General features: G+C 40.4%; 3 protein-coding genes across 3 annotated transcripts; 1 reads left to right on the plus strand and 2 right to left on the minus strand.

The window, feature by feature from the left end:
* Window positions 1-4,458: 4,458 nt before the first annotated feature.
* Window positions 4,459-8,184, minus strand: LOC110883274. Its single transcript, XM_022131072.1, has 2 exons — window positions 5,066-8,184; window positions 4,459-4,957 (listed from the first exon to the last, which is right to left on the minus strand). Exons 1-2 carry the CDS (start codon window positions 8,182-8,184, stop codon window positions 4,459-4,461), a joined length of 3,618 nt encoding a protein of 1,205 aa, XP_021986764.1.
* Window positions 8,185-18,780: 10,596 nt separating this feature from the next.
* On the plus strand, window positions 18,781-19,348 carry LOC110883272. Its single transcript, XM_022131071.1, has 2 exons — window positions 18,781-18,789; window positions 18,947-19,348. Exons 1-2 carry the CDS (start codon window positions 18,781-18,783, stop codon window positions 19,346-19,348), a joined length of 411 nt encoding a protein of 136 aa, XP_021986763.1.
* A 1,754-nt stretch (window positions 19,349-21,102) lies between these two features.
* LOC110886512 (L-type lectin-domain containing receptor kinase S.4) lies at window positions 21,103-23,414 on the minus strand. Its single transcript, XM_022134323.2, has one exon. The coding sequence runs from the start codon at window positions 23,265-23,267 to the stop codon at window positions 21,240-21,242; it is 2,028 nt and encodes a 675-aa protein (XP_021990015.1). The 5' UTR covers window positions 23,268-23,414; the 3' UTR covers window positions 21,103-21,239.
* Window positions 23,415-67,343: the final 43,929 nt, after the last annotated feature.

The raw sequence follows: 67,343 nt of genomic DNA on the forward strand, positions 1-67,343 counted from the left end.
AATTACAGAAAACGTACTCGATGTTTGCAAACCCTTGCAAGTTATGTACTTTAGCCCTAACTTAGTTAATTTTTTTGTGGTTAAATCTGACTATATGGTAAACTGCAATTTACATTGCCTAGTCAGCTGGCGTAAAAATCCTAAGTTAAATCACTGGTGTATTAAAACAAGGTCCCAATACAAAACAAATCTTGATTTCTCGTTTAACTGTATTGCATTATAAGGTCCCTATATGAAGACTCAAGAACCAGTTGATACGAGCTGGTCAGAGTATAGCTTCAGATGACCCGGCAAGAAACCTGCAAGATCACAAGAGACAAGCACACCGTTAGCCTCGTCACAGGGAGGGGGGCCTCTCTGTGACCAAGCTCGGGCGTGAGAATAAGTATTTGTGAGGAGGAAATAAGTCAGGGAGAGAGAGAGGAGAGATTAGGGAGAGAGAGTAGCGATTACCCATTGCTGGAAGCCTTGGCGGGGTATTTATAGCTTTTGGGTGTGCTGATGTGGCAAGTTAGTTAGAGTCGGACCAGTCGCTATCATGGCGGTTATGGAGGTGGGACCCAGTTAGTTATGTCGCACCATCGTAATGTCCAGCCCGTTTTATAATGCAAGGTCCGGTCCGATCTTAGTATGCCGTGATTCGGCTCTGTTTGTGGCGATGATTTGGTCCAGTCAGGGACGTATCCTCATCAAGTCCCCCTAGTTCGTAGTGTTTCTTAGATAACAGCTTCGAACTATGACGGCGCAATTTTGGCGGTCTAAAGTCTCTGATTTGCTGTTTCGTAGAAATATTTTGAATTTTAAATTTCTAGGCGGTGACCTTAGTTGGGTAACCGACAGTCGTTTTTACGTTTCCCGCCTGATGTGACGGTTGGTGGGCGTCAGCTATCATGACGTGTCACCGTCTGATTGGCGGTTTGAAGTCGGTTCCATTATCCCTATATAAAGGGGGAAAAATAATCCGATTTTACTTTTCACTTTTCATTTTTCACTCTTCATCTTCTTCACCCTTTCCATTCCTTCTTCTCTGAGAACAAGCGGTCTGCAAAACAGGTTAGCTTCTTCCTTACATGGCGTCGAAAAACAACCTGTCCGGTTGCTTTAACACTCTGACGAAAAATGGTTTAACTTGGTATATTGAAAGATATGCAATCCCTGCATCTCTGCACCCTGTTCTCCCCGAAAAGGACACGCCTATTTTTCCGTTTCCTCCGGGGAAAATAGGGGTTTACACATGTTTGTTCGATTATTGTAACTACCGTCTCCCTCTGACGAAGTTCTTGATCGGGGTCCTTACGTTCCACGAGGTTCACATTTCTCAAATGAACCCCTTTGGCCTTGCCAAGGTGTGTCATTTTGAGCTGGCTTGTCGTGGTTTGGGATCCGACCCGGACTTGGATGTGTTCCGGGCTTTTTACAAATTGAATCGGTCCGGTAATTGGTACACCTTTGAGGTCAGAGATAAGGACTCCTGCTGCTATACATGGATTACCACTAGCATAAAGGACTGGAAAGAACGATTTTTCTACGTTGATGACCGGTGCGTTCCGGAGTTTATGGTCTGGAGAACCAAGAAAATGAAACTCCCGTCTTCTCTTCCTAAGGACTTTGAATTTACTAAAGTCTTATACGCAACCTTGATTAAGGAAGCAGGTCGCATACAAAGTTATCCGGAACACATTCTTGTTATGGGACGGATCAGCACGATTTGGTCCGAGCTGGCGTGGTATCCTACCCTTAGGTGGAACGGAGAGGGTTAGTCATGCTTCTTACTTTTGTCATGATGCTCGCCGTGTCACTTGCATAATCATTTTACTTTCTACTTTTATATTTATATTTTTTTATTATACCGGACTTCGGATGCTACTTGCTTATTTTTTTGCAGTTATGGGTTTAAGGGAGGCGTTAAGATTGAAGTCCTTCGACTCCAAGGAGCTTGAGATCCGAGCCACGAGGACACCGAAAGGTGACCCTCCGTATTTAAACGTGGTGAACGAGAATCTTTATCAGATCCGAGAACCGGAGGTTCCGAATGATCAAGGAGGTTTAGCCGGTCAAGGGGGTTCAGGCCCAAATCCTTCGGCACAAACGGCGAACGTTGCTCCGGCTCAGATTGTGATGGCGACCGTCAGTGGTGAGGGTAAAGGTAAAGGGACTGGTTCGATCAGGTCGAAGGGGTCCGGTTCCAAGTTTGTGATCGAAGATGAGGGTGTTCACTTATCTGTGGGAGATGAAGAGGAACGTGCTGAAAATTTGAAGGAGGGTGGTGATGATGGTGATGAGGAAGAGGAGAACGAGGATGGAGAGCCTCAAAATTCTTTGAAAAGGAAAAGGGCTTCGTCTAAGTCTGGTCCGAAACCTAGACAGAAGAAAACGAAGACGGATTTTAAGACTATTACTTTAGATGATGATGATGACCAAGTTACTGGATTCTCTGCTGCTGGAGGCGTGTTAGAAAACTTAGATGCTCATCTTCATAGGGGTCGTACCCCTAGGGACCATCCAAAAAACATTCCGTCGAGCCCATTGTCTTTCGGGGGAGGAGGCATCAAGGTTGTTGCTGATGTTCGTACCTTCGATCCTAAGAAGATCGAACCTTCTCCTTCGGGTAAGTTCACCACGGGGGTTGCTTCTAATGTGTCAAGGCCGAGTCCCAAGCCTGTTGATGGTGGGGACAGTGCCTCTTCGTCCCCTTTATGGTTTAACACTGAAGCTGTTTTCTTATCACGGGAGTTAGGTTTGGGCGGCATTGAGGATATGGATTCAACTCGGGCATTGGAGAAGTATGTTCCGGTGTGGTCGTTGACGAACAAGGACCGGATAGTGGATGCTTTGTCAGCGAAAATGGCGTTATTCCATTTTGGGACTCCGGCTGAGCACTCTCATTATCGGAAGATGAGTGGCCCAGAGCTTGGAAATGCACTTATGGTAAACCAAGCCCAGTCTAACTCATTGGTGGTAGAGTCGTATAAACGTTGGATTGAGTCGGAATCAACTTGTAACAAACTCCGACGCGAAATTGCCAATTTGGAAAAGGAAGATAATGTTTGCTTGAAAACAAAACAAGAATTGAGCTCTCTTCGGTCTCAAATTGATCTTTTAAAAGAGCAAAACTTAGAAGCCAAGGAAGTTAACAAATCGTCCCAAGCCTCGGCTGCGGCCGCTTATGAGGCTCGAGATAAAGCTCTTCAAGATTTGGAAACTTTTAAGTCAAAATTTGCCGACTTGGAGAAGAAGTTATCTGGTGTAGAGAAAAAACATGCGGCCGAGCTGAAGGAAATGCAGACATCTCACGATCAACTTCTGGCTGATTATCACCGCCTAGTTGATGGTATGTTCACAATCTTCTTATCTTTTTTTTTTTTTGCTCCCCTTTTTCGACCCATTGAATCTTGTTTCTTTGTAGCTAAAGATGAAGTAGAGAGAGCTCGTGACAGGGAGATCGAGTCACATAAAGCAACGATCGATGAGGCAAAAGGGATGTTGATTCGGTGTGAGCGTGATATGATTGAATCGTATGCCCAATTGTCAGAGCTTAAACTCACCAAGCAATGGTTCTTAACAGACGGGGTCGCGTGGGTTGTCAAACTGGTGCATCAAAGCCCGGAACTGGAGAAAGTTGTTGCGGATTTGGTGAACAGTGTCAACGCAGTCGGAGCGAACGAAGGTATTAAGCACGGCTTTGAAGCCGCGAAGGGACCTGCTCGATCTTTCGAGGAAGTTCCAGGGTATGATGGGGATGCTCAAGACAAGTTAGATGCTACGGTAAAAGCTTTTGAAAATTTCAACATCTCTGTACTTGGGAAGATTGCTGATCTGGTGGACGAACCCTTGTCCGTCATCAAGCAGCAAAGCGAATTTCCCATAGTGAAAGAAGACTTGGAAGTTTGAAGTTTCGATCTTTCTCATCATATAGCTTTTGGCTTTTGTTTGCTACTGTAACCGTACATTTTTAAACATATACTTTTCTTTGTCATATAACTACTACAACTTTTGCTTGAACTGCTCGACTGTTATGTTTTGTACGGAATCGGATCTTGCCATTAGTTATTCATTCCTGGCTACTTGGTTTTTAGTTTGCGTCCAAACTTAAACTGTTCGACCAGGTTTTTAGTTGTTTGATTGTAATCGGGCCGTTTTAGGTACGGACCGCTTTGCTCGATAGATTTTTTTATTTCTTAAACTATTTGAGCCTTCTCGATCGGCGCGAGGCATGGGTCGAGGCCCGTTTGTGCACGTTTTTAGAAATTGTTCGAACTTATAAATATGCTATTTTATACTCATAAAAGTACAGATCGCTTTATTCATTAATTTGCGAGTTGTTGGTCCGGGGCAAAACCCTCCCGGTTTACAAAGAGAACGGAGAAAATACCGGGGCATTACCCTCCCGGATTACATATGGAAATTGGAAAAATAAAAAATAACAGATAGCGATCTTTTTAAGCCGTAGCAGGCCGCTTACATGAAACATTTCTTTAAATGCACCCCGTTCCACGTCCGGGGTACTGGCGTTCCATCAATTTTTTCCAACATATACGAGCCCTTATCGCTAGCTTCTTTAACTCGGTACGGTCCCTCCCATTTTGGGGCTAGCTTGCCGGGAGCCTCGATGCGGCTCGCATCGTTGTTTCGGAGCACATAATCTCCGACCTTGAACTTGTAGAACTTAGCCCGAGCATTATAGTATTTTTCAATCTTCTTCTTGTACCGGGCCTCCTTGATTGCCGCAATGTTCCGGCGCTCTTCTAACAGGTCAAGGTTGGACCGGAGTTCACGTTCATTTTCCTCCCAATTCTTGCACCTCTGATTTGGGAGTCCGATCTCGGCGGGAATCACTGCTTCAGTACCGTAGGTAAGACTAAACGGTGTTTCTCCGTTGCTGGTCTTGTGCAGTGTTCGGTGCGCCCATAGGACATTTGGCAACTCGTCCGCCCAGCCTTTTCCCTCGTAACCTAGCCTTCTTTTTATTCCATCGACGATGCGTCGATTTATCTGTTCGACCTGTCCGTTGCCCTAAGGGTGAGCAACCGAGGAAAAGACTTGGTTGATTTTTAGATTTTCATACCATCGCTTGAAGGGGTTCTCTGCAAACTTCTTTGCATTGTCACTTATGATGTAGAGTGGAAGACCGAATCGGCATACTATTTGTTCCCAGAAGAATCGTGTCACATTGTAGCCGGAGATGATTGTAAACGGTCGAGCTTCCACCCACTTGGTGAAATAATCCACCGCGACTAACAGATATTGAGCGCTTCCGCTTGATCTTGGAAAAGGTCCGACGATATCAACGCCCCACTTTTGGAAGGGCCATGCAGCGGTTACTGGTATCATTTCGTTTTTGGCTCGAAGGCTGGTTGGTGCATGCCTTTGGCATTCGTCACACTGTTGGAGCTCTTTCACGGCGCTTTCATGCATCCCGGGCCAGTAATACCCTGCGTTTTTGACTTTTGTCATGATCATCTTAGGTCCGGCATGGATACCACAGATGCCGTAGTGTATTTCCCTGATGATATAGCTAGCTTGCTCCGGGTCCAGACACTTTAGCAGTGGTCCGAGAAAGGTCTTTCGGTATAAGCCTCCTTCCTGCATCTGATACTGGAGGGAGTTGACTTGGATCTTTCTTGCTTCCGCTTTATCGACCGGCAAAACGTCATGCACCAAATAGTTAATTATTGGCGTCATCCATGTTTGTGATGGTGCCTCGACCTGCATTAGTTGCGGAGCTGCGATTGAAGGTGTAGCTAGAACTTCGACTCTCACTTCTTTGGCTAGGTGACTGAATGATACCGATGCCAACTTGCTCAACGCATCCGCCTTCTTGTTCTTGCTACGGGGGATATGCTCGACCCTACATGCTTCGAATGATGCCATCGCCTGCTTTACCTGTTCAAGATATTCGACCATGTTTGCTTCCCTCGCCTCATATTCTCCGTTTACCTGATTTGCTACAAGCAGCGAATCCACATGGGCTATAACATTTTTTGCTCCGACTCTCTGCGCTAGGCGTAGGCCAGCTAGGAGGGCTTCATACTCAGCTTCGTTATTTGAACTCTTGAATTCTAGCCGGAGTGCATACGTTATATCCGTTCCGTCTGGATCGGTGAGAATTAGGCCCGCTCCTGCTCCTTCGGCACTAGAAGCGCCGTCGGTATACAAGGACCACGGCTTTTCTGGAGCTTTTTCTACCTCTTCAGTTCCTTTCTCCTCCGGTATTTCGACCAAAAAATCTGCTATTACTTGTCCTTTCAACGGACCTTTAGTTCGGAAGGTGATGTTGAATGCGCCCAATTCAATCGCCCATTTTGCCATTCGACCCGAGACCTCAGGTCGTCGGAGAACGTGTTGGATTCTTTGGTCTGTTCGTACCTCAATTGGATGGGCCTGAAAGTATCGGCGAAGTCTTCTTGAAGCATGGACCAGAGCCAAGGCTAATTTTTCCAAGTTTGAATATCTTGTTTCGTAATCTTTTAACGTTCGGCTTACGTAATAAATGGGGATTTGTTTTCCAGTTCGGTGAGCGACTAACACTGCACTGATGGCTCCGAACGATGCGGCTAAGTATACCATTAACACCTCATCTTCTTCTGGTACGGTGAGAGTTGGCAAGGTGCCCAAACAGGTTTTAAGCTCTTCGAAAGCTCGTGCGGCCTCTTCCGTCCTTTTGGACTCCGATCTAAAGCTTTTTCTCAGAACATCCATGAACGGGAGCGATCGGTCTGCTGCTTTTGACAAGAACCGATGGAGGGCAGCCAATCGCCCGTTTAAGGACTGAATTTCTTTAACCGACGTCGGAGGCTTCATTGTGAGAACAGCATCAATCTTGTCGGGGTTGGCTCGTAAGCCTTTTGATCCGACCATGACTCCCAGAAATTTACCTTCCTCTACCCCGAACGTACATTTTTTTGGATTCAGCTTCATGTTGATGCTTCGGAGTCGGGTAAACGTTTCGAGTATGTCTTTTAGCATGGCGGCCTCATCGTGACTTTTGATCACGATGTCATCAACGTATACTTCTACGTTTCGCTCGATCTGATCCTTAAAAGCTTTGTTCATCAAACGCTGATACGTAGCACCGGCGTTTTTCAAACCGAACGGCATTTTAGTAAAGCAATACACTCCTTCATTGGTGACAAAGGCCGTCTTATCCTCATCTTCGACCGCCATTTGTATTTGATGATATCCCTTGTAAGCATCCAAAAAACACTTTAACCTGAACGTAGCGACGGAGTCAATCTTCTCGTCAATCTCCGGTAGAGGAAAACAATCTTTTGGGCACGCATTGTTTAAATCGGTGAAATCGATGCACATTCTCCATGAATTATCTTTCTTCCGTACCATGACGGGGTTTGATACCCATGTTTGATACCGAACCTCTCGAATGATTCCTGCGTCTAGGAGGCTTTTAACATCTTTTGCAATGGCTTTGGCTCGATCCGGCGCCATGTGCCTTTTCCTTTGTGCTATTGGTTTGATGGATTCTTTTACATTCAGGTGATGTTGTGCCATAGATCTAGGGACTCCCTGCATATCGGAGTGCTTCCATGCAAAGACGTCTATCGAGTTACTTAACAACTCCCATAAAAGCTTCTTTGTTCGTTTTGAGAGCTGGGCGCCAATGGCTACTTGTTGTTCGGGGAAATCCGGGTTGATTGCCCAAAGTTCCGTAGGTACTTCGGACTTTTTGGAGCTCGTTTCCGCAGCGTGTCTCACTTCGGCGACAAGCGAATTCGACTCTGAGCATATAGTGGCAACTCCGGCCTCGGTAGGGAATTTAATAGCTCCGTGTATTGTCGAGCTGATTGCTCCGAGAGCTCGCAACCCGGGTCGTCCAAGTATTATGTTGTGTGAAGAATGAGTTCGAACGACTAAGAAAGTTAGCGGTACTGTTCTACTTTTGCTACCGTCTTTGAATGTGGTCGGGAGAGTAATCTGTCCAATCGGACGGACTACCTCTCCTGAGAAACTTATCAAGGGGGTAGATACTTCGATCAACTTCCTTTTTGTTTGGGGATTCAACTGCTGGAAGCATTGGATATACATGATCTCAAAAGCGCTTCCTCCGTCCACATAAATTCGTCGAACCAGATGTCCGGCGACAACAGCTGAAATTGTAATCGGTCCGTCCCGAGCATCATCGGGGTCGACCGGAGGGAAGTACGTTGGTTGGTGCATCCATGCCGCCATATGCTGGTTCGATCGCTTTACCCCTCTTGGTTCGGCGGACCGGATCATGTTGATTCCGGGCTCGGTGTTCGGATTATCAACTGCTGTTGCTGGCTTTTTTCCATCTTTTACTTCTTTTACAAGATGTGAGAGTTTACCGGGATCGAACGGCCTTTTCGATTTCTTGCTTTAGAGCCCAACATTCATCAGTTGTGTGGCCTTTGTCTCGGTGATACTCGCAATATTTCTTGGAGTGCTTATCCGAGGTGGGTCGTTGTTTCGAAGGCGTAGGGAAACGAGTAGTCTCCGTGCTGAGGATTTCGCTCGGCGACTTTGTTAATTCGGAGAAACTGTTGAATCGCACGTTTCCCGTCCGGAAACTGCTTCGATCGGACTTTTGATACGGGCCACGGCTTCTGTTCCAGTTAGTGGACCTATCTTTTGGTGGTGATGCGTTTCGTTTCCACGATGCGGTTCGTGCTTTGGAGTTCCTGACGGTTGCTTCATTCGGCTGGCCGCAAGCACTCTTCCCTCGAACAAAAGCTCGAGCTCTTTCCATGAGTATCTCCATGGTTTTTGGGAGATCTTCATGAAGTTTTTCCACCAACTGATTGTTCCGCACCCCGTGACAGAATCCCGAAACTCGGAGCTGATCAACTGCTCCGCTTATCTGCATACTTTCTCGGTTGAAACGGTCTATAAAATCCTCTACAGATTCTCCATCGCGGCGTTTTATGTGATGTACCTCAGTAATGTCTTTTTTGCAACGACGCTGCTGACAAAAGTTTTGCAAAAATATACGTCGGAAATCCTCAAAGTGGTCGATCGACCCTTCTGGCAACCCATCAAACCACACCCTGGCCGATCCGGTGAGAGTTTGGGCGAACATAAGACACCAAGCCGGCATAGGCCACTGCTCGACCTTAGCCGCTCCGGCAAACGCGAACATGTGGTCGTCCGGATCGGACGTACCATCGTAAAATTTCAACGTGGGAGGCATCTTCAGCTTAGCTGGGAGCGGGGCGTTGACGATCCGCAACGTAAACTTTGATTGTGAAGTCATAGACGTGGGATGGTATGGCATGAGCAGCTCTTGGTCTTGGGGGTTTAAACCCACAGATCCCTGGAGAAACAGGTCGTTTAGACCGTTATTCATCGGAGCACTTGTTACCGAGGAAAATTGCGTAATATGCGGTATAGGGGTGGAGATCATAGAACTTACCAGAGATCCGGAAACGAAAGGTCTGACGGAGACAGGGTTCCCCCCTGGATAGGCATTGGTAAACAAGTTTGCTCGGAGACTTTGCAGCATCTCATCTCTCTGTTGCTGCTGCTGCAATTGACGCAACAGATCGGCGTTCCTTAAAAGAAAAGCATTGTCGAAATTAGGTAATGGCGTGATGACTGGGGCAGTGACAGACAGCTTGGTGACGGAACTTCCACCTACAGGATTTGCAGCTGGAGGAACCGACGCAGAGCCTAACGAGGCTGCTGAGGCGACAACTGCTGCTGGAGCAATTGTGGAGTTAGCGTTTCCGTCCCATATATCACTGTAAGATGGGAAGGTATTGGTGGAGACTGCTGTCGCTAATTCTGCCATGACTTCGAAAAAATGAGAACAAAGAAATGAATTATGTGAATTCGAGGGGATGGCGCCACTGAAGACTCAAGAACCAGTTGATACGAGCTGGTCAGAGTATAGCTTCAGATGACCCGGCAAGAAACCTGCAAGATCACAAGAGACAAGCACACCGTTAGCCTCGTCACAGGGAGGGGGGCCTCTCTGTGACCAAGCTCGGGCGTGAGAATAAGTATTTGTGAGGAGGAAATAAGTCAGGGAGAGAGAGAGGAGAGATTAGGGAGAGAGAGTAGCGATTACCCATTGCTGGAAGCCTTGGCGGGGTATTTATAGCTTTTGGGTATGCTGATGTGGCAAGTTAGTTAGAGTTGGACCAGTCGCTATCATGGCGGTTATGGAGGTGGGACCCAGTTAGTTATGTCGCACCATCATAATGTCCGGCCCGTTTTATAATGCAAGGTCCGGTCCGATCTTAGTATGCCGTGATTCGGTCCGGTCAGGGACGTATCCTCATCACTATACAAAACAAATCTTTATTTCTCGTTTAACTTTATTGCATTATAATTGAAAGTTTTATTTTGAACAGCTCTAACATGCTCATATGAACTCTTCAAACCCACCTATCTTGTATAAATAGGAAGTGTTGTCACATGCCAACTAAAGTTTTTGCAAAAACTTTATGTACGTTTGAGGCACGATGTAAGATATTTTTAACTCGTAGGGCGGAAACATGAAAACCGAAAGAGAAAAGTGTTGAGTGAACGAGTATATTATTGAATAAGGATAAGTCATCACATCAAGTTCCCTTGCTTCTGGAATTCTAAATTTGCCAGCTATAATCATATATCTAAAATTTAGAAAATGACATATATAATAAAATTAAATAAATACATGACATTAGATAATAAATCATTTACGCGCTTTTGCACTAAAATTAGAATGGCTAGAGATTGCGAAAGTTGGGAGAAAATCATCATTCTTGAAATCAAAGCTCTAAATGATGGACTCCGGGTCCAAGAAGTATGATAACAATTGAATTAGCTTCGTATCACTTACACTTACATGACATGTAACGACCAAGGCTCTACTTCTAAAGGTGTGCGCTCATCAAGACTTCAGTCCTAAAGCCATGATGCACGAATTTGAGCTCTCGGTTAGGCATAACGTTTAACATTAACTCAAACTTCTTGTAAATGATTAAGGATTTGAAACAACTTGAAGAGAAAAAGTAAGCCAAGAACCCACACACTTAAAAGGGGTCCGATGGACATGCTGTTTTGCTTGAGGAGTTGAGACAAATTTGAGGGTATCTCCAACGGGCTTAGTGACTTCATGTTTGTCACATGACATGCATATATGTTAAATCTATGTATTCTTAAATAAAATAACGTAAAATATTAATACGATAAATATCTAGTTTGATACCAACGTCAAAACCAAATATACCAACGTCGAAACCAAATATGAAACACTTGGCATTTTAAAGCCGATGGTCCCGCCATTTCGACAGGTTGCAAGGTTGTTCTTTAGTTTTTTTATTGGATGATAAGTGTCATTGAATTGAGAGAGTATAATATGAATGATGTATAACGAAATATTTATTTTTTTCGTTACGTTTATTTAGGAAAGCTAGATTTGGTAGCGACAACGCACAAAGAGCATGTAGAATGCACATCGGCTTGACAACCACACTCATAAAAAGAACGCGGAAGTAAAAGCATTTTTATTTTTTAAGTTATAAAACTTTAAACAAACTAGTGAGAAGACGTGTGGTCACTTTTTGTTAAAATATTATTTATTCTATGTTCGTCTCAAAGCTTTTGGATAACAGTTTTCTTGCAAATTAGTTGCGTGAAATATGCTACAGTTCCTGAAAGCGAAATTTGTATTTATGTGTATATTTTCAGTGGAAATTAAATAGCAAGGTTGATTTAAATGTTCTACTGGTTTGAGTTGAAGAGCATGTGCCGTCTCTTTGACAGCAACCGATCATGTCGATATAGAGACTGCAAATATAATATAATTATTATATCTTTCTCCTAAATCTCGTATTGGTATTTCTACATATGTACATATAGCGAAGTGTTTTGTAGTCTTGTGTATCATAAAGTATAGTAAATGCGATTGATAGTAGTCTCATTATAGACATTGGTCTTGTAGTGTAGATTTAGAAGTAAGCTTAGTGTCACGGGCCAAATATTTGAAGGTCGCAATATTGTGGGTTGTGTTTGAACGTTTGGGTTACTGGCTAGTCCTGGACTTTATTGGGGGACGGAGTCAGTGTCAATGAAGAGGTGTACGTGTCAAGTCGTGCAAACGACGAACGCACCACTGGTCGAGAGCTGACGCCGCTCTCCTGATGAGTCCAAGGCAGGACTAAACCAGTGACCCACACAAAGAAGCGGGATGGATTGGCTTGTCCCCGGGGACTTGGGGACGCCACACGGGGGTCAAAAAGTAACCCCGTGACATTAGTGAGTGTAAGTTAGCCGTTAAAAAATAAATTGTTAGACACCTTCTTTGTCTCGCTACGAAAACATAAATTATAAACCATATATCTACTTAACAACAAAAACCAAAACAACCCGACAAAAGTGGCATCTCGTTTGCTACCCATTTTCAGGGTCCAACCCATTTCTTTACACCAAACCTTTGCATAAACCGCTCCGTCATTCCCTGCAAGAATTCTATACTTGTCCTTGTAAAATTGGTGCACTCGAACCTAAAAAAAGCCGTCAAGATTCTCTATACGTAATTAGTGACTTCTTGCGGCCATGTAGCTTTCAACGGCAATTGTTTCAAGAACGTCAGCTTGTAGACTGGTCTTGGGTTCAAGAAGAAAAAAAATCTTGCCTAACCCTTTCTCCATGTAACGCCCAGCGTTTCGATACTTTTATTATCTCGGCAAGTCTCATCATACTTCCTATCTTGTGATGCTTTTACACTCGAGACGATCGATCATAATGAGAAATGATACTATTTGAATCTTAAATTTTGTCAAACTATGTGAAACTTTTACTCTATGTGATGCTTTTGTGATGCTTCTCATATATGAACGATGTGAATCTTGACTCTTGTGATGCTTTATATATGAACGATGTGAATCTTGACTCTTGTGATGCTTTATATGTGAACGATGTGTATATTCTAGAAACTTGACACTTATTATGCTTGATAAACAAGAGACTAGTTTTAACACGAATCCGAAACACGAAGTTACTCTTGTTGTTGGATACCTAGAGGAATAATAATGCTATAATAATCACTCGCAATAAAATGCAACGCTTAACCTAGCTCACAAAACGAACCAAAGTCGGAAAACTAGCAAACACGAATCGGCTGTCCGAATGGACATCCGATCGGATGACCATCCATCCGGATGACCATCCAACCGGATGGCCATTCGACCGGAACGCTATCCGACACCTGACACTCTCCACCGACTTAACCCCATTCAATCGCAGTCATTCGACTAGCCCTGTCGCTGTCATCTATAAATAGGACACTTAACCCTTCATTCTCACCTTTCACCCTGCCATCCAATCACACGCACTCAAGTTACTCGTAAGTATTTCTCCTCAAATCTTGTACAACCTTCATCTTTAATCACTTCTACACCATATTCTTCATAAAAATCACACGAACACTTCAACTTTTTCCGAAAACCAACTGATTTGGACCTCTTGAAGGTGGTTTCTATTCGGTTGCTTATGCAAACTGTCGTGGAGCACCATTAACCAAGAATGGTTCCAGCTCTAACGGATTTTCACAACTTTTATACAAGATCTAAAGGATTATAACACTTTTATGCCAGATCTAACGGAATTTCACATGTTTCCGGCTTGGATCTAATAATCTCCACGTTTTACAAATTGATTCCTGAACGTTTCCTCGGTTTTTACAAAACAGTGGAGAAATCGGACTCAATCGGGCTCTCAACTCGTTCCTCGGTCGAGAGTGGACTTGAAGACTGATCTCCACCGGAGAAATAGACTGCTTAACGGGTCAAACATGAAATTTCACTGAAAACAGTTCGTCTGTCCGACGGGGTGATACCCATCCGATCGAACGAGCTGGGTTTGGTATGTTTCCTTGGTTCGACACGTCGTCACACCGTCTCCGTTAACTCAAGGCTTAGAAAATTTTATGAAACTTCACCCACTGACCATCTGTTCGAATGGCCATCCAATCGAATGACCATCTGTCCAGATGATCTGATTATGATAACACTTGCTATTTGTTTTTACAGGACACTATGATCAAAAACTTAAACAGTTCACAGACACCTACACACTGTTCGGATGGCCATCCGCTCGGATGACCATCCGACCGGATGACCATCCACTCGGGTAGTCTGTCAGACACTTTAACTCGATTTTCGCATTATTCGACACTCTGTTCCCGATTGGGTCAGCACTTAGAGGACTTATGCTCTGTTCCCCGCACGCAGGCTGATTCAGCGCTCCCTTCGATCCAATCCTACTGTGTTTAGGATTCTAAGCACCCACTGTGAGTATACTCGATCCCCTTTTGTTTTAAACACTTTTGGGATGCAGCATGTATTCTAAATCAAACACTTGACACTTGAAACTTGTTTATAAACATACTCTATCTGCATTAAACATGAGACATGATACTTGTGATACTTGAGTCATTTATGCGATGTGAACGTTTGATTCTTATGTGTAGCTCGCCTTAACAATTATAGCGCTATAGGGGTAACGCACCGTTCTTTGAGTCTTGGGGACTATTGTTAAGTTTTGATTCTTTTACCTCCTCTTCGTTGCGACGAAGTAGGAATGGCACGTTAACGCGTTGGAGACTTGGGTTATCATATGAACCACGTTAACTAGCGTGTTGATACTTGCAATATGTTGTTCATGTTGGATATGAGTTTTATACATTTAAACTATTATGCTATGTATTCAAACTTATATAGTCGCCAACATTTTTGTTGATTCTATTTTAATACATGTTGCATGTTGATAAGTTTGGACGTGAAGAAATCAAGCTAGGATGATACTTAGAAACTCATCTTAGAGAAACAATATTCTGAAACATGTTTTGATCTATGTTTTGATACAATTTGTTTGATTAATTTGTGAATGACATTTTGGTGCTTATTATGAAATCCGATTAATATATATCGAAACAAGTAGTGTTATGGATTCTCTTGAGCAATCTGATTCGCTTAGTGCCGCGCCCTGATGTTTCCGCCATCGGTTGGGGTGTGACACTCCAACCCTTAGCCGTTGTTGCATTAAAAATCCCTCCCTGATGGTTCACTGCAACAGGCGCAATGTGATTTGTTAGCTCCACGAAAGTGTATTGAATCACAGTAGGAAGGGTATGCTACAAGTTGTACCTTAAAGAATCGTAACAGAAAATAAACAATATTAATGAATAATAATTTTGTGTGTTAGATGATTAAAAACTCTCTCATTATATAAAGAGATTTTAATGAAAACGATAATAATAAAATTAACTTAGCTAGTAATAATAAAACTCCTTATTAATAACAAAATAATAGTATTTATAATTCTAATAAAGCATTTCATGTCATGTGGCATTCTCTCATTCAAATCAATAATAATATTATTAGTTAATTAATAAATACAAACAATGAAAGATTCATGCGGTATACTTCCTTAACAATATAAATACATTCATTTACGAATCAATCAATTAAGGATTCATATATGATATACTTCGGTAACAATATAAACACATCCATCTAAGAATCAATCATAAAGAAGAGGCAATGATCATTATCAATAAAGATATAAATTTCTCGCACATATATTATTACTAATACTAACGTTAGGTTCAGTAACTTTTTTTTCATATGTATATATAGGGTAGGGATATGGTAAAAAGTGTCTAAAATGTGAGAAGGGTAAGAAGTGTTTTAAACCATTGGATATTTGATCTAATGGTTGAGATCAATAGGGTATAAAAATGTAAATTGTGTTTTAATTAGAAGGACCTTATGTAAAATTGAAGGGCAATAGTGTCTTTTCCAATGTTTCAAATATGGTAACCGTATCCTACACAACCAAAACCCCCATTAATCTCCTAAAAACTAGCTATTCAAATTTAATTGCTAAATTATATCGATCCTCAATTCTAAAAATACAAAAATATGTAACTGCTGCAAGAAACGTATAACACTATACATCCATCATATAACACTATACATCCATCATATAACACTATACATCTATCATATAACACTATTTAACAATATATAACACTATACATCCATCATAGACATGCTACCAGAAAAATATAACACTATATAACACTATGCATCCATCATCTAACACTATATAACCAAAGAACACTATATAACACCATGTAACACTATATAAAAAATATATAACACTATACAGTTCTGAATGGTAGTTACACTACAGAATTAATAATTTATGGTGTTATATAGTATTTTTTGATGGTTGCGCTACATAATTATATAACACTACAGAATTATATAACACCAAAAACCATATTATAACACCATATAACACCAAGTAACACTATATAACACTATATAAAAAATATATAACACTATACAGTTCTGAATGGTTGTTGCACTACAGAATTATATAACACTACACAAATTCGTAGATTAATTCCTAAATTCGAATTCCTATTATAAAGGGTGGCGGTTATTTTGGGCAGTTATCTTTTAATCAATTAATTGAAAGAAATAGAAAATTACTAATTCACCCTTTTGAATTAATTTAGATATAGGACACTTGTCATCACCACATTATTTCTCACCATTCTCACAAAAGTAGGACTTCGTACAGGATCCTCTACCTGTATATATATATCTAATGATTTAGATGGATATTGATCATTTACTTTTGTTTATCTAAAATATAACTAGTTATTTAATAACAATTCTATTTTTATAATAAACAATTCGAAATAATATCGTGTGTCAACACCTCCACATTCTTTAAAAGGATTCTTTTACTTTATGTTTAAAATATCTGTTAATCTATTATTTTCATATTGTAATAATGAAAATGGTAAAGAATAGGTTAATCCGACGCTTGAAAACCGGTTTACTTCCATGCTTTGAAAACCCATTTAACACTATTGCTTGGTTAAGAAAACATATTTAATGTTATTGTTTGGTTAAGCAAATATGTTTTAACTTATTTTGGTTTTTGTTTTTTCTTAATTTATTATTTAACCATAATTCCTTTTATTCAATTTATTTTGATTATTATTTAAGCAAACAATCATTATATTTTTTAATGTGTTAATATCTAAGTTCTAATAGTTTATCAGAGTCAGAATATCATCATAATAATTTTGATGTAAGTCTATATTCATCGGATGTCCTGAATTGACTTAAATTTTCAGGCTTGCCAAACCATAGATTATTATCAAAGGTAGTGTTCCAGTAACATTATTAAGAAATATTGATCCAAAGAATGGTTTATGCAATGGAACTCGACTATAGAGTCGTATCACTGGGTGATCAGGTTATTGAGGCACTCATGTAATATTGGTGCTCAAACGTTTATCCCTAGATTTCTATTAATACCACCAGGTAAAAGGATTCTATTTTATTTGAAAAGAAGGCTGTTTCTGTTGGTGCAATTGTCTGTCGACTTCATCTTCATTCGAGTCTTAGTGTAGGGCTGATTGTACGGTGCACGGAAATCGAGATAGTATGAGTTAGTGTTGATTTCGCTCAAAATGACACTTTGTCATTTGGAGCGAAATCACATGAATATCTTAATTCCGCTAGTGATGTTTGTTGCTGATTTCGCTTCTAAACATATGGTCTGATTTCGCTCCTAATGCAGTTGCATGTTCGAGCGAAATCCCAAGCCTATAAATAGGCATTTATGAGCGAAATCAAAGAGTAGTTCGGTCAAGGTCTTGTATGTGACGGCGAAGCCCTGCCAAAACGTCTCCAGCGCTTGTAAATTGTTAGCAGATCAAAACAGAGACAAATTAGTGAATTCTAGTGTTAAACAAGCTAAACAAAGACAGAATCAATGAATTCCGCCTCTGATTCTGTCTGAGCACTCTTCTGATCGACTCGTTAGGTCGTTTCGCGATCCTACATCTTTTGCGTCGCATGTTTTCATGACGATAATTATAAGTCAAGGACAATTGCAATATAAAGTTGGTTTGTTTCTAAAAGAATTGTTTTTTTTTACATTTCTGTAGATTTTTTTTAAAAACCAGTATTTTAATCGTATCGACTTAGACTCAGAAATGGTTAAACCGGTTGAACCGGGTTGTACCGGGCGGTTCAACCGTGTTAACTAATTAACTCTATAAAACCATAAAATACAATTTCAACTCAAAAAATAATTCAAAACTACATCATTCCATAATAAAAAAATATTCCAAAATCAAAAAATCATCCAAAAGTTCATGATTAATCAAATACCCATTATATAGCAATTTGCAAACACTATAACAATTAACAACATGAATGATTGAACAAAAGTCAAAAAAAAGTTGAAAAACCCATTGATTTTCTATCTTTGAGTGAGGAAGAAGTTCGATCGATGTGGATTGTCAATTGTGAGCGCTAAGTTTTACACTTTTACCAAGAAGGTAAATAGTTACATTTTTAGGCACTTAAAAATTAAAAGTTCAAAATTTTGACCTTTGGCCCGGTATGAACCGATACTGGTATATCGGTTTAAACCGGTATAACCCAATATACCGGCGGTACAACTTCTCTGTCGTTTCCTTAGTTTACCGGTATGATTCGTGCCGGCCATGCATCCGGCATCCGGTTTAACCAGTTCAACCGGCTGGTTTAAACCGGTTTTTAAAACATTGCGTGTAATACACGGATCTAATAACCTAGTATTAAAATAATCATGAAACTTGGTTTCTATTCTACAGAGTTATCTCTCTTAAATTTGAAAACTATGACACCAAAGAGCTTTGAGACTAGGAGTATCATGGAGTTTATTAAATGTATTACTCCCTAAGGGTCTGTTTGGTATGGGGTAATGGAATGGACGGGGGAATGGAATGGATGAGGTAATGGAATGGATGAGGTAATGGAATTGATTATTACAATTCCATGTCTTGTTTGGTTACCATGTGAGAATGGAATGAACCATTACTTTCTGTTGTTTGGTATGCGAGAAAAGACGAAGGAATAAAATCGGATGGCGGTGGTCAATGATGGGCGGCGATTGTGGGTGGTGATAGGTGGCAGTTGTAGCGGCGACGGTGGTAGTGGGTGGAGACGGCGGCGAGTGGAGACGACGACAGGTGGTGACAACGGTGGTGGTAGTGGGTGACGGTGAAGGTGGGTGGCAGCGGTGGCCAGAGGTGGTAGCGGTGGCGACGGTGGTGGCAGGTGGTAGCGGTGGTGGCGGTGCGTGGTGGTGGTTGATAGCGATGACGGAGGTGGGTGGCGATGGCAGCGGTGATCGGAGGTGGCAGCGGCGATGTGGCGGTGATCGGAGGTGGCAACGACGATGGTGGTGGCGGTGGCGGGGATGGAGGTGGGTGGCGGCAACGATGGTGGCAGGTGACGGCGGTGGCGGGTGGCGGCGAAGGCGGGTGACGGCGGCGGATGACAGTGGTGGTGGGTGGTGGCAACGGTAGTGAGTTGTGGTGTTGTTAATGAAGGGTGAAGAGGGAATGGAATGGAAAAAAAAACAGGGGGGAGAGATGAAATGATTTTGAGGGAATGAAATGCATGTTGGAATGGGCGATTCCATTCCATCGACCAACCAAACACTCTTTTCTTCATTCCCTCTCAATGGTCCATTGCATTCCACCTCTCATTCCTGCATACCAAACGCTACCTAAGTGATTGAGGGATTCTATGTTGAATGTTAATGCAAATTTCAAAGTTTTTTCGAGAGGGGGGGGGGGGGGTAGGCTCGTTTCTTAATCCATCAAACCTGAATTGGGCCTAGTACTTTAGTTATTATATCTCGTCAGTTAAAGCATTAGCTTGGGCTTGTTTCAGTTTGTTATGTTTGTGTTGGGCCTTAGGCCACAAAACTGGTTTTGCATGATCACAAGGCTGCGACGGATTAGATTCCTTGAATCTAGGAAGTTGGTTAAGCATCGCGACTCCAAATAGGAGGCCACGGTTGGATATCTTTAAATACCTGGTTTGTAAAAAGTTATCATTAGCCTAAAGGGTGTGGAGGTTACGGTTGGAACATGATTTGGAACGTAGGAACATGAATAAAAGGCTACACCACCCCTCTCAATGATTCATGGTGGTAGCCGTGGATTAAACCACGATTACCACAGGCCACGTTTTCCATTTTCCTAGATTTTGACACCTTAAAAAATAAATTAAAATAATAAAGGGGGATAGTGGATTGGGTCATGATCACATCCTTCACTTAGTTCCAGAGTTTACTAATGGAAGGAAAGGAAAAGAAACAAAAAGAAAGTAAAAGTATTTTGTGTTCCAAAGTTTCATCTAAGGAAGGAAAAGAAAGAAAAATAAAAATGTCGTGTTCCCAAGTTTCATTTAAGGAAGGAAAACAAAGGAAATGAAAGGAAAACTAGGCTAAATTCTTTAGTTTTTCTTTCTTTTCGATTTGGAAGGAAATGGGAGGAAAAACATCTTTTTTTTTTTCTTTTTTTTTCCTTTCTCTTCCTTTCCTTTCTCATTTTTTACTTTTATTCTTTTCCCTCCTTAAGTTAACTCAGAAACAGGGCATTTTAGGGTAGTGGTTTTGGATGGTGGGTTAGAGGTGAGTGACATGGCGTCTATATGGAGGGCCATGGTGGTCATGACCACACTCTTTAGCATTATTCAAGTTTCCTATTTTCTGGTATATTTGTCAAACGCGTGTGAGTGCCCAAAACAAAATGAAATTTTAGGGTCTTTTTCTTCTTTAATTGTTATAAACAGTACTCATTTATCCGTGTGTTTGGAACCACGCAAAAATCTAACAAACTATAACAGATAGTGGTTTGCTTGTATAATGAATCAAACAAATCTAAACAATAAATTGCACTAATACTAGTACTTTGTAGTTAGCATATTAATTTTTTTAAGTGGAGCCCCTATCTAAGCCTAAACCTAAACCTGGGTTACTTATACTATAGGTCCGTCGGTCCAGAATAGCATTTTATTATTCACATTCAAGATGTTGTCACCCGCAGTCTTCAGGTGAATGGTTGTAGAGTAATCCGAAGGGTAATTTCTTGACATATTTTTGCTGATAACATGATATTAGATGTGCTGAGAAACTGGTCGCTATGTACATGATCAAACGGTAATCATGTTATCCAAAACAAAAGTGAATTGAACGTATACTCGAAGATGCTATTCATTTCTTCCGTGTATAGAAACTTGTTGCTACTTGCTAGAAAGCGTAGTTGGAAGAGGGATGAAATACACTTATTGATTCCAACCTTAAAATAAAACTAGTTACATAATACATACAGTTATCCACATTCTACAGAACCAAAACTAAATAAAATTAAAAAAAAAAAAAAAAAAAAAAAAAACAGAACAGAAATTTTAACTTCTTAACTTGCTCTCAACAGAGGATGGTGTAGTCAAACCTGCTTCAACATCAATATACTCTTCCTCAATTCCAGCTGACCAATTGCTTACATTGTCTATAATAGAGGAAGATGGATAAGAATGCACATAATCCTCAAACTCCCACCCATGACTACCCTTCCCGACGTTCTCACATGGCGCCTCTATACTTTCGGGCAAGGCGACCTCCCCTTCCAAGTACCTAACCACCTGCCTCATAGGCGGTCGCGCTGACGGTGAATTACTAGAACACATTAACCCCAACTTAATTACCATCAAAACCTCCACCTCATCAAACTCCCCTTTCAGCTTTGAATCAACCACTTCAATAACAGCCTCTTTGACCCACTTATCCCAAACCCAATCCACCAAGATAAGCTCCTCTGGTAACGCCTTCGGCTCAGTGGGCCTCCTTCCGCAAACCACCTCTAACAACAAGGCCCCAAATGCAAACACATCTGAGTTTGTGGTGGGCTTACCGGTTCGAGTCAGTTCAGGAGCCAAATAACCCAATGTACCCACCACTTTAGTCGTGCTCGGGTTTGATCCGTGCTCACACAACTTAGCCAACCCAAAATCACCCAACCGCCCGTTTAGCTCCGAATCTAACAACACGTTTCCCGCTTTAATGTCTCTATGAAGCACGGTTTGCTCCCATTCTTCGTGTAAATATAACAAACCTCTCGATACATCTTTTATAATCTTGAACCGTTGTTCCCAAGTTAAAACAACTCTAGGATTATCATAAATATACTTATCTAAACTACCATTAGCCATGTAATCATACACAAGCAATAGATCCCCTTTCTTTCTACACCAACCCAACAATTGAACCAAATTTCTATGGCGAAGGCGGCCAATAGTATTGATCTCCGACACAAACGCCCTCATCCCTTGTTGCGCTTCGTTTGAAATTCGCTTCACCGCAACTAATGTCCTAGATTTAGGCAAAACCCCTTTGTAAACACTCCCAAATCCACCAAACCCAAGTAACCCCTCTTTTTTAAACCCCTTTGTAGCCTTTTTCAACTCTTTGTAAGAATATCTATGTGGGCCCACATCAAGCTCCCATTCCTCAATCTCATCCACATTTTTCAACTTCTTCACCACAAAAACAACAGCAACCACTAAAATTCCAAGAGCTAAAAAGACACCCACAGAAACACTAATAATTATAAAACGTGTGTGGTTATTTTTACCCCCTGGTATTGAAGGGAGCTTATCAATATCAAAAGATTGAGCTTTTCCAGACATGTTAAAGCTCCAACCAAATATAAAATGAGAGCTTGCAAGCACACCTGTTGAGGCTGAAAACCCAACGTACATCTCATCTTGCAACACGGGTGACAGATCAACCCGAACCGACAAGATCGGCATAATGGGTTTGCTTGAAGATGGTGAAATAGTTACATTTAGTTCATGTTTTGAACCATCATAATCCACCCATGCTTGGATCTTTTTCCCACTTTTCAAATTGAGATCATGTTTTGTAGAACCAACATAATAGCCAGCTGTGGTTGTGTTCTTTGACAACATGGAGTTGATATTAACACCAACATGGTTGTTATCAATATCACCGAATTCTAAGTCTTGAACCGTGTCGAATTCTATAGCGAATAAATGGTTTGATGTATTGCCATTGTTTGTGATGTTAAGGAGGCCAAGATACTGGTTCGGTTGGGCTCCGGCGAGCTCTTTCGATGGCGATATAGCGAAAGCCAGCCCATGACCACCTAACTTTTTGTATTCAGGCAATATGGCGAAAACAAAAGATGTGGAAAATGATAAAGGTGTTTTATTATTTTTGAAACGGATCGGGTTCGGGTAAAACCCATGGCCGATTAAGCGTGGGGTGCTGTCGGTGAGTTTTAGAATGCCGTGGGGTGTGACACATGCGGCCCCGTTGACGGATATGTTAAGGTTTTTGAATCCATTGAAGATGAAGGAGAAAGATAGAGATTGAGTGAAGAGAATAGGAAAAAGAAGAAGGTAGGGGAAGAACATGTTTTGGTCATGGGAGTACTATTGTTGTTGTGAATGTGTGTTTGTTTGTGTGTAATTATATGCAAATGGTGTGTTATAAATGAATTGTAGCATGTGTCATATTCAATTGGTTGAAGAAGAAAGTAGAAACATAAAGTAGTGATGGTTGTGTAAAGTAAGTGGAGGAAATGTAGTGGGACTAGTATGGTATTTTAGATTTACATTTGGGGTTAGGCAATAGAGGGGTGGGATATTTTCTATAATTTTCACTAATATAGAAAAAAATGAGAAAAATGAAATTTTCTATAATTTTCACTAATATAGAAAAAAAATGAGAAATTAAAATTTAATTGTTTTTATGGGCATGGATACGGGTCAAACCTTTTATGTGATGTATAGTATGTACACCATTGAAGTTTAGGGTGGACAAAAACCGACCACTAATGTGATATGAAAGGTACACACCATAGCCGGTTAGCCACTCGTACTGGGTTCAAAATTTGGTTATTCAAAATTGCTTTCAATTTTCTTAGGTCGCGAGTTGGGACCGACTAAAACTGGAGTACACACATCATGGTTTTGTAAACATGGTAGTTCTTATTGGTTTTGTATACTGGAACCGTCCTAGTAAGTACCTAATGTGGATAGTCGTGAAAACGGATTGTTGAATACAATTTTTTTTTTTAAATTATTGGATATAAATAACCCCAACTTTCACCAATTAGCTGATAACACTCTCAATTTTCAGTTTGTACCACAACACTCTCAACTTTCAACTTATTTTCCGTTGGAACTTTCAAACTAACTAAATCCTAACCCAGTTAGTTTTGCTAAGGTAACATCTCATGTGGCATTTTTTTTGCTGACATTACAATTTTTTTGTTGATTTGACATCTGACATGACACTTTTTGCTGACGTGACATCTGATGTGAGTTTTTGTTGACATGTCATCTGACGTGACACTTAATTAGTGACATTGCTTTCTATGTCACCTAACTAGGTTAGTGTTCAGTTGTTTTATGAGATCATGTGTAATGGGGCGGTATATCACCCCAATCTCATCTGTAGCGCCCCATAGCGTCTGGGCACACCAAAATAGGCGGCGCTATGGGGTCTCAAAATGTTGGGGGCGGTAATGTTGATCGCGGCGTGCAGGAGGAGAGTTTCAAACTTTTGAGAGTTAAATGCGTGGTTGGTCCCTGTGGTTTGCAAATATTTCAGACTTAGTCCCAGTGGTTTACTAATTACAGAGTTGGTCCCAGTGGTTGCAAATTTTGTACTCGGTTGATCCTTATCACTAACCCATGTTAACTTTCTTAGTTAAATATATACGTAATGACTAAATTACCCCTGAACAATAAAAAAATAAAAAATAAAGATGGCTCACCGTCGTTTCTTCCTCTCCTCACTCTCTCTCTCTCTCTCTCTCTAAAACCCACTACCATAGGCTTCACACTTCACAGACCTCCCAATTACTGAATTCATCGTTAACAAAGCTCCAATATTCACAAATTAAGGCCTACTTGATGATGATGATTATGATGTGTTAGACCCAGTTTATAATACTAAATTTTATAAGATAGAACCTTACATTTCGTGCCAAAGTTTTAGAGTTTACAAAAACTTTCAAGATTTGAAAACCAACTAGTTACAGCATTCACATGTTTAACCTACCAAACGATATTCAAGGTATAACTACAAGTGTTTATATAGAAACATAACAAAAGATCAAGTGCGGAAGCGTTGAATTGTGTGTTCGGTTCGACTTGATTGCTTGATCATCATCCTTTTTCTTGGATACCTGAAAACTAAACATTTTAAACAAGCATTAGCATTATGATTCTAGAAATTCACGTATTCAACCAGGTCCGAAAACGTGTTCAAGAAATTGAAATAAAAATCACATCAAGCTGGGCTCCACCGTAACTTACGGTGACACCGTAAGTTACGGTGGCTTCTGGACAATTTGAAGCCTACCGTAAACCAGTAGGATCCCACCGTAGCAGTTTACTGGCCACCGTAAATTACGGTACCACCGTAATTTACGGTGTACGCTGTACTAAACTCCTTTGTTTCATTTGCAGTTTTGCTGATTCTTTTCATGCGTCAAAACAGCTTATTTTCACATAAATTGTTAAGCGACCGAGCTAATTTCTTATACTCATATTTTACTTATAATAATACTCGACTATTCTCATGAGGGTATGACTACGGAATAGCTTACAAGCGTAATTCCAAGACTTCAAGTTTAGTCGTTTGTGCTACTTGTCTTGCATTAAATTTCTAAACTTTAACTCCTATAGAGCAAAGTTTCTCAACTTGCTTAATGTGTTCGCTACGCGGCTTACGCGTCATGTAAAATCATGCATTATGTAATAGTGTCTAGCTTCATGCTTATTACCAAAACTTGTTTGACCCGTTTGGGGTGCTGAATTAAACACCATTCAGGATATGCAAGAATTCATGCTTATCACTTGTTTTTGACCCGTTCACTTGTTTAAGACGCAAAGTCACTCTCGTGACACAATGGTCTATCCTGTTTACTATGCTTTATACTACGACATAAAAACAATAATTAATCTTAATGTAACGAAGCGATATTTTCGTACCTTTAGAGCACGCCCTTTCCCCGTGAACTCCCTTCGGCTTATCCGCTTGACGATCCGGACTCTTTGCCTAAAAATTTTAGTTTACAACATGTTTAGAACTCTTTTTATGACCATAATCACATCATTATGGACCATTATCAAATCTGCGTTTTTATCCAAATTTTTACATTTAAATCCTCACTTAGGCATTTCAACAAACACCTAACGGGTCAGATTTTCTTACAATCATTACAAAGTTCGTGACTTGCAATTTAACATCTAATTTCACTTTATTTAATAAATTTTTACATACATCTTGACATCAATATTTCTGAATTACTTCACTAATTCAGATTTTTGCTAGAACAAGAGTCAAAGTCTCTAGTATTCACCAAGTTTCCTTCAATTCATTTGTTCCCCACATGTAAACCCCAAATCTTACAATCATGATGCAAAGTTTTGACAAGGAATCACCTAGGGTTTAACCATAGACATCAAATTACTTCAAGATTCATTCATGCATTACATATCTAGGCTAAATTTCAGTTTTTCAAAATTAACCTAGAATTCATGATGGATCAAAATACCAAGATTTTACATACCTTTTGATCCTTACAACAAGGGTGTAACACCCCAAATCCGTATGTTATGAAATAATATTATTTTCTTGATGTTAAATAACAGAAAATGGTGACCGTAAAATGGTACCGTAAGAAAATGACAGTAAGTTTAGATTCATAGGTGTAACTAAGTTAAATTAAGAAGAGAGGTCAAGTTAGTATAGGAAATAACTAAATTAAACATACCTTGAAAGACAAGGGGGCTAATGTGTAAATGTGATATATATATTTGATAAAAAAAAAAGAGAAGCCAGGGGTTGTTGGCTTTGGGTCGATCGAACAAGGGCAGGGGGAAAGGGGAAACCCTTCTCCTTCAACTACAATCAAGAACTCAAGAATTGAACCTGAATTTGGGGAGAAATCGGATGCATGAGCTTATATTTTTAATCATCTAGTCAAGATGAACATGTGGTAAGTTGAATTTTGTGAATTGTTGATCTTACATGATGTGGGTTATTGATTAATCCACGAATTGGTATGAAATTAAGCGTGATTATGTGTTAGAATCGCTATATAAAACGTGTATTATGTATGATTTCGGTTAATTTGATGATTTAAGAAGAAACCCACAACTTTGAAGGAAGGTAGCGACATGGGTGTTCTACCCATGTTCAATCCTTGTTTGATGTATTTGTTACTAGCTTGAAATGGGTTTGTGATGTTAGTTTAGGGTTAATTGTATGAATGGAATGTGATTTTGAACACTCTTTTGGTGATTGAGAATTTGGAAGTTAATGACTAAACTTGAACTAGTTGTAAACTATTGTCACACCCCCATTTCCACGTGTCACCGGTGGGCCCGGTGTGGGGTACAGTGACGTAGTTGGCATCGTCATAGACAAACAACACAATATAATAATGCACAGCGGAAGCAGAATAGAAACATTTCAACTTTAATTAAAGTGCAATAATAAATATCACAGTCGTTGAAATGGATCCACAGGCGGATCAAATAAAAATAGAATAAATAGTTCAACAGATAAATGTCGTCCGAGTTTGCGAGACTATTGTGGACGCTCTTTAGGAAACAGCCAGCCTAATTCCGTATAGTACCTGCACTTAATCTTTTGGGAAAATACGTCAGTTTACACTGGTAAATACAAATCGACTGACTCATTTTGAAAATGATTGAAAATTGATTTAAATGCACAAGGCATAAATATTTTTATTAACTTGGGATAATTATATAATATAAACTTGTGAACGAATTACATGCACTTATATCTCTGGTGGCCCGGGATCTACTGTCCGGGCTAGAGATTTAATTGACACACCACATCAAAGAGTTATACACGACGGGTGTACGCCTACACCCCGTGCTCTGGTCGTGGCCATCTCGTAAGAAAATGCCAAGGATATCCGGGACATGGTCAACAACCCCCCAAAGCCTTTAAGTAAGACAAAACTGTTTAAACGAAATCACACAAGCTATTCAAGACTGAACACCCATAGGGAGCAGGACTTGTGCGCCCGATCAAGCGGTATTTTAAATACCGTACCCCAAGCCCGTATAGGGAAAATAAGTCAAAATGTATTTACCTGAGCAAGTATAAGTCACAAACGATAAGTGGTGGTAGCTTTTACCGGGCTTCCTAATCTGGAACAAAGGTTTATAATTAACCTATTAGATTCCTAACGGCCTTTTATTTAAGCTTAAGCTTTGACCGGTTAGTTTTAGGAATGATACGGTTTACGCACGATTAAGCGAAAGACCGGATAGAATGTGATTTAGACCCAACAAGTTTGAATACTTGTATAATATGGGTATACTAAATACATTCTGGATTTTGAGATAAAAATGATAATGTTTGACCCGTCTCGGTCAATTTACGCAAACTAGTTACGTAAACCGAACCGAACGCGATAAGGGCGATACGGGTAGCCAAAAGATTCAAATGCAAGTTCCCTGATATGGTATGCTAAAAATATGATATTATATCAGTAAGTTATGTTCTATATTGCCCGGGATAATTTTAAACTCAATTTATGCCTTAGAAGGGCATTTTGGTCATTTAAAAGATAATAAAAGGGTAAAATTAGAAATCTGAGTTTCGGGTCTGGTTCATACAGTAAATATACCTAATATAACATATTATATCAGTAGGGTATGACCCATATACCAAATATATCATTTAAAACCAAACTATGCACCGTAGGGGTAATTTTAGTAATTTCACAAGGGCTAAAAGTGCCAAAACTGGAAGCCTGAGTTCATATACTTATACTTACTGTTATTATATGAAAATATGTGATTTACATCAGTAGGTATAAGTTTTATAGGTTTAAAACAAGTACAACGCTTACTATGCGCTTAAAACGCTAAAAATACGATTTAAGGGCGTTTTCGGGTTTTCACAGTAAATCTGAGATTTTTATATTTCCAGAAGTCTTATAATAATTTATTCCTCATACAAAATCAGTAGAAAAAGGTTTCGGGTCAAAAGGATGTGTAAAACTCATTTTATGGCTAAAACGGTCAAAACCGACATAAGCCGAAATGACTAGGTGATCTAGGATCCGTTCAGCCAAAAATTAATTAAAAATCATCAAAATTCCCAGAATATTATATTACTTCAGTTGGTAAAAAGTTTTGTACCAAAACGTGGCCAGAAACGGGTTCTACGCAAAAAGGGCCGTTTATGCAAATTTATAATATAGTTTACGCTAATGGCCATAACTCACAATCTGGACCACCAACTGATCCGAAACTTTCGGTGCAAGTTTATATAATAAAAATAAGGATTTCTATCCTTTCACTTTTCCAAAAATCCCGTTTTAATTCAAAAAGGGAAAAATAGTCAACTTTATGTATAAACCGGAAACGAGCATTCGAATAGGCTAAACATAGACTCAATCAAAGAAAATTCCAGAAAGTTTAACTAAAATAAAAGTAGTCAAAAATACTTTCCAATACAGATCTTGAACATGCATGTACGAATCCGAATCGATAGTCTACGAAATAGTCGTTTTACAAGACTTTCGGTTCCGATTCGTGTCTACACTATAGATTGTCGAGTTGATGATGATTAAAACACATTCTTATATGTGTCACAAGTTATTTTTAATGATAAATCAGGTTGCATGTCATCTATATCATTAATCATGTTATTTTTCACAAAGATTGCTTCTGTTGACTTTTTAGAACCATGTTTGACTCGACATTAAGCATGCATGTAGTGGGAATCAGTTAGTACCCTTTAGAGGGTTTATTTCCCACATAAATACTAATCTATAACAAGTTTCAATTCGAGAAATTACTGAAAGAAATCCGTTTAATCAGAAAGTCAAAGGTTATGAACACCCAGTTTGACTTTTACTAATAATCAAAGCAAAAACGGATTAAAGAACGAATTGAATGCTTACAAGAGTCCTATAGATGTTAAATGATCACTAGGAGTCGGCCTTGATCTTCAGAAATGCTCCAGAAAGCTTGCTTGAAGTTCTTGAATGTTGAGAGCTTATGTTCTTCAATTGCAAATGACCAAAAGTGATCAATAATCTGATTTAAACACAAATTTTCGAGGCCACTGTAGATGTAGGCATGCATGAAAGGTTATTGGTGCAATTGGAGGCGAAAACAACTGGATTCCACTTCAAATTCGGACTCAATTCGACCCAAAACCCATTTTCTGTCGCTGGTAGTCCCACGCGGCCCGCCTGGGCATGTCCAGGCGGGTCGCCTGACCCTTCTGATCAGCCTATAACTTTCATACATTGGCAGCTTGACCCCCGAACTTGTACGCGATGTTTCGGCTATTTTTCTCGACTCGTAAACCCCCAAACTTGGTTTTTAAGAACCTTAGGACTTTTACCAACATGGTAATGCCCTCGAATAACTTTGCGCTCAACCGAAAAGCCCTGAATTCGGCGTTGACGCTTTTAGTCCCTTAAGTACGGTTTTGGCCATAACTTTCTCATACGTTGACGAAACTTCATGAAATTTTTACCACATATTCTAGTGAGTATATTTTAGCTATACAAAGCTTCGGGTCTGCCAAAAGTTCACTCAGAGGTATAAATTAAACATGTTGACACTTTTGGCCCCTATAGTTTACAATACTTCACTTTTGGGCAATTTCCGCGTCGTATGATCCATGAACCAACCGTTAAAGGTTATGAACATTATGTGGGGTTATCATAGAGTCTATTTATCCATTGTTGACACTTTGGACCCTTACGTTCCATAGTTTTCACTGTTTGTCACTTTTAGTCCCTCTAAAGTATGTTTTCACATAACGGAACTTTATGACACGTGTCAAGACATTATTGGACGAAATTTTTCGAGGTGTTACATCCTCACCCCCTTAAAAGAAATCTCGACCCCGAGATTTATTCAAACAAATGGGGATATTTATCTTTCATCGTGGATTCCACTTCCCACGTGTATTCGGGACCTCTACGGGCATCCCATTTGACTTTTACAATAGGCACGTGCTTCCTTCGAAGCTTCTTTACCTGTCGATCCTCGATCGACAAAGGTTTTTCAACAAACTTTAGACTTTCGTCTATGTGTATATCTGTATGCGGTATAACCAGTGAATCGTCAGCGAAACACTTCTTCAGATTACAGATGTGAAACACATTATGAATAGCACTAAGCTCTTCAGGCAAGTTTAACTTGTAAGCGACTGCCCCGACACGTTCGATTATCTCGAAAGGTCCTATGTATCTCGGGCTCAGCTTGCCTTTCTTTCCAAATCTCATCACACCTTTCCAAGGCGATACTTTAAGCAACACTTTTTCACCCACATCAAAGTGAAAATCTTTGCGCTTAGGATCCGCATAACTTTTCTGCCTATCCCTGGCAGCTTTCAAACGATCACGGATCTGGACGATCTTGTCTGTCGTCTCAAAGACGATATCTGGTCCAGACAACTGGACATCTCCAACTTCTGCCCAACAAATGGGCGATCTACACTTTCTACCGTATAGGGCCTCAAAAGGCGCAGCCTTTATGCTGGAATGGTAGCTATTGTTGTAGGAGAATTCAATCAGTGGTAAGTTCTTATCCCAACTACCACCTAAGTCGATCGCACATGCACGAAGCATGTCTTCCAAAGTTTGAATCGTACGCTCACTCTGACCATCGGTCTGAGGATGGTAAGCCGTACTAAAATTCAAACGAGTGCCCAACGACTGTTGGAAACTCTTCCAAAAATGTGACGTATATCTAGTATCTCTATCAGAGATAATAGATATAGGTATACCATGTAGCGCTACTATCTTATCGACGTATAATTGAGCTAACATATCTGAGCTATACGTCTCTTTGATGGGTAGAAAATGAGCTGACTTAGTCAGTCTGTCAACTATGACCCATATGGTATCATTTCCCTTTTTCGTCTTCGGTAACTTGGTGATAAAATCCATTGTCACCATTTCCCACTTCCATTTGGGAATTTCAGGTTGTTGAAGCAAACCTGACGGCTTCTGATGCTCAGCCTTGACTTGCGCACAAGTCAAACATTTGGCCACATACTCAGCTACTGACTTTTTCAAACCAATCCACCAGTAGTTTGATTTCAAATCCTGGTACATCTTATCAGCTCCAGGATGAACGGAGTATTTAGAGCTGTGGGCTTCCTGAAGGATAACATCCCGAAGCCCTCCATAAACTGGAACCCATATTCGTCCGTTTAGGCGTAGCATTCCATCTTTGTCGTGGGATAACTGCTCCTCAGTTACTCCCAACTTTTCTGCAGGATAGTTAGCTTCCAGCACAGCTTCCTTCTGTGCAGCTAACACCCTTTCATTCAAACTATTCCTTATCTCAATGCGCTTGGCATTGATTCTGATTGGCTTCACCCTTTCCTTTCTACTTAAGGCGTCGGCAACCACATTTGCCTTGCCTGGGTGGTATCGTATCTCGCAATCATAGTCATTGAGAGTTTCCATCCATCGCCTTTGACGCATGTTCAATTCCTTCTGATTGAACAAATGCTGAAGACTCTTGTGATCCGAATAAACTATGCACTTGGTTCCATACAAGTAATGTCTCCATAGCTTCAAGGCAAATACAACCGCACCCAATTCCAAATCGTGGGTGGTGTAGTTCTTCTCGTGCACCTTTAGCTGGCGAGAAGCGTAGGCAATGACTTTGCCTTTCTGCATGAGTACACAGCCCATGCCAGTATGTGATGCGTCACAGTACACCACAAATTCATCTATACCATCGGGCAATGTCAACACTGGCGCATTGCTCAGCTTCTGCTTCAGAATGTCAAAGGATTCCTGCTGCTTAGGGCCCCAATCAAACTTAATCTTCTTACGGGTCAATGAGGTTAGGGGCGCAGCAATCCTAGAAAAATTCTCGATGAACCTTCTATAATATCCTGCCAATCCGAGGAAACTGCGAATCTCGGTAGGAGTCTTCGGCTCCTGCCAATTCATGACTGCTTCGACTTTAGCGGGATCTACTTGGATACCACGCTTGCTTACAACATGTCCAAGAAACTGGACTTCTCGAAGCCAAAATTCACACTTCGAAAATTTGGCATAAAGCTTTTCTTGATACAGAAGTTTGAGAATACAACGAAGGTGTTTCTCATGTTCAGCTTGGCTCTTCGAGTAGATAAGGATGTCGTCAATAAAGACGATGACGAACTTATCTAAATAAGGTTTGCAGACGCGATTCATGAGATCCATGAACGCGGCTGGTGCGTTGGTGAGCCCAAACGGCATCACTAGGAATTCGTAATGTCCATAACGAGTCCTAAACGCGGTCTTGTGTACATCTTCATCCTTGACCTTCAACTGATGATAACCTGACCTGAGGTCAATCTTGGAGAAGTAACTTGCTCCTTGCAACTGATCGAACAGATCGTCGATCCTGGGTAACGGATATCTATTCTTGATAGTGACTTTGTTAAGCTCACGATAATCGATGCACAGACGCATCGAACCATCCTTCTTTTTAACGAACAAGATTGGCGCTCCCCAAGGAGACGAGCTAGGTCTAATAAAGCCTTTAGCTAAAAGCTCATCCAACTGCGTCCTCAACTCCTTCATCTCCGTTGGTGCCAATCTGTATGGTGCTCTTGCTACAGGTGCTGCACCTGGTATGATATCTATCCGAAACTCTACTTGTCTATCCGGTGGCAACCCGGGTAGCTCTTCAGGAAATACTTCAGGATATTCCGAGATAACAGGGATATCCTCAATCTTCGGCTTTGGCTCATCAATGGTGACTTGTGCCATATAAATGACACATCCCTTCTGCATGCATCTGGATGCTTTGAGCATGGACACTTGCTCCGGCAATCCATGCTGGGTATCTCCTTGAATAGTAAGTGACTCACCAGACGGAGTCTTAACTATTACTTGCTTTCTATTGCACAGAATCTGGGCTTGGTTACTCGACAACCAATCCATGCCTATCACTATGTCGAATCCAGCTAGCTTAAAGGGAAGCAAGGATAACGGGAAGGAATGATTCCTAATGGATATAACACATCCATCTAGAACAGTTGAGGCGGTTTCTATGGTTCCATCGGCTAATTCCACCTCATATTTCACACTTAAGGTTTTAACAGGAAGGTTCAACAGTTTACAAAACTTATTATCTACAAATGACTTATCAGCCCCCGAATCAAACAAAACTCTAGCAAAAATATCGTTTACAAGAAACGTACCGGTAATGACGTTATCGTCAAGGACTGCTTCCTTTGCGTCCATTTTGAAGACTCTAGCATTAGTCTTCTTCCCTTCCTCGGCCTTCTTTGCAAACTTTGGGCAGTTGGGCCGAATGTGCCCTTTCTCGTTGCAACCAAAACAGGTTGCATCCTTCATTTTCTTGCAATCCACAGCTTTGTGATCTGTGGACTTGCAGATTCCACATCGTTTCTCTGAAGACTGGGATTTTGTTTCTAACCGACATCTCCCAAAGTGGTGCCTCCTGCAGATCTTGCATCTGGGTTTCTCACCCGACTGATGATCACTTTTCCTAGACCCCGACCCTTTCCTGTGGTCGTTGTTCCCTCTATGTCGCTTTTCAGATCTTCGTGAGGTGTCATCCTCACGTTTTCGTTTGTTCTCCTCAGAGCTCTTCATAGCTCTCAATCTTACCACGTCTTGAGTGAGGGAGAGGGATAGGTCTGCTACGGATCTAAATGTAGTAGGTCTTGAAGCTTTGACGCTGGCTTTAATCTCCGGTGCCAGACCCCCAATGAATCGAGCAATCCTACGCGGCTCCGGGGTCACCAAGTAAGGCACTAAACGAGACAGCGTGTTGAACGTAGTAAGATACGCTTGACAATCGAGGTTCTTCATGACTAAGGATACAAAATCCGATTCGATTCGCTCGACCTCGTGCTGCGGACAGAAGTTCTCTTTAATCAGGGCCACAAACTGTTCCCATGACAAACCGTACAGTGTGGCCTTACCGGCAGCTTGTAGGAGTGACTTCCACCATGCTAACGCATCTCCTTTGAATGACTGGGACACGTACTTCACGACGTCCCTATCAGCACACCCGCTGATATCAACTACAGTGTCCATCTCGTCAATCCACGTCATGCAGTCGACGGCTCCTTTTTCCCCAGTGAAATCTCTGGGCTTGCAAGATACAAAGTATTTGTACGTACAGGACCTGCTGTACGTGTCATGCTTCAGCTCAATCTCCTGCTTTGGGACGCTGCTGTGGTTGGAGGAATGATTATCACCCTCAACTTTCTTTGGCTCACTCTTTTTAGACGGCGGCTTACTATGAGCCCCAGAATGAGTCTTAGCCTTGACATGCGTCACTGAGCGGGTTCTACTCTGAGTACCACTAGATTCCTTGAACTGCCTATCCATAGCCTTGGCGACAGCATTATCAATCAGTGCTTGCAATTCTGCACCGGTAACGTGAATCTTTGCATTATCTGGGCGTTCCCCAGAATGACTGTTGGTTTCTTCCGATTTGGCCATCGTAGCTTTAAGCTACAATAAAGGACAAGGTCTTATTTAGAACCTAACAGTATTATCGTTCTAGACGATTTATTAACCATGGTATCAAAAACCTTAGCAGTTAATTTAATAAATTTCATTCAGGCTCTTAATAGCAATCAAGGAATGAAAATATATATATTGGCACCATAGGCCTAGTCACAAGGACAATCACTAAATTATAAATTTAGATTTTTATAGGATTATAAATTGTATAATTAAACAAATAATCCTTTACTAGACAGAGAGTCATAAACCACAACTGTCATTATATAACATAGTTATAACCCGTAGGTATCAAGCCATTAATAGACTTGTGTACAGATAAAATCTGTAGATAATTCTTTACTGGGCAGGGAGTCATAGACCACAACTGCCACTATATGACATAGTCATAACCCGTAGGTATCAAGTCATTAACAGACTTGTGTACAGATAAAATCTGTAGATATTTTATTAAAAAGGGTGGCTCGTGTGATTCTACAGATCACGCTTAGCCCAGAATGTTAACATGTTCTCAGATGTTAACAGGGAGTTGAATCTTTTCAACCAGGTTTTACCATCAGGGCCAGGCCTGTTAATAAGGCATTCAGGCTAGGTTATACCTTACTAAGATTCTTATAAAATGGCAAATCAAATAAAAATTGATATTTTCCATTATTTTAATATTATTCATGCATATAATTAAAATGATAAATTCAAATTAACCATTTAATTTCCACTAAAATACCAGTACATAATTGCCCTAAACGGGACTTTGAAATAACATAACTAGCATGAATAACATGCCCGCGCAGGGGCTAAACAAGTACAACAATAACAAAATAAAATAAGGCAAACCCACGCAGGGGTTAACAGGATAACATACCCACACAGGGGTAGAGAAAGATAGATATACCCACGCAGGGGTAGAGTACTGGAATAAATGTCCACGCAGGGACATGAGTACCTGCAATGATAATCGGAGGATTCAACGATCCTTCTTGCTCTTACCCTTGAGCAAATCGAATACCTTCTTAAACATGCCACTGGTGCGTCGGCGATCCTCTCGCATATTGTGCTGAAACTCGCGTCGCATGCTATCAATCCCCTGCAGGATCTCCTGAACCTGCGGCGGCGACATCATAGGCGCCGGTGGTGGTGGCTGGTAGTGCTGCGGCTGCGGCGGCTGGTAAGGCTGCGGCTGCGGTGGCTGCTGGTAACCCGGAGGGTAACCAAAAGTAGATGGGCCAGCAGCCCAAGGGTCTCCAAGTGGACCACTATGTGGGAGTGAGCTGTAGTTCACAGCTTGCCAATAAGGGTCTCCCGTGTAATCATAACCCTGAGGGAATACCTGCTCGAACGGGTTGAACTGAGCGGCACTAGCATAAGCCGGGATCGGCTCTCCAAAATTCTGCGGCGGCAGAGGCGGGATCGGAACAGAAGTAACCTCCGATACGGGATGCTGAGACTCCCCTGTCTCAGACTCCCCGGGTAGAGACGTGTAGCGGCTGCTACTAACACGTGGAGGGGTGCCTATGCGAATCCCTCCGCGCGTAGACATGCGCGCATTCCTCCTAGGCCTCTGAGGCGGAGGAGGTAAAACTGGCGGCGGCGGTGGTGACGGAGTGATCACGTCACGCCACAGGGCCTCAGATAGGTCCTGCGGTAGAGGCGGCTGCTGCTGGAGCTGCTGCTGCTGCGATTGGTGCTGTGAGTGCACCGGCGAACCATGGAGCGATTGAAGCATCGGAGTACCATGGAGTGATTGAAGCATAGGAGAGTTGTGGCTAGGGGTGAAGTACCAATCATGCTGCTTGAACCTCTCCTGGAAGCTGTCCACACCATTAAATGGTGATCCTGTGTATGGTGACCCATCCGATATCTCAATCGGGTGGTTTGGTGTACCTGATGGTGGGAGCGAAGGGTCCGTCTCCTCGTCTACGTCCATCTCGTGACCACCAGGAAAGTGGTCCTCCTGTCCAAGTGGGTTATGGCCCACTGGCTCCTCCACATAAGCATTAGGGTTATACAAACCCTGGTAGGCTGGCGCTGGATGCTGGTGCGGTGACTGGTGCAACGGTATGTATGATCCAAGCGAATCATGGGGCCCGTTCTCCGAATGGGGCCCAAACGAGTGGGGTAACGACGGAGAAGTGCTCGCGGAAACCGAATGCCTAGCAGGCTCGGCAAAAGACCTCCAAAGGTCGTTGGCGGCTGTGTTGTGTGTAGCAGATGGAGCCCGCCTATGCGAGGGACCAGCCTCATGATCGTGCGATGTAGGAAATCCTCCGCGACCTCTCATCCTTGGCGGCATCCTGATCCTGTCAAAAAGTCAAATAAGTTGCACAACAAAATATATAAGACAATGCATTAATAAATAGAAATAAATTAAACGAAATGTTGAACATTTCCTAAGTTCTTTGTCTAGACTCGAAAATCGAGGAATGTGCAATTGTGTAACTGAGATTAAACACATTAGGATAGTGTTTAATTCACTCAGCGTTGGCTCTGATACCAACCTGTCACACCCCCATTTCCACGTGTCACCGGTGGGCCCGGTGTGGGGTACAGTGACGTAGTTGGCATCGTCATAGACAAACAACACAATATAATAATGCACAGCGGAAGCAGAATAGAAACATTTCAACTTTAATTAAAGTGCAATAATAAATATCACAGTCGTTGAAATGGATCCACAGGCGGATCAAATAAAAATAGAATAAATAGTTCAACAGATAAATGTCGTCCGAGTTTGCGAGACTATTGTGGACGCTCTTTAGGAAACAGCCAGCCTAATTCCGTATAGTACCTGCACTTAATCTTTTGGGAAAATACGTCAGTTTACACTGGTAAATACAAATCGACTGACTCATTTTGAAAATGATTGAAAATTGATTTAAATGCACAAGGCATAAATATTTTTATTAACTTGGGATAATTATATAATATAAACTTGTGAACGAATTACATGCACTTATATCTCTGGTGGCCCGGGATCTACTGTCCGGGCTAGAGATTTAATTGACACACCACATCAAAGAGTTATACACGACGGGTGTACGCCTACACCCCGTGCTCTGGTCGTGGCCATCTCGTAAGAAAATGCCAAGGATATCCGGGACATGGTCAACAACCCCCCAAAGCCTTTAAGTAAGACAAAACTGTTTAAACGAAATCACACAAGCTATTCAAGACTGAACACCCATAGGGAGCAGGACTTGTGCGCCCGATCAAGCGGTATTTTAAATACCGTACCCCAAGCCCGTATAGGGAAAATAAGTCAAAATGTATTTACCTGAGCAAGTATAAGTCACAAACGATAAGTGGTGGTAGCTTTTACCGGGCTTCCTAATCTGGAACAAAGGTTTATAATTAACCTATTAGATTCCTAACGGCCTTTTATTTAAGCTTAAGCTTTGACCGGTTAGTTTTAGGAATGATACGGTTTACGCACGATTAAGCGAAAGACCGGATAGAATGTGATTTAGACCCAACAAGTTTGAATACTTGTATAATATGGGTATACTAAATACATTCTGGATTTTGAGATAAAAATGATAATGTTTGACCCGTCTCGGTCAATTTACGCAAACTAGTTACGTAAACCGAACCGAACGCGATAAGGGCGATACGGGTAGCCAAAAGATTCAAATGCAAGTTCCCTGATATGGTATGCTAAAAATATGATATTATATCAGTAAGTTATGTTCTATATTGCCCGGGATAATTTTAAACTCAATTTATGCCTTAGAAGGGCATTTTGGTCATTTAAAAGATAATAAAAGGGTAAAATTAGAAATCTGAGTTTCGGGTCTGGTTCATACAGTAAATATACCTAATATAACATATTATATCAGTAGGGTATGACCCATATACCAAATATATCATTTAAAACCAAACTATGCACCGTAGGGGTAATTTTAGTAATTTCACAAGGGCTAAAAGTGCCAAAACTGGAAGCCTGAGTTCATATACTTATACTTACTGTTATTATATGAAAATATGTGATTTACATCAGTAGGTATAAGTTTTATAGGTTTAAAACAAGTACAACGCTTACTATGCGCTTAAAACGCTAAAAATACGATTTAAGGGCGTTTTCGGGTTTTCACAGTAAATCTGAGATTTTTATATTTCCAGAAGTCTTATAATAATTTATTCCTCATACAAAATCAGTAGAAAAAGGTTTCGGGTCAAAAGGATGTGTAAAACTCATTTTATGGCTAAAACGGTCAAAACCGACATAAGCCGAAATGACTAGGTGATCTAGGATCCGTTCAGCCAAAAATTAATTAAAAATCATCAAAATTCCCAGAATATTATATTACTTCAGTTGGTAAAAAGTTTTGTACCAAAACGTGGCCAGAAACGGGTTCTACGCAAAAAGGGCCGTTTATGCAAATTTATAATATAGTTTACGCTAATGGCCATAACTCACAATCTGGACCACCAACTGATCCGAAACTTTCGGTGCAAGTTTATATAATAAAAATAAGGATTTCTATCCTTTCACTTTTCCAAAAATCCCGTTTTAATTCAAAAAGGGAAAAATAGTCAACTTTATGTATAAACCGGAAACGAGCATTCGAATAGGCTAAACATAGACTCAATCAAAGAAAATTCCAGAAAGTTTAACTAAAATAAAAGTAGTCAAAAATACTTTCCAATACAGATCTTGAACATGCATGTACGAATCCGAATCGATAGTCTACGAAATAGTCGTTTTACAAGACTTTCGGTTCCGATTCGTGTCTACACTATAGATTGTCGAGTTGATGATGATTAAAACACATTCTTATATGTGTCACAAGTTATTTTTAATGATAAATCAGGTTGCATGTCATCTATATCATTAATCATGTTATTTTTCACAAAGATTGCTTCTGTTGACTTTTTAGAACCATGTTTGACTCGACATTAAGCATGCATGTAGTGGGAATCAGTTAGTACCCTTTAGAGGGTTTATTTCCCACATAAATACTAATCTATAACAAGTTTCAATTCGAGAAATTACTGAAAGAAATCCGTTTAATCAGAAAGTCAAAGGTTATGAACACCCAGTTTGACTTTTACTAATAATCAAAGCAAAAACGGATTAAAGAACGAATTGAATGCTTACAAGAGTCCTATAGATGTTAAATGATCACTAGGAGTCGGCCTTGATCTTCAGAAATGCTCCAGAAAGCTTGCTTGAAGTTCTTGAATGTTGAGAGCTTATGTTCTTCAATTGCAAATGACCAAAAGTGATCAATAATCTGATTTAAACACAAATTTTCGAGGCCACTGTAGATGTAGGCATGCATGAAAGGTTATTGGTGCAATTGGAGGCGAAAACAACTGGATTCCACTTCAAATTCGGACTCAATTCGACCCAAAACCCATTTTCTGTCGCTGGTAGTCCCACGCGGCCCGCCTGGGCATGTCCAGGCGGGTCGCCTGACCCTTCTGATCAGCCTATAACTTTCATACATTGGCAGCTTGACCCCCGAACTTGTACGCGATGTTTCGGCTATTTTTCTCGACTCGTAAACCCCCAAACTTGGTTTTTAAGAACCTTAGGACTTTTACCAACATGGTAATGCCCTCGAATAACTTTGCGCTCAACCGAAAAGCCCTGAATTCGGCGTTGACGCTTTTAGTCCCTTAAGTACGGTTTTGGCCATAACTTTCTCATACGTTGACGAAACTTCATGAAATTTTTACCACATATTCTAGTGAGTATATTTTAGCTATACAAAGCTTCGGGTCTGCCAAAAGTTCACTCAGAGGTATAAATTAAACATGTTGACACTTTTGGCCCCTATAGTTTACAATACTTCACTTTTGGGCAATTTCCGCGTCGTATGATCCATGAACCAACCGTTAAAGGTTATGAACATTATGTGGGGTTATCATAGAGTCTATTTATCCATTGTTGACACTTTGGACCCTTACGTTCCATAGTTTTCACTGTTTGTCACTTTTAGTCCCTCTAAAGTATGTTTTCACATAACGGAACTTTATGACACGTGTCAAGACATTATTGGACGAAATTTTTCGAGGTGTTACAACTATGCATAGTAGGTTGTACGCACACCAAGTGCTCGATAAAATGACTAGGTGAAGCTAGAAAGTGAAATTGTATGCAAGTTGTGAGTTTACATGTATAGAAAGCGATTGTGGTAAAAGTAGTAGTTTACTAACTTGGAAAAATATGCTTTAGATGGTACTCGTATATAAATTCGGGTTGAAAGTATATGTCGGTCGAATTTATGCATTAGGAGCTTGTACCTTGTGCTTGAATGGTGTAATGCTCACCTTGTATTAGATGTGCTTGAATCAAGGTAATTAAGAGCGAAGGTGTATGATATGTGAAAGTATATGTAAGCAAATGTGTATGCGAGTATGATTATGTGATCATGTGGTTGTAAGTACTTTAGCATCATAAGTACGAAATGTACATAGTGTCGTATGGTAGGTGCTAAATTAATATGTGTTTTATGCGTTAACATGATGGATTGCATGAGTCTAGAAAGATGTGGTTTTGGATGTATGCTTTATGTTTACTAGACTTGACCATGAAAGTCAAATGTGAGTTACGCTTTAGATATGATCATTATATGTGAAATCGTGTACACTAACAAGGATGTGATTGCGGTAACATGAAAGCATTAGGGATCATGTGGACATGGACTCAAGCACGAAAGACTAACGGGTCAAGAGGGGACAAGGAAGCCAATGCGAAAATGGACGCTCAAGGTAAGTGATTCCGTAATCACTTCTTAGTTATTTATGTAAAGTTATATGCAACTTAACTAGGTATGATAATTGAGGTCGAATAGGAACAAATGGTATGATATCGATGAAGTATTAAACGGATCTCAGCTTTGATCCGAACAAGGTATGCGTGATTAAGAATCGTAACTAGGGAGTAGGATTGGTTGCTTATGCAAGGTGGTGCTTGTTGTTAATAATGGGGCAAAGTTGACAAAAACGCCCTTGGTGGGGATTTCGGGTAAACGACCTTAAAAGTCATTTGGAAGTGAGTTATTCGATTAGAGTAATGTCTTTGTCTAGTATGAAAGTGAAGTATAGGGTTTTGTATGTTATAGATCTTTTAATGTATAAATACCCATAACGGGTCGAATAATTCATAAGTGAATAATAAGCCAAGAGCGTGTAAGACAAGTATTTCCTTGATCCGGATGTTGGGTTTTGGGTTCTTATGATAAACGGTGAATTTACAAGCATGTAGAAAGGAACGGGAGGTTAAACGGGTAAACGGGTTGAAAGTTATGCGAATTTTAGTTTATGCGAACAACGAAATAACACTGCAGGAAAATGAATAAACGAGGGGCCGTCGCCGACGCCCAGAAGGGCCGTCGCCGACGGCATGTGGGAATTGGATTTTGGCCGACGGCCTAGTTTCCTGTCTACGGAGCTTTTGGACGACGGAGGTGCGTCGCCAACGGCCATTATGGGCGTCGGCGACGGTGCCCAGAGTTTATGTTTTCTGTTTTCTTCCATATGTGAACCCGGTTGATCCAGTTCGTGTCCCGGCGCTCCGTTAAGCTCCCGAATGGACCAAAATCAAGTTTCTGATGCATTTTTGATAAAGGAAAGGTATGTATGTTTATAACTCCAAGTGTACGTATGTAGTGGGTTATGTAGTTATGCTTAATAATATGCATGAGTGTTTGAATGTATGTCTAGTTATAGGAAGGATATGTAAGTACGTAGCTGTGCATGTAGATATGTATAAGGGTATGTATGAGTGTACGTACGTATGTAGATGTATATGTATGTGGGTATGTAAATACGTATATGTGTATGATTTAGACACATTGAGGATTAACGTTATTAATGGTGTACCTTAAGAATGATAAGTAATACAGGTACATTCATGAAGCCTCGCCAGGAAATGGATACGTAGATGAAATGCTTGAAGTTTGATAAAGAACGAGATGTAAAGTGTATGCGAATGATCTTGTTTATACATCGTGTGCTAATGTTTTTGAATGTATGTGGTGAATGCAGGTTGTGCGGGTCACGGAGGATCATCGAGGAATAAAGATCGAAGAACGAGTCACATAAGGGATTGTACGGGGTTGTCTAAGGATGCAAATTGTTGTACATAAGCTATGATTTATTCTATAATTGAGTCAGTTTGTCGTATTCAATATAAAAGAGTTATTATAAAAGTGAACTTTCAAGTAAGACGTAAGGTTTATAATGAAAGAATTTTTATGGCATGAACTTCCGCTGCAACTTTCGTTAATTACGTGTTAGGGTGTTACAAAGGGGTTTGCTAATTTGTGTTTAGAACTTGATTTGGAACGCATTTGAGGCTTCAATTTGCAGATTTTAGTGTGAAACTAGGGTTTGGAGAATCCCCTGTTCGCCCCTCTTCTCCTTGATCGACCAGACACACCAATTTTGGTGTGTTTGGTTTGGTTTTGTCACAATTAGTAACTAACTTTCGATTTTTGACAAGTTTAGACCCTTAACTATGATTTTCTCTAAGTTTAAGTGTTTTAACCATAATATGAATTATTTCAAGACTTGAATTTAACTAGGTTAAGTTCCTAGTTGGTAAATCCTTGTTTATTAACTCTTTGAATTTTCTAATATAAGGATTTATATTTTCGGGGTGTTACAAGTCCACACCCCTTAAAAAGGGTTTCGTCCCCGAAACCGAATTACGTACCAAATAATGTAGGGTGGAGACGTCGCATCTCCTCTTCGGACTCCCACGTAGTGTCTGACCCTTTTTTGTGCTCCCATTTGACCTTGACTTGATCTACCACCTTGTTCCTCAAACTTTTCTCTTTACGATCTAAAATCGCAATCGGTTTTACGGCATAGTTGAGGCTGTTATCCACCTCGATATCATCGTAGTGGATATGAGCGGTTTCATCGGCCAAACATTTTCGGAGATGTGACACGTGGAATGTGTTATGAATCCCACTCAACTCTTCGGGTAATTCAAGACGATATGCTACTTTACCAACCAGTTCAGTGACTCTAAATGGCCCAATAAATCTTGGGCTTAGTTTTCCCCTTTTTCTGAATCTAATAATACCCTTCCATGGGGAAACTTTTAACATAACCATATCGCCAACCTGAAATTCAATTGGCCTATTTCTTTTATCCGCATATGCCTTTTGCCGGTCTTGAGCCGCTTTCAAGTGTGCCCGAACTATGTCGATTTTCGCATTCGTAGTTCGGATTGTATCGGTAGTTGCTAGCCCCCGTGGACCCACTTCTCCCCAACATACCGGAGTCCGACATTTTCTGCCATATAATAGCTCATACGGGGCCATTTTAATACTCGTGTGATAGCTATTGTTATATGCAAATTCGACCAAGGGTAGATGGACATCCCAACTACCTCCGAAGTCAATAATGCAAGCCCGCAGCATATCTCCCAACGTTTGTATTGTTCTTTCGCTCTGCCCATCCGTTTGTGGATGGTAAGCAGTGCTAAGGAACAATTTAGTTCCCATTTGTTCTTGGAATTCACGCCAGAATTTTGAAGTAAACCTAGTATCTCTGTCTGACACAATGGATATCGGTACCCCATGCCTTGCTATGATTTCATTGGTGTACACCTCTGACATTTTCTCAGACGTATAAGTCTCACGAATCGGGATGAAGTGAGCACTTTTAGTTAACCTATCCACGACTACCCATATAGCATCAAAACCACGGCTTGTTTTAGGCAGTTTGGTTAATAGGTCCATCGTAAGCTCCCATTTCCAAACCGGGATTTCTAACGGTTGGAGTTTACCATATGGCTTTTGGTGCTCCGCCTTAACTTGTAGGCAGGTCAGACACTTTTCCACGTATTTCACGGTGTCCCGCTTCATTCCGGGCCACCAATAGTTTTGCTTCAAGTCATTATACATCTTGGTCGCTCCTGGATGAATGGAATAACGGGACTTATGAGCTTCATCAAGTAGAAGCTTCTTAACCTCACACGTGTTAGGGACCCAGATTCTATTAAAACGAGTCTTTAGGCCGTGACTGCCTATCTCTAGATCTTTAACTTGGCCGATAATTCTTTCCTTTTTCAAATTTTCCGTCTTTACTGCTTCGTCTTGTGCTTCTCGGATTCGTTCTAGTAAGCTCGAGGTCACAATGAGCTGCAATGATCGTACCCGTATCGGGGCATAATCTGCTTTTCGGCTCAACGCGTCAGCCACTACATTGGCCTTCCCGGGGTGGTAATGTATTTCACAGTCAAAATCCTTGACCGTTTCCAGCCACCGCCTTTGTCTCATGTTTAATTCCTTCTGATTGAAGAAATACTTTAAACTTTTATGGTCGGTAAAGATTGCAAACTTTACCCCATACAAGTAATGTCTCCATATCTTTAAGGCAAAAACTACCGCCGCCAATTCCAAGTCATGGACCGGGTATTTCTTTTCATGGATCTTCAATTGCCTCGAGGCGTAGGCGATGACCTTGTCTCGTTGCATTAATACACACCCGAGTCCCGAATGCGAAGCATCTGTGTAAACTACCATGTCATCGACTCCTTCCGGTATTGTTAATACTGGAGCGTGAGTTAACTTTTCCTTGAGTGTTTGGAAAGCCTCGTTCTGTTCGATGCCCCACACGAACTTTTCCTCCTTCCGAGTCAATTTGGTGAATGGTAGGGCAATTTTGGAGAAATCCTGTATGAATCTCCGATAGTATCCCGCAAGCCCTAAAAAGCTTCGGATTTCTGAGGGATTTCTTGGAGGGCTCCATTTTGACACAGCTTCTATCTTTGACGGATCTACTAGTACTCCATTAGCACTAATGATATGCCCAAGAAACTGTACCTCTCGTAACCAGAAAGCGCATTTTGATAATTTTGCATACAACTTTTCTCGTCTGAGTGTGTCTAATACTTCCCGCAAATGACACACGTGCTCAGCTTCATTCTTCGAGTATACCAGAATGTCATCGATAAATACAATTACCGACTTATCTAGCATAGGTTTGCAAACCCGGTTCATGAGGTCCATGAAAGCCGCGGGTGCATTGGTCAACCCGAAGGGCATTACAAGGAACTCATAATGCCCGTACCGTGTACGAAAGGCCGTCTTCGGCACGTCTTCCTCCTTGACTTTCAATTGGTAATAACCAGATCGAAGATCAATCTTGGAGAACCAACTTGCTCCTTGTAGTTGGTCAAACAAATCATCAATTCTCGGGAGTGGGTATCGATTCTTCACCGTGAGTTTGTTCAACTCTCGGTAATCGATACACATGCGCATACTGCCGTCCTTCTTTTTCACAAATAAAACGGGTGCGCCCCACGGGGACACACTCGGTCGGATAACCCCTTGTCGAGCAATTCTTGTATTTGAGACATTAATTCTTGTAGTTCCGACGGCGCAAGTCGATAAGGCGCCCTGGCCACGGGTTTGGCGCCTGGAATCAACTCGATTCCGAACTTTACCTCCCGCTCTGGTGGTATCCCCGGTAGTTCTTCCGGAAACACATCTTCATAATCACGTACTACCGGTACATCTCCAATTTTGAGGGGTTCTTTTTCCGATTCACTTGCGTATACCATATAAGCCTTGCATCCATGTTTCAATAATTTATGGGCTTCTAGCATTGAGCATAGCACCGGGCTACCTCCTTTCTCACCGTATATTGTAACTTGCTTTCCGCTAGGAGACGTCAGCTTTATTTCCTTTCGGAAACAAACCACCTTCGCGTGGTATCGGGATAACTAATCCATCCCCACGATCACTTGGAATTCTCCCATCGACATCGGAATCAAATCTATTGTGTATTCTTCGTCATCAATGTTCATTTTGCAGTTTTCACATACATCACAAACAATAAAGCTTTTGTTATTACCTATCTCTACTTCTAAGGGCATAGGTAATTTTGTTAGAACAAATGAAGGATGTCGAATAAATCCATATGAAATAAAGGATTTATTCGCACCCGTATCAAATAACACATGTGCGGGAATCGAATTTATAGTAAATATACCTGAGACCACATCAGGTTCAACTTTTGCTTCAGCGGCAGTCAATTGGAAAGATCTGGCTTTTGCTTTCGGGGCTTCGCCTTTCGAGTCTTGCCCATCTTCCTTTCCAACCAATTCCGGGCATTCTGATCTTTTGTGACCCGTTCGATGACAGTTGTAACAAACAGTCACTTTCTCAGGACATGATATAGCCATGTGTCCCGTTTTTCGACATATGGGACAAGGCTTATCTTTGAAACGACATTCGCCTTTATGGCTTTTCCCACAAATTTTGCAACTTGGTGTACCACCCTTTGTATCTGATTTCTTCGTTGTTTCATTCGTTCTTGCTTTCTTGGTAGGGCTTGGATTCACGTCTTGTGCCCTTCGTTCACCCCGTTCTATACTCTTTTTCAGTTCGATCTCCCTTTCCCGAGCGGCATTGACAATCTCGGTAAGGGTCTCGTACTTTGAAGGGGTTATAAACTCCCTATACTCTGCACTTAGCATGTTATGGTAGTAATAAACCTTTTGCTCTTCATTCGTTATCAAATCATCGCAGAACTTCATCTTGTCCATAAACATCCCCGTGATCTTGTCTATGGATTCACCTTTGTGTCTGAGTTGCATGAACTCTTCCTTGATCTTGTTTATGACCGCTTTGGGACTATGGTGTTTAAGAAACAGCGTCTTAAACTCCTCCCATGTCATGGTCTTAGCCGCTTAACTTCCAATCTCCTTCTTTTTGTTATCCCACCAGTCTTTTGCTTGACCTCTTAATTGACCCGTACCATAAGCTACGTAGTCATTTTCATCGCAATGAGTTCTCTCGAATACTCCTTCGATATCGCCTATCCATCGTTGGCACACAATTGGATCAACCTCCCCATTATATATGGGTGGTTTACAAGCCATGAATTCCTTGTATGAACAAGGCTTTCGTCCTCCAGATTTTTCCTTTGCTAGATTCGAATTATCCTCTAGCTTATTGATTCTCTTTTCTACTACTGATAAAACCGTGTTTTGAATTTTATCAATGAAGTTCGACAAACTGTTTTCGATCGCCTTTCCAACCTCTTCGGCAATCACTATCCTCATTTGTTCGGTGACTCTTGGCATCGCATCACCATCACCTCCGCCCGCCATCTTTAATACTGAAATGTTTACATATATTGTTAAACATTCCATTTGTAACACATGCTTTACTTGTTTTGATTCAATCAAGTTCATAACTTGATTCAATCGTTCTTGTTTCATGCTTTTCTTGTGTTGAGTGTGTTTACACACTCTTTTCATGCATATTTGTTCGTGATTTATTTCTATTTTCTCAAAATTTACTCAAATAATTAACTCTTACCGGATGTTTGATCAAGCTTGAACCGAACACTTATTGACAACCTGGCTCTGATACCAACTTGTTAGACCCAGTTTATAATACTAAATTTTATAAGATAGAACCTTACCTTTCGTGCCAAAGTTTTAGAGTTTACAAAAACTTTCAAGATTTGAAAACCAACTAGTTACAGCATTCACATGTTTAACCTACCAAACGATATTCAGGGTATAACTACAAGTGTTTATATAGAAACATAACAAAAGATCAAGTGCGGAAGCGTTGAATTGTGTGTTCGGTTCGACTTGATTGCTTGATCATCATCCTTTTTCTTGGATACCTGAAAACTAAACATTTTAAACAAGCATTAGCATTATGATTCTAGAAATTCACGTATTCAACCAGGTCCGAAAACGTGTTCAAGAAATTGAAATAAAAATCACATCAAGCTGGGCTCCACCGTAACTTACGGTGACACCGTAAGTTACGGTGGCTTCTAGACAATTTGAAGCCTACCGTAAACCAGTAGGATCCCACCGTAGCAGTTTACTGGCCACCGTAAATTACGGTACCACCGTAATTTACGGTGTACGCTGTACTAAACTCCTTTGTTTCATTTGCAGTTTTGCTGATTCTTTTCATGCGTCAAAACAGCTTATTTTCACATAAATTGTTAAGCGACCGAGCTAATTGTAACACCTCGAATTTTTGTGTCCAATAATGTGTTAACACGTGTCATTTGTTTACACGTGGCATTGATATGAAATAAAGGACTAATATTGACAAACCTTGAAAGTATATAAATTCGAGGGTTATAAATGTCAAACAAGGGTAAATATACTGTACAGAAACCCTAAATGGTGCTTGTACCTTCAAACGAATAAATCATGGATCGTACGGAAGCGAAACGCGGAAGAAAGTGAGAGATTACAAGCTACAGGGGTTAACTGTGTCAACATGTTTAATTATACCTCTGAGTGACCCTTTGACGTTCCCAAGGCTTTGTAACGGCATTATACACTCACTAAAATATAAAATATAAATTTCGCGAAGTTTCGTTATGAAACGAGAAAGTTACGATCGAATTCGTAGGAGAAGGGTTAAAAGCGTCAAAAATGAAAGTTAAGGCTTTCTGAATAATTAATAAACTAACCGGGGACTTAACAACGCGGGTAAATAACACGAGGTCCCTAGTTGTAATTAACCGAGGGCCAAACCGCAAAGTTACCCCTTCAAACCCGAAAGGTCAGGTAAATCATTACGAAAGATTTCGTTATTAATTACCCGATTCTGTCATCATTGCAAAAGATTTAAAAGTTCTGAAAATATAACCTCTCGCGGCCCGCGTGAGGTTTTGGCTTAAGTTGAGGCGGGCCGCGAGCCTCCTCTTTTGCACGCCTGAAGTTTGAATCTCAGGCGGCCCGCGTAAAAGTAGCATGGATTCTCCATGCGGGCCGCGTGGGACGCCCAGATGCAGAAAGTTTGTAACTACATGCCTTTTGAGCATTATGAACGATCAAACATCAATAAATGAGGCATGGGCACCCTATACTTGACCCATAGCTCCAGGGGACACATGCCCATCATCCATGATCAGTTGTAGGCTGTTGTGTGTTGATCTTGAGCTCATTTTTCACTATAAATAGCCATGTTGTGGTCATAACATTCACACAACTCAAACTCTTCTATCTGATCATTCTAAGAAGCTCTCTAGCATTCTCTTCTGCTCTCTAAGCAAGATACAACTTCTGTAAGTCGTTCAAATCCATTTTGGTCATATATTTCCATAGTTTTAGCTTATAAACTCAACCGTCGTAACTAACGGTTGTCATAGCGATAAATCACAAATGGTCCAGTGAATTGTCGGATCAAAAGTAGTTTTGAGTTGGTATTTATGTGGGTAATAAACCCCTAAAAGGGTTCCCTCTGATCACCACTCTAACTATGTCAAATATCGAGTCAAACGCGCACTTAAAAAGTCAACAGAAAGTCATTTTGCCGTTTTCTACATAATCTGTAATGTATACGTTATGAAACCTGTTTTGATGTTCATAAAACATGATATTAAGCATATAAACTTGTTTGCGCTCGTTTGAATCGACCGTTTGCTATATTGACCCGGTTTGGAGCCGAATGTCGCAAAAGTTTGACTTTTGCTTTGACTTCAGTTCTGACCCGTTTTAGTGAGGTATAGATATGCCTTAGGACTCTCTTAGGACCAGGTTACATGATGGTATAAACCTCTGTGATCGGTTCATGAGTTATCCGAGTCTTTTGCGCATTTCCGTTAATCGCCTAAAAATTGACCGTAACGCCATTTTGAAAATAAAACGAGTATTTCGGACACGTGAATGGACCAGAACCTTGCTTATTAAATTATAAGCATGTCCTTAAAGTTTCACGTCAATCCGAGGTCTAGAATGAGAGTTATGCTAAATAGCGCAATTAAAGTAAACTTTTGTAATAAACGGCGCAATTAGCATAACACCTATCTAAACCAAGATTTCGTCACCAAAACTTTTACCCACTGTTATAAAATAATATTTTGGGAATTTTAGAGATTTTTAATAATTTTTACCTTGCTCATAACCTGCGGTTATGGCTACGGTTCGGTAAATACCGAATAGGCCCTTTTTGGCCAAAACATGAGTTCTACAAGGTCTTTTGACCCGATTCCAGTTGCTATTGATTTTAAATAATAAATAAAGTATTTTAGACTTTATAAACTGTTTGGGAAACTCAGATTTCCTGTAGAACTCGAAAAGCCCCTTTTTAAAGTCTTTAAAATGACCGAAAAGCCCTTACGGGGCGTAATATTAACTTAAACTCGTTACGGGCATCACGGAAGGTATCCTACTGATACCACAACCTCTTTAAGGCATATTGACTCAGGAAATAAGCGTAAGACTCTCATGGTTAACAGTTTCGCCTATTGCGCGCACGGTTCGGCTTATGAAACTAGTTTTCATAAATTAGCCGATACGGGTCAAATTATATTATTTGAACCCCAAAATCCAGAGTGTGAACCTTGAACCCATATAAAACAAGTCTCTGAACTTGTTTGGGGCAGAATCACATTCCATTCTCGGTTTTCGCCTTTTCGCGCGATTAAACCATATTTATATCCCGGAACCAACCGGTCTAGGCTACGGCCAATATAAAGACCCGTTAGGATTCTAAGAGGTTAATTAAAACCTTCGTTCCAGATTAGGAGCCCAGTAAAAGCTATCGGTGATTTAATCAAACTAAGGAAAATACTTGCAAAGGTAAATACTTTAACTTATTTCCCCTATATGGGCTTGGGTTACGGTATATTAATACCGCTTGATTGAGCATTATATTCTTCCATCGCTTAGGTGGTTAATTAAATAATATGATCGGCTCATTTAAACAGTTTTGTTTCTTAAAAGCCTTTGGGGGGTTTAATGACCGTTGTCCCGGATATCCTTGGCATCATTTTACGAAATGGCCACGACCATCGACATCCCGGTGTAGGCGTACACCCGGTATATATTGTCGACATTAATTAAAAGACGTAGCCGTTGGTTTTTATACTACGTTTTACGCAATGTGGTGTGTCTATAAATCTTTAACCCGGCACGACCCGGGCTACTGAACGCATAAAAGAACATGTAAAACGTTCACAAGATTTTTAATAATTTTCCCAAGTTATAAAAGAGTTTGTGCCTTGTGCATTCAAATCAATTTTAATAAACATTTTCAAATGTGTCAGTTGAATGTATTTACCAGTGTAAACTAACGTATTTTCCCCAAAAAGATTAAGTGCAGGTACTATACGAAATTGGCTGGTATTAGCTTCCTAAGCATCACGAATAGTCTCGCAAACTCGATGCCGTATCTGAATGAACAATATTTTATTATTATTTTGATCCGTTGTGGATACATTCGACTTCTGTAATACATTTGATATTACAACCAGAGGTTGAAGTATATATGATCTTTAAAGCTTCCGCTGTGCATTTATATAATTGTGTGGTTTGACTATATTGTTGCCAACATCGTCACGGAAATCCCCCACCGGGCCCACCGGTGAGACACGTGGAAATCGGGGTGTGACACTAATTTCTTATACTCATATTTTACTTATAATAATACTCGACTATTCTCATGAGGGTATGACTACGGGATAGCTTACAAGCGTAATTCCAAGACTTCAAGTTTAGTCGTTTGTGCTACTTGTCTTGCATTAAATTTCTAAACTTTAACTCCTATATTAAGAGCAAAGTTTCTCAACATGCTTAATGTGTTCGCTACGCGGCTTACGCGTCATGTAAAATCATGCATTATGTAATAGTGTCTAGCTTCATGCTTATTACCAAAACTTGTTTGACCCGTTTGGGGTGCTGAATTACACACCATTCAGGATATGCAAGAATTCATGCTTATCACTTGTTTTTGACCCGTTCACTTGTTTAAGACGCAAAGTCACTCTCGTGACACAATGGTCTATCCTGTTTACTATGCTTTATACTACGACATAAAAACAATAATTAATCTTAATGTAACGAAGCGATATTTTCGTACCTTTAGAGCACGCCCTTTCCCCGTGAACTCCCTTCGGCTTGTCCGCTTGACGATCCGGACTCTTGCCTAAAAATTTCAGTTTACAACATGTTTAGAACTCTTTTTATGACCATAATCACATCATTATGGACCATTATCAAATCTGCGTTTTTATCCAAATTTTTACATTTAAATCCTCACTTAGGCATTTCAACAAACACCTAACGGGTCAGATTTTCTTACAATCATTACAAAGTTCGTGACTTGCAATTTAACATCTAATTTCACTTTATTTAATAAATTTTTACATACATCTTGACATCAATATTTCTGAATTACTTCACTAATTCAGATTTTTGCTAGAACAAGAGTCAAAGTCTCTAGTACTCACCAAGTTTCCTTCAATTCATTTGTTCCCCACATGTAAACCCCAAATCTTACAATCATGATGCAAAGTTTTGACAATGAATCACCTAGGGTTTAACCATAGACATCAAATTACTTCAAGATTCATTCATGCATTACATATCTAGGCTAAATTTCAGTTTTTCAAAATTAACCTAGAATTCATGATGGATCAAAATACCAAGATTTTACATACCTTTTGATCCTTACAACAAGGGGTTTGCTAATTTGTGTTTAGAACTTGATTTGGAACGGATTTGAGGCTTCAATTTGCAGATTTTAGTGTGAAACTAGGGTTTAGAGAATCCCCTGTTCGCCCCTCTTCTCCTTGATCGACCAGACACACCAATTTTGGTGTGTTTGGTTTGGTTTTGTCACAATTAGTAACTAACTTTCGATTTTTGACAAGTTTAGACCCTTAACTATGATTTTCTCTAAGTTTAAGTGTTTTAACCATAATATGAATTATTTCAAGACTTGAATTTAACTAGGTTAAGTTCCTAGTTGGTAAATCCTTGTTTATTAACTCTTTGAATTTTCTAATATAAGGATTTATATTTTCGGGGTGTTACATGATGACAATAATAATGATGTTGTATTTACAGTTATGCCCTCAGCAGCCAAGGCCACAATGTAACAACCCTAACGTAAACCGACGCCCTTATAATTTTTTCGACACCCTAAAAATATTTAAAATGTCCTAATATGTCTTATATTACGTCCCGTATGTGAAAACCAAGCCCAAAATAGATCATAACATATAAAATAAATTAAAAACAAGAAAAATCAAGTTGAGGCGGGCCGCGTAGACCCACCCCAACCATTCACGCGGGCGGTATCAGGGTTGAACCTGATATTGTTGATTTCCTTAGTTCAAGTGGGCCGCGTAAGTATTATGATAAGTTAACGCGGGCCACGAGAGACCTATAACGCGGAGACACTAGAGGCCGACACGTGTCAACATCGTGGCGGACCTACACGCTGACCCAGTTAAGCTATACGTTGACTGGATGTTGACGCGGGCTGCTTAAGCCTTAGCTTACTTTTACGCGGGCCGCGAGAGGACGAGATTTCAGCACTATATAAGAAGGCCATCGGGTTTCACTTTCCGACGTTCACAAATTTCATTCTCAATCTCAATTTCTGTAGAAGAGTTATTATAGTCGGGTATTATACCCCTAAATAGCGAGGTTCTGCTACGATGTAAGTATTATTTCCGTAACGGCTGTCGTGGTTCTGCCCGACGTAGTCGTTGGAATGCCGTCTCGGGGAGGGTATTACTAATGTTAAAATGAGTTATTATACTAACACACATGCATTTGTGTAATTTATAGATTAATTCCAGGAAATCCTTACTGAAAACCCTAAAACAGCAATGTGAGTAATCTCCTTTTTGTAAACTGTTTTTACAAAACCTTAACCTTTTTACAATGAAATTTAGCAATGATTGAGTCTTTGTAATTCTACAATTACTGCCGGTATGTTGGGGTTTTGTATACAAAATGTGTGTAACGTTACCATTGGATGAAGAGTTAGCCAATGTGTAATATGACCCACAAGTCAGGATTGACAGGACTGAATGAGTAATTGGGTAGATATAAACATTGTAATCATCCTCAATACTGTTTAAATTAAATTAATATTTCTTGATTAAACTGGGATTCACTCACCAGTATTTCCCACTGACAAAACCTTTTTAAAACGCGTTTCAGGTAACACAATGTGAAAGCCAAATTAGAAGCCAGCTGGACAACACTGAAGGCTTGGAAAAGTGGCTATAAAAGTTACCTAAATAAAAGAAAGTGTTTATTTCAATAAAGTGGGATTTATCCCTGTAAATCAATTGTAATAAAAACTTGGGTTTTACCCATGTATTTAATATTATAAAATGTGGTGGTTTACTCCTATTTAATATTTCCTAACTACGGTCCTGATGAAATTTTCCGCTGCCAAATTAGACAATAACGCGATACCACCGAAACTGGCTCGCGGCCGCCCGTTCTCGGGAATTTAGGGATCGGGGGCTGTGACACACAACAAGCAAAACCCACAAACCAAAACCCAAGAAAAACATACGTTTTCTCATCATAGGTCCATCAATCTCCATTTTTTGAGGATACCCTTTTGAAATTTGAGTTAACTAGAACAACTTCTGGATGTCATATGGAGTGTGAATTAGGAAGTTGAAATCTTGAATTTTGGAACAAAAGTCAAGATTTTCAAGAAGATAAAAACCCCACCAGATGAATATCAGATAGACCTTATTTTCTGACAAGAACATTAAAATCCAGCAAAAGAGTGGTTAGATATGGATACCCACAATGGAAACAGAGGCTGTGAATTGGGGTGTTCTATTGAATCCCGATGACTGTTTGCAGTGAATTAGTTACTTCTTTTGATGTACAGGTGTATGTATGTATATATGAAGGAGATGAAGTGACGATGATGAAAGATAGGGTCTGTCAGAGTAGATAGATTTGTTTCTGTTTCTCACTCTGAAGTGATGACGATGAAAGATAGGAATTACCAGAGTAGATGGTGTGGTGGTGGTGAGGGCTGCAATGGCGGTGACTGGCGTGGTGGTGGGTGTTCAGTGGTGGAGATGAGATGGTGGTGGGGGCGGTGTTCAGTGGTTTGGGGAAATGGTGGTGGTGGGTGATGGAGTGGGGAAAAAAGAAGGGTGGGATGGGGTGGGGCCACTTATTTTATATTTGGTTTTTTAACCAAGGGGGTAATATAGACATTTCACACACACTTCACTGAGATATTTAACTTAGGTTAGTGACAGGGACCACCCAGGAGCAAAAATTACAACTATTAGGACCAACTTTGTAGTTAGTAAACTATTGGGACCAAGTCTGCAATTTTCGCAAACCACAGGGACCAACCAAGCATTTAACTCAAATTTTGACTAATCAAAAATAGTTAAGTGTTTTTTAATTAATTAACAAAAATGAAAATTAATAATTAGGTAATGATGGGTATGAGCTTTATGACACTCTAGTGATATAACGCCCCATAAAGCCCTTGTATGACGTGGCGCGCCACTTGTCGCATAACGCGCCCAAAGGGGGTTTATGACTACACATGGCCTGAGTGTGACCGAAAAATTTGTTAAAAGTTGGGAGTGATGTGTTACAAATCGAAAGTTAGAAGTGCTATCAGGGGCGCAACTTAAGAGGGGAGGGAGGGGACCCCCGAACTTTTCGCTCAGTAGAGTTATATATGTAGTTTTCGTATAGAAATTTTGGTATATACGTTTTCGATCCCCCGGTTTCATAGAAATTTTTTGGTATATACGTTTTCGACCCTCCGTCTCATTGTCAAGCTTCGCTACTGAGTTCTATCGGCCAATTGGTAAAAATTTAGTTTATTTAAATCCAATATCCTTTTTTAAATTTATTTTATGTTTTAATAATAAATAACTTTAAATGTTAAAGAGTAATTAATGATTAAATTTTCTAAGTGTTTATGATTTCATTTTCATTTGGTTTTGAAACCTGACTAACCGATTAATCGATACAATGATATATAAGATGGCCATTTCAGTTTTTAAACATTTGCAAAAAGTATTATGTTATTCTAGATTTTTTTTTGAACGGTAAGATTCTATGATAGATAGAATAGGGCCAGCATATGCTGTAAAAACCCAAAACAGTACAGTACACGAAAAGAACGAACATAAAATAACACTCCTTACATTACGTCTATCTAACTACGTCTCTTATATTAAAATCCAGCCACCTCTCCCACACGACACCTTGTATCTTTGACCTCGTCTTTACCCATATAAAACTATCCTCCTTTATATTATCCAATATCTCCTTCTCGTTGCGAAGATATCCTTCAAACTCTTTATCATTACGTGACTTCCAAATGTTCCAAAGGGTCGCTTGAATCACAACATTAATAATTTTCCTCCATTCGCCTGATCCTTTTAGCATATTGCCGTGTTCCATTAATTCTTTGCAGTTCCGGCGGCCAGAAATTGACGGAACTTTCAGCCAGTTCGAAACTTCTTCCCATATTTTTTGAGACACCCTGCATTCACAAATAAGGTGGTCTACCGTCTCCTCGCTGACTCCACATCTTGGACACAGTTCGTTGCTCAAACTCATGCCTCTTCTAACCAGTTCTCGTTTTACCGAAATCTTTTCTAATGCTGTCCTCCAACTGAAGTAATTTACCTTTGGTGGTACCCATTTATTCCAAAACTTCCATTCTTCGTCTTCTTGATTGGCTTCCAGTTTGTTTAAATGGTTCCTGACTGCAGCAACTGAGAACATTCCGTTACTGTCCGGCTTCCACCCCCACCTGTCCTCCTTTCCGCTGACTCGTGAACCGTTAATTTGTTGTAGCAATTTAGCCCATTGACTCCATTCCTCATGCGTGTTCGGTGGCCGACTGCATGTTATGAACCACTGGTTTTCATTTTGCAATACTGTAACATAGTCCGCAACCCTGGCATGTTTGTTTTCAGCGATTTTAAATATCTCCGGGTATGTATCTTTAAGACTCCTGTCTCCAGACCATCGATCCAGCCAGAATTTTATTGTCTTTCCATTCCCCGCTTCCACTGTTAGTTCGTCTGTTATTGATACCCCCATGCTCTCCAGTTCCTTACCTGCTTTCGTTATGTCTTTCCAGACTCCTGCAACTTTTTTGTTAGACGGAATTAATTTATAGCTCCTGTTATTGTCGTGAATAGCTTTGATCACTCTCGTCCATAGTTCCTTTGGTTTTGCTTTATACTTCCACCACCACTTCGTCATAAATGCGAGATTTGTATTTCGCAGATTTCCTAGGCCCATTCCACCTTGTGATCTTTCTCTAGTCATTTGACTCCATGCTATCCACCTTATTTTATGTTTACCAGCCTTTCGCCCCCAAATGAAGTCTCTGCGGATTGCTTCGAGTGTTTTAATGACCTTCTTTGGTGCTAAGAACATGGTAAAATAATAATTGGGAAGAGCCCCCAATACCGCTTTGGCTAACACCATTCTCCCTGCAAACGATAAACAGTTCGCCTTCCAAGCTGATAGTTTCTTATTGAAGTTGTCAATTACGGGTTTCCAATGCTTCACTTTTTTCATGTTGGCACCAATGGTTAATCCTAGAAACTTAAACGGGAATTTACCTCTGCTACATTTTAACTTTCCGGCTACTTGTTCTGCTATGTCTTCTTCCACTCCTATAGTATAAAGGTTTGACTTTTGTAGGTTGACCTTTAGACCGGAACACAGGAAAAAACATCTCAAGATGCGATTCAGGTTCAAAACGTTCCTTTCACTCCAATCGCCCATAAATATTACATCGTCTGCATAACATAAGTGGGTGATACTTGGACCGTCATTCGGTAGTCTAATACTTTTGTACACTTCTCTCTTCACAGCCTTATTCATGAATACCTCGAGTGCTTCCATTGCGATAATGAATAAGAACGGTGATAATGGATCACCTTGTCTGAGCCCTCTTTGAAGTTTGAATTCCGTTGTAGGCGAGCCACTAACAAGAACCGAGGCCCATGAGGATTTTAGACATGCCCCTATCCACTTAATCCATCGACTAGGGAATTTCATTGCTTTAAGACACGCCAGGAGGAATTTCCAATTAATGGAATCGTAGGCCTTTTCGAAGTCGACTTTGAAGAGGAACATTTCTTTCTTACACTTTTTTGCCCAAGATATAATTTCGCTCGTAATTAAAGGCCCGTCGAATATTGATCTACCTTCCACAAAAGCAGTGTGCACCGATGAAACAATTGAGGGAATGACCTTTTTGAGTCTGACCGCTAGTATTTTCGCTATGACCTTGTATATTATACCAATCAAAGATATGGGCCTAAATTCATTGATTGTTTGCGGATCTTTTACCTTTGGTATCAAGGCGACAAAGGAAGCATTACAACCCCTTTCAATATACGCTCTTTCGTAAAATTCATTCATTATGCCAACGAAATTGGACTCCAGTTGATCCCAATACCTCTTAATGAATTTGAAGGAGAAACCGTCAGGTCCCGGGGCTCTATCGCTGCCACACGCCCATACCGCCTCTTTTATTTCTTCCTTTGAGAACTCCAAAGTCAACATTCTAATTTGCTCTTGTGATAGTTGTTTGAATCCCCTACCGTCAAAAGACGGTCTTCTTTTCTCAGGTTCCGTGAATCTCGCCGAAAACTTCTTCTTTACCTCCTCCTTTATTACCTTCGGATCATTCACCAACACCCCGTCAATTCTTATGGCGTTTATCCGGTTTTTTGCTTTTCGACAATTTATGATTCTATGAAAAAACTTCGAATTCTCATCCCCCAGTTTCACCCATTTTAGCTTTGCTTTTTGTTTAAGATCTTGTAATCTTTTCCTCTCGTAATTTTTTATCTTCCATCTCCCTTTTACTCTACTCTCCTTCTCTTGTGTCGTTAGAGCCCGTTCTTCCGCTATCTTCTCAATGGATTCCACCTCTTTTTCTGTCTCCTTAATCTCCTTTTCTTCTCGTGTCTTTGCTTTCTTTCTCCATTCTTTTAAGTCGATCTTTAGTTTTTTAAGAATATTAGCCAACTTCTTCATGTTACTGTATACACTCTCCTGTCCCACAAAATTCTTTTTCACCACTTCGTCTATCCCTTCGTCTTCCAACCAACTATTGTAGAACCTGAATGGTATTGGTCCAAAATCCACTTTAGCGCAGCAAAGAACGATCGGGCAATGGTCTGACAGGTGTCTTCCAAGTGCTTCAAATCTCGCTTCTGGCCATTTCTCCATAAACGCATCACAGACAAGGGTACGATCTATCTTACTTAAGTTCTTCCCGTCATCCGACATGTACGTATATTTGTACCCTCCCATTTGGTATTCTACAAGCCCCAATTCTCCGATGAATCTGTTAAAGATTAGTGCACTTTGGCTGTCAAATCTTGACATCATTCTCTCTTCCTCACTTCTGACTTCATTAAAGTCTCCGATCATTATCCATAAACCGCTGGTATCATTGTCTTTTAGCACTTTTAGTTCATTCCATAATGTTCTTCTCCTCATCACATCACATGGGGCATACACATTTACTACGTTTATTCTATTCCGACTCCCTGCTATAACGCCACTCACTAGCAGGAACGAATCATGCTTTATCACTTCCTGTTTTGTGAATACACCTGGGTCCCATACCGAAACTAGACCCCCTGACCTGCCCCTAGAGTCCACCGTCTCGCAATCCATGTCTGGCTTTCCCCAAAACCTTCCAATGGTTATTTCATCCACATTTGACACTTGTGTCTCTTGCATACACAAAAACGAAATTCTGTTTTCTTTTACCAATTTACTAATCCACTGTGGTTTCTCTACACTCCTAATACCTCTTATATTTATGGCTAAATAATTCATTGATCAATGACTGTCTCCATCTCTTCCGTAACAATCTTCCTTATTTGCTGGTGATGCTTCGAAACCCTGATGCCTACCATCTTCCCCAACTCTATGTTATTCTAGATAGTTGATAGTTTTTACATTTAGAGTTGTTATTTGCACTTAATTTCGGTTAACTCCCTGGTACTTCTTCACCCTCTCCATAAATGACTTTAATGCAGTTTTAGTTGTTATGGACTTGTGGTCTTTGTTCACAACAGTATCATATCATTAATAGATCAAACAAAATAAATTATGTAGCTGTCAGCAATGATTTAAATACCGGTTCATTCCGGCCGGTTATACCGGTTAAAACGGATATCGTACACAAGTCCGGTATGATAAAGGCCGGTAAAATCTGAACACGGTATGTCTTATGTACCGGCGGTAAATCCGGTTCTACCGGTTCAGACCGTTGAACCGGTTTGTATTATATTAAGATTTGATTTCTTAATTTTAATAAAATACGATATTAATTTCCGGTAATTAACCTAGTGCTTTTTATTCAAATATTTCATCGTTGTTGAAACTGTTACTTACCTCGTACAATGCAATATTGTTTATAACTAATAAAAATATTCTTAAAATGTTTTATAGTTTACAATAAAAATAATTGTTTTTATGTAAAATTATGGAATTTATAGGGTTAACTAGTAACCCGGTTGAACCGCCCGATAGAACCCGGTTCAACCGGTTAAACCATTTTAGAGCCCAACCCGGTATAACTTATAAACCGATTTTTAAAACATTGGCTGTCAGAACATGTTCTCATTATTAAAGAACTTTTTTTTACAAAAGAAAAGGTTTATATACTTGTCACAACATGCCATCTAAAAGTTATAGAACTTTTATTTTACAGAAGAAAAAGTTTAAATACTTGTCACAACATGTCAGCAAGTATTTCACAAAACCTTCTTTTATATATATATATATATATATATATATATATATATATATATATATATATATATATATATATATATGCACTAGGTTATTGCCTGCGTGTATAGGCAGTTTAACAAATGAATATTAAACATATATTTCAAATATAAACCTACTATGGAAAGGGACTGTATCGCAACACAAACAAAAAACTAAAAGTGTTTTCGTTGAAATTTGAATGGAATTAATTTTTGAGATAAAAGTTTACCTCTCGACCATCTCTACAACAATCCCATGAAGACCAACAGATGTGATTATATTGTTCTTAATAACAAAACAACATAAAATCCAATGTAGCACATGATTTTAAATGAACAAATTTAATAAGATACAAAACAACAAAGCACATTTGTTCTTAACCTGTTGGATCAATAAGTAACTCGATGTGTATAACACATTAAAAAGGAACAAAACATTAGTGTCCCACATTTCACCCACTCACAATTACGAGAATCAAATTAAAATTTTAAACTCATGTAAGACCATGTGTAGTGGTAGTGGGTTATAATGCCCCCACCATGGGGCATTATCCGACACGTGGCGTCCTAGTCAGCGATGGGGCATTATAGCAAAAGTGGTGTAGTGGGTATAATGCTCCATAATGCCCCTACCAATCATTAAAAAAAAAAAAAAGAAAGAAAAGAAAAGAGTTGATGCTGATTGGCTAGTCAAAAAGCAAACAGTACCATTGACCACAAGTCCAAATCTCATTGGCCACCACCTAACTTCCACATCTCTCTTCAGCGTTTTAATTTAAACGCCCACATGCAAATTTTCAAAAAATAACGCCCCATAACGCCTAGTGTAATGGGGTGGGGGGGTTTATGAGGCGTTTTTTTTCAATTTTTTTTAAAAATCACGCCCCACTACGTATGGTCTAAGTAGCAAAATTCAGTACCAACTCTATTCAAACTTCAAACCCTAAACCCATCCACTCAAGTTTCGTCCTAAGCTTTGCAGACCTTGAATTTTATGTCAAACAACAATCATGAAAATTCGTTTGATCTTGTGAATAAACATTTCTTCAGTTGTCGTTTTGTTGTCAGTCATGAATGTCTTCTTTACCTTGACCCACTATAGCTGGTATCCAAGGGAACTTCATAATCCCGTTCAAAAATATTTCCCATGTCCGATATGATAAATGGTAATCACCCCAAAAATCAATTAGCAGATAATAGATGAGAAGATAATAACACACACATATGAATTAAAAGGTTAAAATATTGTTATTATAGAAATTAAAAATAAAATTACGATCGTCATAAACTATTTCCTAAGATTCACTATTTCACTGTAGTGTGGAAGCAGGACTTATGAATGAATGAACTGACCTCATAACCAAGGCGACCCTCGAACTTTTCGCTCAGTAGTGTTATATATGTAGTTTTCGTATAGAATTTGGTATATACGTTTTCGATCCCCCGGTTTCATAGAAATTTTTGGGTATATACGTTTTTGACCCCCGTCTTCATTTTCAAGCTTCGCCACTGAGTGCAAGGCCGTTCCTACGTTTTTGAAGACCCTAAGCGAACTATAAAGTGGGGGCCCTAATTTCGCCGACAAACTCTCCTCCAATCCCGACGCCATGGGTGATTACCCTAACTTTTTTCGCTAGTGATAACCGATAGCCTAGAAATTGAAAGCAGATTGCTTTGGGAAATGGGAACGATGATTTCGGCTGTATTTAGGGGCTTTGGGCCGCTAAATAATGATGATTATGTCGATGGTGTTTGTGTTGTAATAGCTGGAAATCAAGGCGAAATGAGCTTTGAAACTTGGCATTTTTTTGCCATATAATATTTATTTTGGACTCCTTCAATGAAAAACATGCTTAGTTTTGAAATAGACGTATTTATTTAAGCCTAATACATATAACTATATATAAAAACTTTCTAAAAATTAGGAGGCCCAAATTTTCTGGTGGCCCTAGGCCCGTGCCTAGGTTACCAAGCCTATGGAGCCGGCCCTGACTGAGTGCTATCGACCAATTGGTAAAAGTTGAGGTTATTTCAATCCAATATCCTTTTATTAAATTTATTTTATGTTTTAATAATAAATAACTTTAAATGTTAAAGAATAATTAATGATTAAATTTTCTAACTATTTATGATTTCATTTGGTTTTGAAACCTGACTAACCGATTAATCGATACAATGATATATAAGAATATAAGATGGCCATTTCAGTTTTTAAACATTTGCAAAAAGTATTATGTTTTTCTAGATAGTTGATAACTTTTACATTTAGAATTGTTATTTGCACTTAATTTCGGTTAACTCCCTGGTAATTGTTATTTGCATTTAATTTCGGTAAACTCCCTGGTACTTCTTCAGCCTCTCCATAAATGACTTTAATGCAGTTTTAGTTTTTTTTTTTTTTTTTTTTTTTTGAAAGGTTAACTTCATTCACAAACACCCAAGCTCGAAGACCGAGCCGGGAACCAAAACAACACTACATAATTACAAAATTACACCAATCCGACCACGAGATCGGGTTGTTCCTGATTCTATGTTTATACCATAAAAACCCCCAAGATCTAACTTCACTAAATATCTCTTCTACCTTAACCTCTTTACCCGAGAAAATAGCATTGTTACGCGCCAACCAAATACTCCAACAGGCTACCCGAATGATGCCTTGAATCATATTCTTTGCTTCAGCCTTGTGAGAACCAGTTTTGTGAACATCCAGCAAATCACGAACCGAGAAAGCGTAAATAGGGGGAATACGGCACCAGGAACTCACCTTCTGCCATAGCACCGAAGCAACCAGACAAGAAGTGAACAGGTGGACAGAAGTCTCCTCTTCCGACCGGCACAGAGGGCACAAGCCTTCACCAACCGAAATCCCCCTCTTTCGTAAAGCATCCGCAGTGGGAATTCTACCCATTTCCGCTCTCCACGAAAAAACGTCGCATTTGATAGGGATCCATCTGCACCACTCTAGCACAAAACTGTTATCATTCACCGCCCTTCTTTCCAAATGCCGACGAGCCGAGCTAACGGAGAAGCAGCCCGAGTTATCGCCTAGCCACCTCCACGAATCCGATCTATTGGACAACACAACCGCCGCAATCTCCACAAGGAGAGCATTCAGCTCAGCAACTTCATCCGGCTGGTCCGGGTCGTGCTTCCAAAGCCAATCCCCTTGCACCCGGTCACTAACCGAACAACACTTCAGAACCTCCAAAGCAAATAATTTAGGATACGCTTCCCTAAGCGGGACGTCTCTTAACCAAGGATCGAGCCAAAAGAGAATCCCGTTACCATTCCCGATCACCCCTTTAAACAAATCCCGGAGACGGAAGCCACCCAACATCGGTTTGTTAATGACCGAAGCAATGATGTTCCATAAACCCCCCAAGGATTTCTTAGCAGGAAGAAAGGACCACTTCGAACCGTTAGAATGAAGAGCATCGATCACATTAACCCAAAGCTTCCCTTTTTCCCGTTTATATCTCCAGCCCCATTTACTCAATAACGCTAAGTTAAAGAAACTTAGTTTACTAATACCCAAACCACCAAACCGTTTCGGCGTCGCCACCTTATCCCATGCAACCCAATGAGTTTTCTTCACCTCGGCACAACCTCCCCATAGAAATTTTTTCATCATCCCTTCAAGATCCTTTATCACTTTGATTGGCGCTTTGTAGAGAGAGAAGAAGTAGTTCGGAAGACATTGGAGAACAGAGCGAATAAGAGTTATCCTTCCACCTATAGATAACATAGATGATTTCCACATCGCAAGCCTTGACTCAAAAATGTCATAAATCTCCTTCCAATTGCTCAAACGGTTCATGTTTGCTCCCACTTTCAACCCCAAATATCTAAACGGGAGCGAGTCCGGGGAACACCCAACCACATCCGCCATCGCCCCCACCTCACTATCACTCACCCCTATCCCATAAAGGTTTGATTTACCAAGGTTGATACGCAACCCTGAGCAAGCATAGAAGCACCGAAGGACTCTCACAATATTCAAAGCATTACTGGCGTCCCACTTACCCAGGATAAGGGCATCGTCTGCAAAGAATAGATGGGATAGATGGGGCCCATCATTCGGGAGACTGATCCCCGACACAACACCGACCTCCCTAGCCTTGTTTAAAAGACAAGATAAAGCCTCCATAGCCACCACGAACAGGAAGGGGGAGAGGGGATCTCCCTGTCTCATCCCTTTATCACACTTGAATTCGAAAGTAGGAGAACCGTTAACCAGGACCGAAGCCCTAGCAGACGATAGCACCCCCCAAACCCAATTACACCAACGAGGCCCAAACCCCATTTGTCTAAGAACATCAATCACGAACCCCCAGTTGATGTTGTCGTATGCTTTCTCAAAATCAATTTTAAGCAAAAAAGCTTTCTTTTTACCCTTCTTGATCCAAGAACACACTTCGTTAATTATAAGCGGACCGTCCATGATAAATCTACCACCCAGAAAAGCCGACTGAGAATCCGATATCACCGATCCGAGCACCCTTTTCAACCTGTTAGCAAGGATCTTAGATATCACTTTGTTGACCACTCCAACCAGGCTAATGGGTCTATAATCTGAGAGACCAACCGGATCCCTTTTCTTAGGAATCAACGCTATAAAAGAGGATCCACACCCCATGTTGACCTTCCCCGAGACAAAGAAAGCAGCCATAATGTTGAACACATCATCTTCAAAGAGACTCCAAAAATGCTTAAAAAACCGAAAATTAAAACCATCCGGCCCGGGTGACCGATCATCACCATATTCGAACACAGCAGCCTTGATTTCCTCCGCGGTGAATGGACCCTCCACCATATCCGCTTCAGCCCCCGAAATTTTTTTCAGATTGTGGCAAGGGAGCACGGGGCGGCTAACACAATCCTCGACGAACTTTGATCTGAAGAACTTGAAAACCTCTTTCTTAACAAGCGTTGGTTTGGAGACCCACTCCCCTCCTATATTCAGACCATGAATCACGTTAGAAGCCTTTCTGCAATTGATGAACGTGTGAAATAACTTTGAATTCTCGTCCCCTTCTTTCGCCCATTGGACCCGAGACCTTTGCTTTAAATCCATTATTTTAGCATGTTCGATTTCAGCTATAACCTTCTTATTTTCGGCCAATATCCATTCTTCGTCGACAGTAAGATCACGAGATTCAAGGATTGCCTCAATTTCAGCCACTTCCTCCTTAGCCGAATCGAGAGCCTCCCCTTCCTTTTTTATCATGTTATTCCTCCATGCTTGAATCTTGCTTCTGATATAACCCAACTTCTGGATAAAGAAAAGATCAGGAGGGATTCCCTCCGCTGAAAACGCTCCACAAGCATCCACCACAACCTCGTTGAAACCCTCCTTACCCAACCACGAATTAAAGACCCGAAACGGCCTGGCTCCGAAATTCACAGACTTTGTGGATAGGACGATGGGGTTGTGATCGGA

This window comes from Helianthus annuus, chromosome 14, assembly GCF_002127325.2.
Source record: "Helianthus annuus cultivar XRQ/B chromosome 14, HanXRQr2.0-SUNRISE, whole genome shotgun sequence".
In the NCBI taxonomy this organism is placed as follows: domain Eukaryota; kingdom Viridiplantae; phylum Streptophyta; class Magnoliopsida; order Asterales; family Asteraceae; genus Helianthus; species Helianthus annuus.

What these genes read in the sequence shown, in the direction of transcription:
- LOC110883274 (XM_022131072.1), bottom strand. Translation starts at nt 8,184, where the DNA reads ATGGCGGCATGGATGCACCAACCAACGTACTTCCCTCCGGTCGACCCC. An exon ending in GAGAACCCCTTCAAGCGATG is followed by an intron (nt 4,958 to 5,065) that starts GTATGAAAATCT and finishes AATAAAAAGAAG; the next exon opens with GCTAGGTTACGAGGGAAAAG.
- LOC110886512 (XM_022134323.2), bottom strand. Translation starts at nt 23,267, where the DNA reads ATGTTCTTCCCCTACCTTCTTCTTTTTCCTATTCTCTTCACTCAATCT.